Source organism: Amphibalanus amphitrite, unplaced genomic scaffold (assembly GCF_019059575.1).
Source record: "Amphibalanus amphitrite isolate SeventyFive unplaced genomic scaffold, NRLGWU_Aamphi_draft 001237F_arrow, whole genome shotgun sequence".
NCBI classification, from domain to species: domain Eukaryota; kingdom Metazoa; phylum Arthropoda; class Thecostraca; order Balanomorpha; family Balanidae; genus Amphibalanus; species Amphibalanus amphitrite.
In genome coordinates, this window is record NW_024882730.1 from 37,734 (window position 1) to 109,822 (window position 72,089).

The window sequence follows — 72,089 nt, forward strand, 5'->3', positions numbered from 1 at the left end:
CCACTCTTTACCTGGCTTGACAGCTCATGTGGAAGATTTAACCCTCGCCCGCACATGGGGGGGGGGTTGCCACCCCCCTCCCCCAGGTAGTCTTTCTGTTCTGCACTCAAATTTTTAGAGCTAGAAGGCTGGTTTTTCATATAGCTGCTCCTCTATCCTTTCTTGATGTCCACTGAAAATTTCAAGTTGCTGTGATTTTTTGTTTCGGAGATATGACCTTGTTTTCAGGTCATATCATGACCCAAATGGCCAATTCTCAACATCTTGCGCTTGCCATGGGCCTTGTGAGCTTTTGACACCCTGATTTCGGCCTTTTTTGCCAGTCTTACCTCCCACCTATCATGGAACATGTTGTTCGACGATGTACAGGGGTCAAGGTCAGAGTGAAGGTCAACCTAGGTCATCTAAGATAATAGCGTTTTAGGCAAGCTGAATTTATTTTTTGTGAAGTTTTTTGACTGCATTTTTGGTAAAAGCTTCTCAGATCATGATTTCATGTAATATGGACCCAAAAACAATCGGTGCACACATTAGTATTTTTTTTTTTTTTTTAGCTGTCGCCGTCTTTTTTTTCTTTTTCTTTTTGATAGTCCGGCATTTATTACGAACAACAGTGATATTCTCACAAAACAAATGCACTGCATGACGATATAGTGGGGAAGCATCAGATGAACGATGCTTCAGATGAGCTTTTGACTGGTCTCAAACGACCCGAAAAAATACGCACAATGATAGACAACAGCCCGTGTAGACACCTGACATTCCGAACGAGACACATGACATTCCGCATCACGTCTACAACACAGTCAGCTTTAACCCTCCCCTCCCTCCCTAGGTATTCACATGGTCACACTTCTCACCAGCTCAGTTCAGTCTCACAGTTCACTAATACCTCTCACACCAGCCACTTTACCCTAGCGCGGCTCAGTCATTTCTGCTGAGCGTGGCCGGCGACAGCGACTGATACAGCTTTGTGACGGCCGTCAGCACGGCGCTACGGAACACCTCGTCCTCCTCACAGGTCACCGACATGTCCGTCAGGTCAATGTCTTTTTTTTTAATGGGCCGCGGGCCCCCGCCCGCACCCCCGGAAAATCATCTTTCCCGGGGGTGCCCCCTAACCACCGCCCGGGCGAGGGGAGCGCCGACCCGACCCGACAGGCCGGCGCCCCGCCCGCCCGGGCGGCCGACCGGTCCCTTTCAATTGGGACCGGTACCCAGGTTGGCCCGGATGGGTCATAGGGGCGGGGGCCCAGTGCTCGGCAAACTCAGGGCTCCGCCACAGGCCGGCGTTCAGTGATCAAACACTCGATACAGTAGCTGCAAGGCGGCGGCGACAGCACAGGCAGCAGCGGCGGCAGCGGCGGCGCGGGCAGAGGCCGCCGGGTTATACTGCACGTGTACATTAGGCAACAGCCACCGGCCGGGCCGGCGCAGCGCAGCGACGAACCGTACGTGAAGGGCAGACGACGGCGCGTGGTTGGGGGGTGGGGGAAGGGGGGTATAAGAACTTTGACGTCCCCAAGCTGCATTATGGTGAATTATGTTTTACTTTATATATTAGTACGTAGGTATATTTTATGTGGGCATGTATAGTGTATACGTATGTCCTTATGAAGCATTGTAAATGTACGCATATGACGTATATACATGTATATTCACGCGTGCATATACATGTACATAAAACATATATACATATATCATATGTATATGCTGCATACCAGTTGCATATGCTCGTACATGTTTGTGTAAATTATTTTACTTACTATTGTGATATTTTACTTTTTTGTTCAATGTACAATCCCCTCGTTCTCAGAACAAAAGGGTGTACAATATTTATCTATGCTGTAATTCTTCTTTCGTTATCTGTGCGTAAGCATGTGTCCAGGGATTTCCATTTTTCCCTGAACTTCTCAGTTTGTCCATTTTTACGTGCTATATATTCTTCAGAAATAAAATCTCTTGAAAGGCATATCTTGAAATGAATGAAATAAGGCAACTTCTGTGCACGTCTTGCCTCGTATATCACATATTTCGCCACCGTCACGCAGTGTGTTATCATTGGTATTTCATTGTGCCCAAATAGTTTAGTTTTATTTGAAAGGTGACCTAACCTGTTGCTCGACATAAAATTGGAAACCTCATCCCAAAATCTGTCCACTACTGGACACATTACGAATAAATGTTTCAATGTCTCTGGTTCTGACTCACAAAAGGTGCATTTGTTATTTTCCTGAACATTAATTATACTTAAGAAAACATTAGTTGTCAGGATACGCATAATCAGTTTAAAATGGAATGATATATATTTGCTCGCGTTTACACCTTTTTCGATATTATAAACTGATAGCTTTTCAAAATTGCCAACATCAGAAATCCATTTCCTTTCTATCCTCGCGATGTCTTCGTGTGCTCTGGTGTCACTTCCAGCAATTTTTGTGAAATATCTCGTAAATGTTTTATTGTTTAACCCTCGCCCGCACATGCCATTTTCCCATCCTAGAACGCACATGGGGGGGGGGTGGTTGCCACCCCCCCCCCCCGCGCCATTTCGTTCCTGTTGGAGATAGAGCTTAGCAGTAAGGACCAAAAAGATTCTTTGGGAAGAGACGAATCCAATGATACCCAGTTTTACCTTCTCAGGTCAGTCATTGACCTTCCAGGTCAGGTCAAACTAAAAAATGTTGCTGTTTTGGGTCACCGTTGGATATCAAGTGCGCTGCTAATCAAATACCGATGACGATGCTGTTTTCTGGTGCCAAGCCAGCAAGAACCTCTTTGTCACACTATCCGACCAGAATTTTGCTGCTGAGGTCATTTCAGGTCAAGTTAGGTCAAGGTCAATTATATGTGTTTGTATGTCTGTGTGTGTCTGTGTGTATACTGATGTGTGCACCGATTGTTTTTGGGTCCATATCACATGAAATCGTGATCTGAGAAGCTTTTACCAAAAATGCAGTCAAAAAACTTCACAAAAAGTAAATTCAGCTTGCCTAAAACGCAATTATCTTAGATGACCTAGGTTGACCTTGACCCTGACCTTGACCCCTGTACATCGTCGAACGACATGTTCCATGATAGGTGGGAGGTAAGACTGGCAAAAAAGGCCGAAATCAGGGTGTCAAAAGCTCACAAGGCCCATGGCAAACGCAAGATGTTGAGAATTGGCCATTTGGGTCATGACATGACCTGAAAAACAAGGTCATATCTCCGAAACCAAAAATCACAGAAACTTGAAATTTTCATTGGACATCAAGAAAGGATAGACGAGCAGCTATACGAAAAATCAGCCTTCTAGCTCTAAAAATGTTGAGTGCAGAACAGAAAGACTGCCTGGGGGGGGGTGGCAACCCCCCCCCATGTGCGGGCGAGGGTTAATAGGCACTGAATACGTGCTGGAAGCGCTGGTTGCATGCACCATCCTGGTGACTGTTGTTTTTTCAAGGGGGCAGGCAAACTATGCAAGAGTCCTTGGTACTCTAATGGGACACAGTTTATATTAAACTTTTCTTTAAATTGGTGCCATGTCATCAGCCTATTATTTTCGTACAAATCCCCAATAAATTTAACGCCCTTTCTTTCCCATCCTGCATACCTCTTCATTTTAAATTTTGTTAGGTCTGAGTTGAAAATATTTTCGTAGCAAAGAAGACTGTCTTCTGAGCAGAACCTCATAGAAAAAGATATCCATGCGTTTATAACATCCTTCCAGAAAGGATTTAAGATATATTCAAGTTTTTTGTTCAGTGCCACGACACCGTAATTCCAAATAAAATCGTCATTTATTTTATTTGGTACAAGCTCATGCCACGTAGCTTTGTTTCCAGCAATGTGCCTTTTTATCCACTTGATTTTCAGTGAATTCACAAACGATTCAATGTCTATCATTCCAAGACCGTTTTCGGTTACTGTTTGACAAAGGCATGCTCTTTTTATCGGATTTCTTTGCGAGCCCCACACAAAGTTAAATAAGATGTTATTTATTTCCTTCATTGTTTTTTGACAAGGATTTGGTAGGGAGGCAAGAATATGAGTTATTTGTGATAGCAAAAGAGATTTAACTATGACAATTTTTCCAACCAGTGTTAAGTTGCGGCTTTGCCATGTTCTGATTACTCTTACATCGCGTCTTTTTTTAGCTGTATATTTTCTTCCGTGAGATTTGAACACAACGGGTCAAAAACAATACCGAGTAACTTCAGTTTTGTTACCCATCTTAATTCAATATCAGGGCAAATAATGTTTTCTTCAAGTGCCTTTTTTTCCAATCCACATTGCGTGACATTTTGTTACATTTGGCTTAAAACCTGAGAATTTGGCGAACCATCCCAGCTCGTTGAAAACGTTCCTCAAACTTTCTTCAGATCCATCAAGGAAAAATGTTGTGTCGTCTGCATATTGAATTATTTTTACTGTTGTATTACGTATTTTCATTCCTCTGATCATATTGCTATGTCTTATTATATTTGCAAGTATCTCAGCGCCTATGATAAAAAAGTAGCATGACACTGGGTCGCCCTGTCGACAACCTCTTTCAAGATTTATCCGCCGCGTTGAAGCGTGTCCATTGTAAGTTATGTGCGATATGTTATCTTTGTGCAGACATTGGAAAATTTGGATAAAAGTAGGACTAAAGTTAAACTTTAATAAACATAATTCCAAGAACTTCCAGCTCATTACGTCAAAAGCGGACTTGAAGTCTACAGACAAAAGCATGCCATCCTGATTGTTTTTCTGGCTTTCCCATAATACATCATATACAACTCGGGTGTTCTCACCAATAAATCGTTTCTTTAAGAACGCCACTTGCTCCTCATGAATAATAGAATTTAGAACTTGTTTGAGGCGGTTTGCTATGGTTGCGGAGAGAATCTTGTACAGTCACCAGCAGTTGCTACCCATCACCCCCGGACGGCGGGGGAGCAAGCTACTACCGCCCCTGCGAGACTAGCGCCGCCATGCGCCAAGAAGTGGAAACACCACGTGACTGAGGCCACGTGAGGGCAGGGTCACGTGATGGAGGGGCGGAGCATAGTAGCTTTTGCGCCCGACACTAACTGAAATGCGGCGCTGTGATTGGGCGCCTTAGCATGAATGAAGCCCCGGCGCCAGAATCAGCCGTTCGCCTTATATGGAAAGTGAGCCTGTGCGTTTCACTGTTCTGTGTTGGTTTGAGAGCCACGGCACCATACGAATTGTGAGCCCCTTTGAACGGGTCACCGCCCGAGGCACTGAGACAACGGCTGTGCCGGGCAAAGTCTAGCCTGGGTGGGTGAGGTGGGCCAAGGAAAGTGCGATCGAGCAGCCACTGGGACATGGATTGGTATCCAAGCGCGACAAACGATGTCAGCAGCCTCGTCTCGTGTCACAGACAATGTCAATGACACGAAAAGTTAGACGGACAACGTGGGCAGTGCCCAATCAAAAGCTACTTAACACGCGCAGTGGAAGGGTTGCGAGTACTACGCCCAGTGGAAGGGGGGGGGCGGATGTCGCCCCCCCCCCCTAAGATCTCAGCTCCCACTAGAGCTAGAAAGACGAAATTTGGAGGGTAGGTGGGGGCCATGGGGAACTCTGTTGTGTGTGAATTTCATGACCCTAGGTCAATATCTTCAAGGTCAAATGAGGTCAAATGTGGTCAAATCTGCCATATTAGCGACTTTTTTGCGTTTACACGCCGATAACTCAAAAAGTTACCGGCCGATTTTCTTTTTTCTTTCACTATACGAAAGAACAAACATTTGTGATTATGTATGGTGAATTTCTAGATAATCCAACAATAAATATGGCAGTTAGAAGCCTGCTAAGGGTAAGATGTCGCCGGCTGAAGCGGGATCGGCCGACGCGGGAAACGCGGCAATCACAATTTTGTGTTTACACACTCATAACTCAAATTGTTACCGGCCGATTTTCAAAATTCTTTGACCATATGATTGCCTGTACATTTCTCAGTCTTCTCACCGAATTTGACGCGAATCTAATATAATCAGCGGTAAGGAGCGCGATGTAAAGACGAAACCGTCCCGCCCCGGCACAGTCTACAATTCAGGCGGCGCGTAACGGCTAGCGCCGGCCGCCGCGCCGCCGCGCCGCCGCGGCGGCAGGATGTTTGACTTTACACCGCTATTACTAGAAAAGTTGTGAACCGATTTTCTTATTTCTTGCACGAGAAGATCCGCTATTCAATTCTGGGCAGGTAGCCGAAATTTCACATTAATATTATGTTTTCAACGCGAGTTATTGGCGAAAAACAGGAGGGGTGGGCGAAATCCGCCCCCCCCTTCCACTGCGCGTGTTAACGATTCAGGTAAAGGGACCCTCCCACCTTCAAAAAAGTTAATGAATTGGCACGAAAGTGATGTCGCTCGGTTCAGAAAGAGCGAAAACGAATATCTACCAAATTTCATCGAAAAATATTCACCGGTTTTCAAGATATTAGACTTTTACTTTTGTTTACTTTTTGGGATCTCCGCTGTTCCTAGCGACTTTATTTGAAAGTGCGGCATTTGTTGCGCGCAAAGCAGCATATACCACCGCGTGCTACCAAACGTTTTAGTAAAAGATTTAAAAATCGTTAGATCTCCGCTGACGTCACAAATTCTAAGGGGGCATACCAATGCACTAGCCCCTTAGAATCCGAAAACTGCAAGTTTGAAATTCCAAATCTCCGAATTAAAGCATTTGTCGATGTTGTGAGTGCCCAAACCGGTATTTGCAGGTCATGGCCACCAATTTGGCTATCTCAACTCAAAACTAATGTTAAGGTGGGAGTGTCCCTTTAAGAAGTTGGCGAGGTAACCAGACCCAATACAAGTTTTTAATTCGATTTTGATCGACAGCTGACATGCAAGCGCGCTGTGATAGACCAAAAAGAAGCAGAACAGTTCATACAACTTCTAAAAAGCTCAACGGTCCAAAAATTTAAAAGTTAAATGTTAAAATTCAGCCTGCATGTTTAAACTATGGTTCGGCGCTGGCAGGAAGCTTATATCGCCACTTACAATTCCACTACGTTGTAATACATATAACCAAGAGTTATGTGAGAGCAGCAACTGAAAGCCTCAAGCCCCGTTGGGGGGGGGGGAGGGGAGCGCGAAACAGCCCCCTCTCTCCTTTTCAGCCGATATCTCCTAAAGTATAGCAAATGTCGCCACCAAACTTTTATAGACCCCTCCGGGCATCATTTTTACACCTTGTGACCAAATTTTTCCAAAGATCTTATGAAAGGTATAAGTCACAAATGGAGTCAGAGTGGCGTCATGTTCTGTCATTCTCGACCCAATAAAGGGTTTAGCGGGAAGAGCTGTCACGCTTACAGTTTTGAAGATAACGAAAAATATTCAAAATTAAAAGATGTAAAATAAACAGTAGGGGTACCCATTTTTGGGTCACTTTTTCAAATTTTAGGTGGGGGTGGATTTTCCCATTATTTGGTCTATTCTGATTGCATCTGTGCCAAAAATAGCGAAATCAAACGATTTCTAGGGGTCGCGAATTCAAAATGAAAATGCCAGTTTTAGCGAAAAATCGACCAAATTAATGCTATTTTATTTTGGAACAAGGTTACCATGCCAACAGGTTGGAGTCAATTTTCTCATTATTTGGTCTATTCTGATTACAGCTGTGCCAAAAATAGCGAAACCAAACAATTTCTAGAGGTCACGTATTCAAAATGAAAAGGTCAATTTTAGCGGAAAATCGACCAAATTAACATTATTTTATGTTGGGACAAAGTTACCATGCCAACGGTTTGGGGTCGATTTTATCATTATTTGCTCCGTTCTGGATCTAGCAGTGACAGAAATAACGATATCAGACCACTTTAAAGGATCGTGAGCTTGCATTGGAAGTTTTAATTTTACTTGGAAAAATGACTTCATATGAATGGATATAAATGCGCAAAGCCAATGTGTTGCAGTGGTATTAATGACTGTTTGACACCGTGCAACATTGCTTTAGTTTTAGGTATATTAGATGTGCAGCGGTAAAAGAGAGCACCAAAAATATCATTTTGGTCAATGAACAGCATATGCTCATTTACACTCACTGTGGCTTAGACCGTCATTAGTACCTACCTACACAAGACCGTAATTCTTAGAACGACTGGCTATGTAGTCAGAGGGCTAAAATCAGTGATCGAAGCTTTCTCATTAGGACCATTTAGTTTTCAATGAGTCGTCTTATTCAGCAAAAGATATGACTGAACCCCAGGACGTAAACAATGAATATTGACACAATCTGGGTGGGAGGGGCATTAAAAGCCGTTACGGATGTGACGATATAACTCGTGTGTCGTATTGTAACGGAAATATGGCATGAAGTAGATACAGAAGTTGCTAATGGCCTATTTATATCTATAACGAGATGAAAACAGCACCGAAGCTATGCCGGTATGCATGACCTATTGCCAATTCGCTAGCCGACCTCCCCTAGTCCCGGAGTTGCAGACACGGCTGAGGGAGGGGCGCAAGCTTTACACCACCGCGCCGTTGGGTGACTGCTGTATGAGTGTAGCTTTGCCCCTCTCCCACAAACACCCACACCCACACACAGACTTTTGTTGAGACTGTTGACCTAACTATTGTTGACTTGAGACGGGTGCAGATATCATGTCAGGAACTAGTGCCTGGTGATGGCCGCTGCCAGCAGCATCCTTGCAAGATAACGGACCTTACGCTGCACTCTTCAGGCCCAGTCCAAACCCTCAGATGGTGCTGAACTGAAGTCGAATGGCATTGGCTAAAGCTGAAAATTAGGAAGGTTTATATGACGCCGCGTCCTGGTTACCACCATACGGCCCATGCAGGATGAAAATCTTCTGCTTCATTAGGTTCTTCAGATTCAGACGCCAATTACCTCAGATCACAAGTGATCTGTGCAAGGAGCTGTGAAAGGTCTTCGTCACGTATCAGCTATGCACGTATCAGCGCATGGCTAGTCGCCCGTAGTCGAAAATGCAAAGTCGTAAATGATGTGCATTTTATCGGAAACTCTTACACTCAAGAACGGTGTGTACTCGTATCTGTCCCCACTGAAGACATGGAATAGTAGGTACATAGTTGGTAGGCATGGAAAGAATCGATGCTTTAGAGTTTATGTTTTTGGATTAGAAGTTGATATTTTTGGGTAGAACACCCAGATTTATTCTACCTTGTCTCATAGGTGTATTACATCGTAGCCGTCAGCGACAGTAGCTGGAACACCTTCAATTAAGGGGGGCACTGCCGACTTTTGGTCCCATTCTTTCCATGCAACGCCCCTACGGCTAATGTTAAAATGCAAAAATCAAAGGGGGGCACGGTGCCCCGGTGCCCTCCCCGTTCCGCCGCCTGTGGTCAGCGATCAGGACGGCGTTTCTTGTGGAAGTATACGGTCAAAATGGTTTGATCGTTTTTGAATTACATGGTTTGAAATCCATTCGGAGCCATGATCTGTGAGATGTATCCTGAGCTAATTTGCGGAAACTTTAATTGTATGGACACAAAAAGCTTGTTATGAACTGAGATGTGGCAACTGAAACGTCACATTTAAGTTTGACCTCACAGGTCATCAAAGGTCACCAATACCAAAGGTCACCAAAGGTCACATGAAGGCAGAATATATCAAAAATGATTACACGCCGACCAGAATGATACCAACAACAGGAGCAAAACATCACGGCGCTTTTCACTAAATGTTGCAATATCGGCTTGTACTGATCGCTATAAAGTAACCGGAACCACGTGATGGAGCACATCGATCTGGATGAAAAAGGAGCGTTCAATGACCCCTCTACCCGACTTTCGAAACAAAAAGTTTGCCTTTGGTGCGATTTACTATCAGCGTAAAATAGACATATTTCTAGGTAAATACGCAAATTTCAATCTCAATTCGCGACCCCTAAACCACCTTTGATTTCAATATTTTTGGCATCATTGGAATCAGGAGCCGCGAAATAATGGGAAAAACCACCCCCACCCTGACATTTCCAAAATCGGGAAAAATGGGTACCCCTAATAAACAGCGCATACAAAACTGCTAACTCTGATTTCTAAACAAAAAATTATTTCGACCATCAAAACTATAGAAGTAAAACACCCCGAAAATACCAACAACTTTCAAAATTAACCCGCGCCCTGATGGGGGGGGGGGGCCATTTTGGCCCCCCCTGTGGTTTTTCTTAAATAGCGAGAAAACGGCGGCGCGCAGCGCCGCCAAATTTTGGGTACCTTACCGGGCATCAATTTGACACCTTCACACAAAATTTCAAGTCACAGGTCACCTCAGGTCAGGAGTTATTGAGGTCAAACTGAGGTCATATTCGAGCAAAAATGAGCAAAAAACATGACATCTTGAAACGCTCACCAATTCTACAGTTAACAAGCAATTTTAAAGTTCTTTATGTGGTTGTGTAGAGAAAAGACGGCGCTACAAAACTGCTTTCTCGGATTTTCGAAATTTTGGGATTTTGACCCCCAAAAATCAAAAAAATTGATTTTTTAAGAAAAACTCAAAAAATTTCCAAAAAAAATTCGAATTTCGAAAAAACCGGAATATATGTGATAGTCCCTGCGCTCTTCGATATACATACCAAATTTTAGATCGATACCTCTTTTTTTTGGCCAAGTTATAGCGAAAAAACTGTTAAAAATTGATGACGTCAAATTTTTTAACTCAATTTTTAGCAATTCTAGACCTCGTAGCGCAAAACGGAGACCACCAATGAACTCCCCGTGACGAGCTGCATCGAATCGATACCCATTTTATGCAAAAATATCAACTTTGAAATTTGACCTAATTTGACCTGACCTTGACCTGACCTTGACCTGACCTTGACCAAAACGTGACCTAAGCTGGCCCTAAAGTCTGTCTGACCCACATAATCGCATTTGTCATGTAAAATGGACCATAAAACATGCATCACACGACACTTTCATATTGTGACCCCCCCAGTGACCTGACCTCTGTGACCTGACCTGGTATCAGTGACCTCAAATAGCAAAATATGTGTTTGAAGAACATTTCTCCATCGATGATTTTCAATGAAATGCATTTTACTCGATTTTACAACGCATTTCTTGAAATGCCTGTAAACGGTGAAAATTCGACCTTTGACCTGACCTGTGACGTCATCGGTTTGACCGAGGTCAATGAAATTGGGTCACAAGGTAGTTCCCCGCTGGGGCTATCCAACACCGTTTACCGCTTGTCGCTATGTTGCGTGGTTCTCGAGATCTGAGGGGGGGCCAAAATGGCCCCCCCCATCAGACCGCGTTGCTCGGCAGACCCCATCTGGGCGCGGGTTAAAACTGGAATATAGGTATGTTATAGAACTATCTGCTTTAGATACCTATGCCAAACTTAAACTCGATAGCTCCATTTTTAGCAAAGTTATGACAAAAAAAAAACTACTCAAACCGTATGGCGTGAGATTTTCAAACTCAATTCTTAGCCTTGGCAGAACACACAGAGCAAGCCAAAGACCAGCATTGGATTTCCCGTGATTAGCTGCATCGAATAGATATCCCTTTTATACAAAATATCAACTTTGAACTTAAACCTTCCTTGACCTAACCTTGACCTGCCCTCAACCAGAACGTAATCTAAACCGGCCCCAATGGCCGTCTAGCCCACACCATTGAATTTTAAATGTAAAATTGACCATAAAACATGCATCACACGACCCTAGCATAGGGTTCATATTGTGACCAGGGTTTCGGAGTCGTGGTAGTGCATTTCCGACTCCGACTCCGACTCCGACTCCGGGCTCCTGACCGACTCCGACTCCGACTCCGACTCCGACTCCGGGTTTGATACAAAGGGCAATGGTGACTGCCAAAAGTCCGCGTGATATGACGCCCCGTGCTAGATCTACGTTCAAGGGGAGGGCTACCACATTCCGGTTTCGTTCATGCGGTCATCATTTCTCCCATTTCTCCCACGTGGACGCAGCTGAATCCACAAGAGACCAGCGGCCAGCGGCCAGCTTGAAAACCCGCCGAGAAGCAAGAGTGTGGCCGTATCATGACCACGAGCATCGCCATCATGCCGGTGATCTGTGTTTGTAATAGGCACTTTTCGGAGCGATAAAAGAAAAACGTAAATATATGTTGTCATAAAGTCTTTGACACTGGATAGTAGAAGTTATAACGGGAATACAAAATGCTTGCTTCCAAATTATGACATAACTTGAAACTTGAAAGATCCAATGTTTGTTATGCAGAACAAAAACAAGATGTGTAAAAAAAACCTTATTTGTAATCACTGAAAGTGAATTCTGCCGCGGGGCAACTGGCTAAACACAACTTAAAAGTGATGGCACGGATTTTAGACTTCAGTTAATTTTCCGGAGTCGGAGTCGAGGCAGCTGGACCGACTCCGACTCCGACTCCTGGCTGCTTGCCACGACTCCGGGCGACTCCGACTCCGACTCCGACTCCGACTCCGAAACCCTGATTGTGACCCTTAGTGACCTGACCTCTTTGACCTGACCTGGCATCAGTGACCTCTTTAGGCAACATATGTATTAGGCAACCAACGCTCCATCGATGTTTTTCGATAACATGCCTTTTATTTGATGTGTTCTGACTGTAATGCATTCCTTAGACTAAATCGGTGAAAAATGCGACCTTTGACCTGACTTGTGACGTCATGGGTTGCACCTAGGTCAACGAAACCTGGTAACAAGGTAGTTCCCTGGTGGGGCTATCGAACGTTCTTTGAATTTTCAAAATCGGTCGGTAACTTTCCGAGATCTCAGGTGGAGGGCGAAACGGCTGCACCACCCCATCAGGTGGTAGGGTCCACCAGTAGCCCAACGGGGCGCGGATTATTTACTCATTCATACAGTGTCATCTATTTTGAGAACACCTTTCTCACGCCATGGCATGGTACTCTCGCAATAGATCGAGATGAGGAGAGTGTTTTCACGCCTCCTTATGGACGGCTCTAGTGTCATTGAGCTATCAACTATCAGCGGTTTTCGGACAATGAAGGAAGGCTTTTGGTCGTTTTTAGGGTTTTTAGGTCAGATATTGGGTCAGATCATTTCAGTGGCGGATCCAGAGGAGGGGGGCATGGGAGTTTTTAGAGTTTCTTTTTTTTATTCATCACGGAGGTCACTGACAGGAGCTTCAACCCAGAGGTCTCCTAAGGGGGCACCATGAGAAGGTCTATCGGAATAGGGTAGCGTTTTCGGGGTCTCCCGGAGGCCCATTTCTGTCCCTCGCCTCGGGTTTTTAGTTTAATATTGTCCATCTATTTCCATCCCGAGGTCCGCGGGGGCACCATCTCGAGTTCTTATGGGGTACTATCCCGAGCTCTTCGCGGGCACCATCCCAAGGTCGGAGGGGGCACCATCTGGAGGGTCCGGGAGCACCATCCCGAGGTCTCCGGTGGCACCATCGCGAGGTCTCAGGGGCACCATCCCGAGGTCTCCGGGGGCACCATCCCGAGGTCTTAGGGGCACCATCCCCCTGAGTAAGTGGCCGAAATCCGTGGATTTTTTAGGGGGTGGGCACCAAATGCAAGGGGGCACCACAATACAGTATGGCCCCCCTTGACGAAATCCTGGATCCGCCACTGGATCATTTTTCACCCATCTCAATTTGAATCCTTCAATAAATTTTGGTAAAATAAAAATGCGCCTCTTTTAGACGAATGTCGTTCTACACCCTCTCAAACATCGGTTCATAGGTAAACATGACACACTGAATCTGAACATTGCAACTGTGACCCCTTTGTGTGCCATTGAGGTCATCTCAGGTCATGAAAGGTCTTCAGCAGTTTACTATAACTTTTGATTTGACAGAGACATGCTAGAGCGGTGAAAACACGGGGGCTAAACCGTTGAACTGAGGTCAAATTTGAGGACATGTTGGCGAAAGAGCGTTAATAAAGAGCTATCGAATGCACTTTTCCGCGGCGCTGTAGCTCTGTTGGTTTCAGAGTTAGCCGTCGGGTGTTTAAAATCATTGAAATCGAAAAATTTGACCTTTGATGAACTCTGGTGACCTGGCCTTTGCCCTGACCTTAAAATGACCGGGTGTTTTCCTCCTTACTTTTGACACCCTTTCGAATGCCGCTTACCGCGTGTCGCTACGTGGTCCAGGAGCCGAGTTAGACGGAGGGGCGTGAAACGCCCCCCCCCCCCCCCAGCACTCGACGGAAAGTTCATGCCACCAACGGCGACCATAAAAACGTCCCCATCCCGTCAGCGTGGGTTTATCATAAGGATGCTAAGATTTAATTTCCAATCCGAAGCTGAAATGATGGAAAGCAAATTTACATTTTACATACGAAACAAGCTGACACAACTTCGCTCCCTCTCACTGATTTGCCCATTACTCTCTTTCTCATTTTACCCTCCCGGGTTTTCCCTTTCTGTCTCTCTTTTCTCTCCTCCCGTCCTTATCCCTTCCCTCCAGTCTTTCTTAGCTCTCTCTCTCTCTCTCTCTCTCTCTCTCTCTCTCTCTCTCTCTCTCTCTCTCTCTCTCTCTCTCTCTCTCTCTATCTCTCTCTCTCTCTCTCTCTCCTTCTCTCTCTCTCTCTCTCTCTCTCTCTCTCTCTCTCTCTCTCTCCCTCTCCCTCTCCCTCTCCTCTATCTCTATCTCTATCTTTCTCCCTCTCTATCTTTCTCCCTCCCTCTCTTTCTCCCTCCCTCTCTCTCTCTCCCTCCCTCTATCTTCCTCTCTACCTCTCTCTTCCTCTCTACCTCTCTCTCCCTCTCTCTTTCTCTCTCTCTCTCTCTCTCTCTCTCTCTCTCTCTCTCTCTCTCTCTCTCTCCCACTTTCTCTCTCTCCCACTCTCTTTCTCTCTCCCTCTGATTCTTTCTCTCTCTTTTTCTCTCTCTATCTCTCTCTTTCTCTCTCCTCTCTCTCTCTCTCTCTCTCTCTCTATCTTTCTCTCCCTCTCTCTCTCTCTCTCTCTCTCTCTCTCTCTTTCTCTCTCTTCCGGCTTCCCTCACAATATTCTCGACTGCCACAGCGTTGTAGGACTTGTTTCCAGACAGGTCCAGGCGCTCCCTACTCCGCAGGCCCCAGCCCACACGGCTCAACCGCCCAAACACCCTCCGGCGCATGACCTCTGACCTCGGCGACCTGACCCCAGCCGACCGATCGCGCCCCTCTCCACGACTCCGCCCCGCTTCCCCCACTACAGCTGCGTAGTAATTGTAGCGTGTGCAAAGGTCACGTGACATTATTTACTTCTGCGGTTTGTTCGGCTGACAAGAGATGGCACTAGTGGTCTCTGGATCAGAGGCGGGGCTAGGTTCTACGACTTCTTGGGGCACACTTCAGGGCAGAAAAGAGCTTTTTTGGCTCCTCGTCCCAAAATGCTTCGAATATACAAAAACGAGTTAGATATTCGAAAATCGGAGGACCAAACCGATCGTTTGACGTATCTTGCTCGACTGAGAATTGGTCGGTCTTCAAACTACTGAACAAAAACGAGGTGATTAGTAGCAAGTGCTGGTGACTGTACGTTGAGTTTAGGAGCGTAATCGGACGCCAACTACTAATTAAATTTCGTGGTTTTGATGGTTTTGGAACTAAAGTAATTAGGCCTTCCCGTTGACTGACTGAAAGAGATCCTTTAGATAATCCATATCTTAGCGATTTGTAAACAAAGTACTTTATTTCTCCCCAAAATACTTTATAAAATTCATACGGAAATCCATCAGAGCCAGGACTTCTATTATTTTGAAGTTTTTTTTTCAGCGTTTCCCCTAATTCTTCGACCGTTATATCTTTATCTAGTAATTCAGCCTCATTTTTTGTCAGTTTTGGACCTTCAATTTTGTGGAGGTAATGTAACACCTCTGATTCCGAGAAACAATCATGTTTTTTGAATAAATTTTCAAAATGATTTGAAAGCCCATCACGAATATCGTCAGTACTTTGTAATTGTCTACCATTCACATCCAAGCAAGGAATAACTTTACTTTCAAAATTTCTTTTCTCCAAATTGAAAAAATAGCGTGAGCTTCGCTCTCCATCCTCATACCAACGGGCCCGTGATCTAACTATTCGGCCCTCGTTTTCAGCAGCCCGCGCTGTTTGTAATTCTGACTGCTTTTTAACAATGTTTTCCATATCTACGCTTGAAGGGTTTGGTAATGACTCCAAAATCTGCAAGTCGCGTAAAATACTATTTTCATTTTCGGATCTTTCTCGCTTTTTCCTTATGGAATATGTTATGGTATGGGACCGTATTTTCATAAGCAATGTCTCAAGAAACAAGGCATCGTTTATTTTCATTTGAATATTTTCTCGGTTTTGTATATTTCTAAGGTATGACTCAGCATAAACTGAGCATGCGTATTCATGAGTTACATCCTGAAATACATTTTTTATGGATTCCAAGTAATTTTTGTCTTTGAGTAGTGAGCAGTTGAATTTCCAAAATCCTTTCCCTCTCTTTTGATCACTTAGGTTTAACCGTAACGAAACTCTGGAGTGATCTGACCTGTATCCCGGAATGATTTGACAAGATGTAGTTCTGTTAAGAATTGGTTCAGAGACTATGAAGAAGTCGAGTCGCGCACATTTAACTGGGTTACTTCTTCTCCACGAGAAATGTTTTTCACTTTCATTCATCACTCTCCATACATCGTAAAGGTTTAACACGCGCACTGCAGGGGGGGGGGTTGTTTTCAACCCCCCCCCCTGTGGTTTTTCGCAAATCGCGAGGAAAACGGCGGCGCGTAGCGCCGCCAAATTTTGCATACCTGTTCTCCAAACTTTTGCACACCTTGAGTAAAAATTTTGACCCCAGGTGACCTATGGTCAGGTCACCAGGTCAGGTCAAGTGACCCTACCTCGAAACGTAAATTTCGAAGTTTGCAATCCCACCAAGCCCACAGTTGTTGAGATATGATCTTGAAACCCACAGGAAATAGTAAAGTCATCACGAGCTACAACTTGTATATCTCGGAATTTTTATATCGATGACCTAAGGTCAGGTCATTTTTGCGACCGGCCCATTATAAGTCAATAGGAGAAATTTCAACTTACTCTGAATGCCATCCTATGACTTCAATACGCTCAGGATCATAGTATTACAGGTTCCTGTTGGTGATTTCACCGAAACATATCACTTATGACCTTTGGAAGGTGATCTCCAGGTCATCTTAGGTCACCTGAGGTCACCAGCGGTTTTTCTTCAATAACTTGAGATTGAATAGAGATAGAGACTCCGTTCGACGTTTATCGTGTTTTTCTCGTCAATGCGGATCGAATGATATGCAACATGACCTATTTCGGTCAGGTCATGACCTTGACCTGAGGTCAATTTTTCAATTTGACCTTTCGAGGTCATATCATATATCATTCGATGCGCCTTGACGAGCTAAGAACGATGGCGTTCGAATCGATCCTCTGTCTTGTGTGCAAGACAAGTTATTCAAGAAAAACTACCGCGAAATTCCTGTTGTGAAAATCGTAACATTTTGTCTTCGGTTACCTCTGGTGACCTCGTTTTTGACCTGACCCAAAAATGATCTTAGTATTTCTTGTAGATCTCATCTCAACCTATCCAACGCCGTTTACCGCTTGTCGCTACGTTGCGCCGTTTTCGAGATCTCAGGGGGGGTTGTTTTCAACCCCCCCCTGCAGTTCGTGTTCGGCTCAGACCCGCTGCAGTGCGCGTGTTAATTGTGAGCATTTTTCTTTAAGAAATCGACGTGTGCCTGGTTTCCTATCTCGGCTTGCATAATTATATGTATCTAACTCTGGATTCATAGTCATGTTCCAGTCCCCACAGAATATAACAAAGTCATCATTTTTACATTGGGTCAATTCAAAAACTTCAGCAAAAAATGCAGGGTCATCATTGTCTGGTGGACCATAAATATTAACTATATTTAACTGTACTCCAGCTGTTTCAATTAAAACTATTATTGCTGTTCCTTTTTTGTTGGTGGTTACATTAATCAGTTTACAATTTGTTTTATTATTAACAAGAATTCCAGTGCCAGCTGACGATGAAGTATTTGAGCTGAACCAAGCCCTTCCTCCCCATTGACTTTTAAATAGTTTTTTCGCTTTCTAAGGCGACATGCAGTTCTTGCAAACATAAAATATCTGCTTTGCTATTTCTCAGAAAATCGAATACGTCTTTCCTTTTAACAAAATTATTCAGGCCTCTCACGTTGAATGTTACGACTTCCAAGTCGCTATTTCCATTATTCATGTTAAGGGCCATCTTCGATTATCTTAAAAGAGAAAGACGCTAAATATTTATATGAGCTGTCTAAGTAAACCCTTAGCTGTAGGGACGTCAAAGCCCTAACTAGATTCATACTCATCAGGGGATCTTGGAACAAGCCGTGACATCGTCCGCCGCGTCGCCGCGCCAGCCCGCGAGCCGCGCCAGGGATGAAGCTCCTCACTCGACAGCAGTCGCGGCCGCGCGCCGCCACCGCCGGCCGCCGCCCCGCCATCGCCGCCGCCTCGGTCGCCTCTTTTCCAATAGCAGCACAGGGCGTTATCTGCGAAACGAAACACAGACGAAGCCAGAAAGGGAAAACGCAACTACTCACACCATCAGTCGGATAAACAAATAAAATGCAAAAAAAGTGTTCCTGAAAAAACAAGTGGTAACATGATAAATATAAGACGAAAACTAAAATTAACCCTCGCCGGCCGAGGGGGGGGCGGGTGCCGCCCCCCCCCCATAGGTTTTTTTCGCGATAGCTCCGAACACGCTGGCGATAGAGAGCTGAAACTTGGCATACCTGACCTTTGATCCAAGCCGGATCTTTTGACACCAAACGCATTTTTGGGTCAGGTCAGGTCACTGACCTATGACGTCATAAGTGAAACTCTGCACGGTCTTCAGATATCGCAACTTCGCAACGCCCTCACTGCCAGAGGAGATGTCACAGGGAAATGAAACTTGCAGGATCTAGTATCCATTATGAGTCCCACAACTTGTATATCTCGGATTTTTCCTAAAGGTCATATGAGGTCAGGTCATTTTCGTGACCTCACCATTATAAGTCAATGGGGAAAAATGAAAACTGCTATTCTGGCGCCGGGAACGATCTCCAACTATCTCAAGCACACAGAATCGTGATTTGATGCACTCCTTGCAAGGTTAGATGCGTCACTTTTGCAATGTTGACCTTGCGTGACGTCATTTATGACGTCATCAAGGTCATATTAGTTTTTCGTCAATAACTATTGACCAAATTGAGCTAGCGAGTCGGGAAAGCCACCAATGGACTCAGGAAGGCCTGCCGAATCGAATGATATGCGACATGACCTCTTTCGACCAACTTCGTGACCTGGGGGTGCTGACCTGACCTTGACCTGAGGTCAACACCCCAAGTTGACCTGACCCGGACAAAAAGTATATCATTCGACGCGCCTGAGCGAGGCGAACACGATGCTGCCAAAATCGGCGCTCTGCGGCCGTTTTTTGCGAAGTTATTCACCAAAAACTGAACCGTACCTTGGGGCACTTGACCTGACCTCAGAGGTCACCGGTTGACCTAGGACCTTAAAATCGGGTACCAATCTCTGCGTCTCGTAACGGCGCACACGCTCGTTTTTTCCGCGACGCGCTAGCTCCACCAGGGGCGAAACGGCGAGGGGGGGGGGTCGTACCCGCCCCCCCCCCCCTCGGCCGGCGCGTATGTAGAAAACCAATAGGTCCGGCGAGGGTTAATAATGTGCAACAAAGCGTGACATAATGAGAAACGCGGCATTCAGCGTCGCTACCGCAACTGACGAGACAATCGTACATCACTGTTTGACGGGGAACCGCAGCTCACGCAGCTTATCGACAGACTCGACACGGGAGCTGGTACCGAATTTCTCAGCCTTATAATAGACATGTCCCCACCTGGTGTAGACGGTGTAGATTTTCTTGTTTTTCTTGGCCTCCAGTAGAGAGCGAAAGATTTGGCTCTTCTGTGCTGTTAAGCTCTCGTTTATGAAGAGGTCGTTTCGTCCCTTGAGCTCCAGACGGCGAGACATCAGCTGGTCTCGCACGCCGCCGGGTCCGGACCGGACGAACCGCACGATGACCTTGTGGTTAGCTCCGGGAAGTCGATGAGCGCGGTCGATGTCAGTATCCGTGATGTCCAGTCCCGGCAAGCGGGCGCGAACAGCACTGATCACCAGCTGGTTAACCCTCGCACGACCAGGCCATTTCTCATAACACGAACGACCAGGGGGGGGGTTGTTACGACCCCCCCCCTGGCGTTTCGAAACGGAAGGTCGTAGAGCTTAGCGGAAAAGACCAACGGATTGCTCTCAACGAGATCTCGCGATTGGTGGTATATTTTTTGGTCCTAGGTCAACATTTGACCTACTTTTGACCGGTCAAAGGTCAAATTTTCGAAAAAATAGACTTTTTTCAACTTTCGGCGGCGATTGCGGCAAAACGGTGGGAGATATCGACTTGAAACCTTCACTATCGTGTTTCTTGATCAATTCTCTATCGTTTGGTATGTATTTCGTTTCCCTAGCTCTAAAAATGGCGCGTTGGGAGCGCCGGAAGTCGGCAAAGTCACAGTCGGCGGCAGAAATTCGAAAAATCAAAATTTAAATTTTTGAAATCTGATTGTATTTTTGGATTTGGGAGGTCCATTTGCTCCCTGTAGAAGCTAATATTGCTGCATATTCCCATTGAGGTGACAAGAATTAGCAAAATAGTGGTTCGGGCGCTTTTCAAAAATAGTACCGGACGCTGTTCCTCTTGTGACGTCATAGCTCCGTGACCTGACCTGACCCGGTCAAATTTCTTATACCATATGATAGCCAATACTTGCCCCAACATGCATGGGAAGTTTCATCACGATCCATCAACCGATGTCCGTACCACCGGCAGGAAACCTCGGGCGTTGGCACTCAGTTTGTGAAAATCCGGCCGGAGGCTGTACCTCTTATGACGTCATAACTCCGTGACCTGACATGACCCGATCAATTTTTTTTCGGCAAAAGATGCGCAAAGGCTGCCCCATAAGGTACCCAAAATTTGGCGGCGCTGCGCGCCGCCGTTTTTGCACTATTTCCGAAAAACCTCAGGGGGGGGGTTGATACAACCCCCCCCCTAGGCGTTCTAGGGTTAATGTCCTCCGCCTCACCTCCACTCTGTCCACCGGCGGAACGGCCGCCCCTCTCCCCGTCCCGCGCCCGGCCGGCACCGGCCGGCGCGTCAGCTGACTCGGCCCGGCCCTCTCCACGCGCCGAGTCACCGCCCCCGGGCGCGGTGCGACCGGCCGGCGGCAGGGGCGCGTCCAGGCGCGTAGGCCGGTGGGGCGCCATGGCCTGGCCGGAGAGAACCAGACACGGAATCCGCGAGTTCATTTCCGCGTTCTCGGCTCTTTCTTCCAGGAGTTTGATCTGCTTTCGGGAAGCATCCAGATGATTGGTCAGCTCAGCAACCTCCAGGTCCCGTTCCTCTACGTGTCGTTCGAGGTCACGTACCCGATCGGTGAGAGCACTCAGCTCAGAGCACACCAGCTCGCGAAATTCATGCAGATCCCTGGAGATTGACGAGGACAGCCTTTCCTCCAGCTTCTCCAGGGCATCATCCAGGTACTGCCTCATGCTGGTGTTTCTCGGAGACGGACTGGGCTCGGAGTCGCGTTCACGAGCGCCGCGTTTACCGGCTGGTGCTGGGTCTCCCGACTCGGACCTGTCCCGTTTTCCTGGTCCTTCACCGAGCGAGTCGCCAAAATTGCGCACAAGTTCGCTCACAGTCTGCCGCTCTTCGGCAGCGGCCGCGGCGTTCTCCATCCTCACTCAATTTAAAAGATAGCAAAAGTCACCGGTACCGCAGGGCACAGCTGCCGCACAGCCAGGCACTCACTTGACACGCGCGTGGGTACGGCAGCGAGGCGCGCGCACACCCGTCCCTGCCCGCGGTCACCGGTCGACATCCTGGCACATCTTAGTACATTACAACTATACTTCCTGACCATTCATCAGTCCTATATATTCACCATTCGGCCCCATATATCGGATAAATCGTTGGTAAACTAAGAAACACTGATATATAACTGGACTGATGACGTCACTGTGACGTCATTTCAAATGGAATCGACACCAAATTAGCGAAAACAACTTCGAATAGCTGTACAGGAATATGTGTGCAAGGTTTTGCTTCTACGGGTATATCTCTTCGCATTGGGACGCTATCGTCAAAGGAATCCCGCCCCCCCCCCCCTCTTCTCTCTCGGCCGGCGGGTCGGCCGCGGAGACCGTGCGGCCGCCGGGCTAGATTACTGCGTGCCGAGTTTGTGGTGTCACAGCCAGTGTCCACAGCCGCCAGATATCAGACACAAAGTGTCGCCATAAAACAGCACATGCTGCTGACCTTTTGAGGCAGCTGTTGTAAACAAACAACCGTTTATCGATCGCCAGTTACGCATTATTGGCGACTCGAATCCGGTGTTGAAAAAAAAACTTTTAATTATATGTGATATGCTCAGTTGGCTTGCTTTCTTCGAAAAGAAAATAAGAGTACGCTGCCATTTATAGCTCACAGCGATTGAGCGACTATATAGTTATGTTACTAAGTGCCAAATCGTTGCGAGTAGAGAGTATTCGTCACCAACAGGTCGGTACAAGTTACCCACGGTATATAAGTTACCGGTGCATTGTCACTCTCCGAGTCTTCGGTAGCGCAGTCTCACTGCCGAGATTCGTGAGAGCGCACATGGCCTGGACGCCGTGATGACGTCACGGTGGCTCTGGGGAGTGCCTGCCGGGCCGCTCGGGTGCCGGCCCGGCGCCGACCACCGCCGCCGATCCGCCCTACCGCCGTCTGGTCAGCCGTGTCGCGTGCGACGCGTCGCTACCGTCGAGAGGGGGCGGGGAGAGACGGGACACCGCGCGACGGCAAGGTACCGCCGTGTGCAGCAACGGGGGGGGGGGGGGCTGAGACCAGACATGAGCCGACCCACCGACCTCTACAGTGACCTGACCCGGACCCACCGACCTATACAGTGATCTGACCCGAACCCACCGACCTTCACAGTGACCTGACCCGAACCCACCGACCTCTACAGTGACCTGACCCAGACCCACCGACCTCTCCAGTGACCTCATCCAGACCCACCGACCTCTACAGTGACCTGACCCGGACCCACCAACCTCTCCAGTGACCTCACCCGGACCCACCGACGCCCACTCCATACTGCGCCGTTCGGCCGACCAGATAGCTGTTCCGTCCCGCCCCCCTCCCCGGACCGTCGTCGGGTCCACCGCACCATCCTGCCTGCGGCTCTGGGACTCTGTGGTACTAGCCCGGCTATCTGACGTCCTTCCTGTCAGCCGCAGCTGCAGCGGCGTGGGAGGCGGATAACAAGCGTCTTTACCCGCCGACCGAGCAGAGGTCTCACTGCCGGCACTCGAGGGACTCGGGGGGACTTCACTGACTACCGGGGACTCCTCGACACTCATGCACTGAAAACAGTTTAACCCAGGGCCGGCGAGTAAACCAGTGTTTCGCGGGTACCCCTATCCGCAACCATTTTTAACCACCCTCCCAGGAGTACAGTAAGGTCCCATTGCAGTGCAGCCGTATCTGCCTCAGCGGTTATATCCGCTCAGAGCAGGTATGACTAAAAGGGGTTACCCTCCACGCCTACCCTTCGCCGACCAAGTCACGAGGGCCAAAAAAACTCCCACGCTTGACCATATTTGAGGGAAATTATCTATATTATGACAATCTCACACCTAGAAAACATCGGTGAGAAAGTTTCACGTCGGAGGGAACGGTCAAATCGAATTTCCATAGAAAATTCGACATGACCCAGTCACCGGTAGTCATACAGACCGCCCGAGATCAAGAAGATGTGTCGCGACGGCTTTCGTGACCTATATAAGAATCAAAATGGTTTCACTTGGTAGTTTCGGAAGAAAAGGCGTTGCCAATCGTCCCGTGATGAATATTGCAGAGGTTTTATAGATGCACCCTAACAATTGTACTTTCTCCCCCACTTCAAACCGCCAAACAATGTGCCAATATATCATTAGTGCACAAAAAAGTTAAAAAATTGCTGTAATTCAAAACTGTATAAGACAACGCCATCTAGTTGTGCCAGTAGATCCAACTCCTTCAGGGCAGGTTATGTAAAGGTTCGCCATCCACGGATACGCGTTTATGATATCTCGAGTAGTTCCAACTCTTTCAGTGAGGGCTATGCCAATGACTCGACACCCGCGGGGACAATATCCGGTGCTGAGTAGCTACCTTACTGCAGACTGTGGGTACGGTGCATATTTACGAGTAATAAGGCAGGCAAGTCTGCTTACCCTCTAGCTAGAATCTGGACATGGCGAGTTAATACACATATATCACCCGCAGAGCAGCGCTTAATTCGCTAGCTACGGGTAAAATTGTTTTCAGTGTGGTCACTACCAGGACTCCATGGACTCTGGATGACTTCTCATGACTCTGTATGACTCAGTAGACTCTTCGTGAGTCAATGTCGGTACGGGCCGGACCTGTAACAAACAACAAACAAAACGGAGTCACAACAAACACACAACAAACACCATAGATGATATGTGTGTGACACACACACTACACATCAAACGGTGTCGCCATAAACAGCAAACAACATCGGCGTGACAAACCACACAGACTGGTTTATCGTCAATATATATTGCACCACGGTCCACTGTGCACTGTCCATTACTTATCACTGTACCAGCCATCTGACAATGTGTGTAGTAGACACCACCAGAAGAGGGGGACCCGCCTGTGAGGTCTGGGTAGAGCAACAGGAGCAGCGGGCAGAGGAGGGGAGCACAGAGCCGCAGACAGAGCACGTCAGCGACACTAGCGCCGCCTACCTGTCTGGTCCGGAACCTGTGGTTGCCGGTTACACCGCATGGAGAGGAGAATAGGACGAGAGGTTAGTGATCTCCTGAATACCACCCCCACTGGCGGATACAGTCGCCACCACGACCAAGATGATGCTGTCGGAGAACCCGTGCGTCCTCTTGACACTGCAGCAGAGCCGACACCTGACCACGTCGTCATTAGAAGCGGAAACAGCGGTACAGGTGACGTCACATGTCAGGTTCCTGCAACACACTCAAATCTGGTGAATACTACAGTGCAATACTTACGTGTGGCTCTGTGTGGCTATTAGCATGACCCGCAATCCGCCACGTGGAGGCTGCCACATCGGACTGCGTCTCTGTTATCGCCCGAGACCCCTCAGGTAGTGCAGAGCCCACCATGTCCTGAGGGAAGACACGGCGGCCATCTGGCCCCGAGTAGCACTCGGTGTGTGCTACTCGCAGCCGATTGGTGGCGGCACAAACGGCCGTTGGGTGAGTCAGCTCTCCAAGCACGGCGGAGGCAGGCTTGTATAGCACTCATCTGTCGTGGATGGCCTACACCAGCTGATCGTGGTGGCTGAAAATATACCGGTGGGTCAGTGCACTGCCGTACAACGACTGGCGTTTTATCATATATTTTTCCATAATATGTCATTGAATAGATTGGTTTACATTCTGATAAATCATAATGTATGCTCGAGCTGGGAAGGTCACCCAAGCCAGCTCCGATAACATGTGCACATGTCAGTTTTCCATTTGTTGGCCCACGTACATCTGTCTGCCCGTGGCTGAACACTGGCTCCTTCAGAGAGACGGACACCCGACCGAGCGTCTGTCCCCGGGCTCTGGTCACCGTCATGGCGACAGCTGGCCGCGCGGGGAACTGGTGACGCTACCAGCGGAAGGGAAACGCGACATCCGGGACTGGTAATGCAATAATTATGAGTCTGATGTCAGTTGTGAATGCTGCTAACTACAAATCGCCTCGTAGCAAGTATAGTCACAAACGTTGGAGCACAAATAGGTATGCATCATGCAAAAATCGTCCACCAAACTAACGTGTTTCGGGAGGCCTCTGATTCTGTGACGGGCGAGTGTGCGGCAGCTGAAATGCCGGACTGCCGGATTGGCTCCGGCGGTCGACGGCTCAGCTGCGCTAGAGCCGCACACCCGCCTCCGTCAACCTGCCAGTGCAGTAAATGGACAGGAGATCATTCCAGATGATTTATGTATGGTGTTTTTAGATTCAAGTAGTCAAAATTATTTAGAATAAAGGAAAGGTGGACTTGATAAAGCACAAAACTGAAGCGGGACACGGAAACAGGACACGATAACCGGACAATTGGTAAAATCAATAAGCAGATTCCGCTGGTGAACTCACGCACGCTGGTGGTGGGCTTGGTCCTGAGGCCGGCGGTGCTGGTGGCGGTGCTGCCAATGCTGGCAGGGGATCTGAAATATATGAATATTTAGCACTTACACCATTTGTAGGTACCTATACATCGTAGCTCGTACAGTTTTTTTTTTGACGACATGACAACTGGCCTAGGTATCGCTTGCAAGACTCCTCACAATATTTCTAAGATGAAGGTAGAAATAAACTAATACTAAGCATACACAAAGCTGTTTGAGATAACTATCAAATCCTTTATCAATGTATTGATAACACATACACAATTCATGCGTGCCTGTTCACTCTCAGTACAATACTAAAACACTCACGGAGGCTGGTGGTGGTGATTCCGGAGCCGGTGGTGCTGGTGCTGGTGCTGGTGATGGCTGGTGGTGATGGTGGACCTAAAATAAATGGTAATTCTTATCAATACTTGATCATATTTTTATTTCTATTTGCTGAGGTTTTGTAGATAATTAAACACTTTGGAGATAAATGACCTCAGTTTTGACGTAACAGACAAACATTTATGAGGATGTGTTTGTTTCGTCGTAACAAGCCTGCTAACAAAACAAACAAACAAACAAGCAAACAAATAAACACGCAATCGATATTTTAACGTTAGTTGAAACATACAAATTAAAACAACACAAAGGTCAAAGGTTTGGAAAAGGGGAGTATTTCTGGAGCCGTACCTGAGGAGGCATCTAGTGGAATATTTCGTAACTACACAAACTTCTAACAAAGATGTCGCTTGAAGCGCAGTTGAGATTGTAGGTTTTGATCCAACTGAAAATTGACATCTCAAGGACGACGAAATGATGTAAATTTATATGAAATGGTTTTGTATGATGCGTACTTTGATTAATGCTATTAATTTTCCACTGCCTTTTTGTGTGAAACGATTTTGTACCTTGCGATTTTGTATGACACGATTTTGTATGCTGCGCTTTTGTATGTTTTGACTGTCCCCTACCCGGCCTGTTTTGTAGGTTTTGCGCGTTGTATGTTACGATTTTGTATGTTTTGATGATTGTATGATAAGATTTTGTATGCTTTGATATGGAGCCCTACCTACCTGCTGGTGGTGGACTTGGTGCTGAGGCTGGTGGTGCTGGTGGTGGTGCTGGTGGCAGGGGTGTCGTTTTCCGAAAATGATTGGTAGTGCCCAAAGGCGGCGGCTGGCCATATATGACGGGGCTTACAAGGTAGGGTACCCCCAAATCTGCCTTTCTCATCGGATTTCGGCCACTTATTTTTCGCCCTGGTCATTGACAAAACTAACCGAAATCTAAAAAAAAAAACACAAAAAAAAACTTTGGAAATCTGGGTCCACACCGGACGCCATGCACAAAACGTGCAGTTATATAGGCAATAGTGTCGGAGGAATGCACGCCATTCTGAAAGAGGCCCACATCGACTTAAAAGGACGGCTGTGCTGAAAGGGGACAGGAACAGCTTTGAGGGCCCAAGCCGACTAAGCATCGACTCATTAGACCAAAAAGTTCATTTATTCAAATAAACACCGTTAAGACAAACACATTTCGCGCAGCGCTTCGCGAGAGCCCTCAAGGCCTCCATAACCAAGTGGGTTTTGGACCCATCCTGCACGTCCAAGACGGCTGATTTCGTCTCCCTGCTGTTAGCGAGGTTGCCGCTGCTAATTTTCTTATGTTGGGGAAGAGGTGGCAACCACTAACCAGAGTGTGCAAGGTTCGGAGAGAAAAAAGTGGATGCGACAACAACTCGAAGCTCATCGCTTCACTGTTCGTCATCCCGCCCATGTACGCAGGTGCGTGGTCGCGGATCAGGTGTACACTTCACGTCAGCTTCCCTATAGCCTCTCCTCGATGTTTATCGAATGGATGCACATCATCAATTGTGTGCCCCTGTTTTGGAAAGTTGACGAGCGGAGGGGGGTCGCATCGACCCCTCCCCCCTGCCAGGCCGTGTTATGAAAAATGCCCAGGGCGAGGGTTAACGCTTGGTGCCTTTTCTGCACTAACTACTATGAAACGAATCACTGCTCTCTTCTGGGCGTCGCCCATCCTATCCGAAATGGCGAACTATGCAACGAATAGAAGCCCGAATCAATCACAGAAGAGACTTAATTAATGGCCACTTACTTAATTTGCGTAAGTGGACATCCCAATAACACATCATTTAACACACGCCTTGCAGGCCAAAATTCCAACTCCTTCATTGTTCGGCCCGAAACTTTTTGAACGCCCCTCGTAGTTACGAGCTTCAGTTTTCGGGGTCTGATGCGGTAATGACCTGGCGTTGAACCCTGGGGAATCAGGCTGCATCACCCACTCAAATCAATATACCTATGGCCTATTCTGGAGCACCGCGGCACCTTCCGAAGTCGGTGTAGGGCCTCCAGCGCCTGGTGTGGAGACGGATCGGGGTCTATTAGGGGCGGTCGCGTGGTATGCGGGACTCAGAGGCAGTTATGGACCTCTATAACCAATTGCGTTTTCGAGCCTCTTAAAATCCATTAAGGACCGGAGTCCTAGACACGTGAAACCTCATTGTCAGCTACATGCACCTACTGTGGCTAGAACCTTATTTATGTACTTGCATATGTGCTTATTTAATATTTGCTTATCTGTTTATTTTGATTTTTTATCAACTGATAAGTGACAAAAGATTGGTAGGGCTCAGCGAACATTGGTAGCGCCCAAATAAACATTGGTAAGGCTCGGGCCCTACCAGGCCTATACAAAACGACGCCCCTGACTATTGTGAAGCTTGGTAGGTAGGTAGGTAGGTAGGTAGGTACCACATAACTTGAAATTACTTGACGTAATGACATGATGTGGAAAGTGAAAATGATACCTAGGTATTGATGGAAATTTATGGACTTAAGTACGCTACAAGAAGATTGAATTGGTCAACCAATTCAAATTCAATCTACTTGTGGAGTAAGTCTATAGATTTTCATCAATAGTTACCACTCACCATTGAAGTTACTTGCTATCATGTTGATTTTATGCACCAGTAAAACGCCTTTTGGGCGAAGAACGAGCGAGCGAGATAGTGAGCCCTGCACGTGCGGAAGGGCGAGAGGGTGCTTCCAACGGGCTTGCGCAAAGCACCCTTCTAACTGGTCGCTGGCGGTGTGCCAAATTTGAACGCAATCGGCCCAGCCGTTCCCAAGATCTGGAAGCGGCATTCTGCACGTGCGCACGTGCAAACGGGGTCCAAAATTACTTTTTTGCACGGCACCCTACTAACTGGTCCCCAACCGTGTACCAAATTTGAGCGCAATCGGCCCAGCCGTTCTCGAGATCTGGAAACGCCCCCTGCACGTGCGCACGTGCAGTAGCACCCTAACCGTAACACATGGGAATGCATTGCCTGGTGGGTGCCTACCTGTATGCCAAGTTTCAGCGAAATCGCCCCAGTAATTACCGAGTTACTGAAATGGGAACAAATTTGGCACCTCTTATTGTTGTATTTTGCACGTGCACTGGGGGTGACCCACATGCATCGAGAGTATCCCATTTTGGGTAGAAGGGATGCTGCTGCCCTACAAAAATTACCGCAAGTCAATCGCCCAAGCGGCTGCTGAGATATGAGCCTCTCAAAATCACTACTTTTGCAAAACAGCTTGAACACCCTTGACTTTTCACGTGGCACGTGCCACGACGGTCACTGAGATGTATCAAAAGTAGTCAATTACGGGGTAGAAGGAATGGGGCTACCCAACAAAAAAGACCGCAGGCCAATCGGTCCAGCGGTTGCTGAGATATAAGCCTCTCAAAAGCGTTACAGGCCGGGCCGGGCCGGGCCGGGCCGCTCATACTGAGATTTTTCCGTTATATTGAAAAGACTCACTTCGCTCGCTGCGCTCGCTCGCTCGTAATAAGAACCTCATTCATTTTATTTGTATGACATGTTTGAATGCAATTTTCTCAATAAGTGAAGAAAAATGTTGGTAGTGCTCAACAACACATTGGTAGTGCTCAGCTGAACATTGGTAGTGCTCGGGCACTCCCAGGCCTATACAAAACGACGCCCCTGGCTGGTAGACTTGGTGCTGAGGCCGGTGGTGCTGGTGGTGGTGCTGGTGGACTTGGTGCTGAGGCCGGTGGTGCTGGTGGTGGTGCTGGTGGACTTGGTGCTGAGGCCGGTGGTGCTGGTGGATGGTCTGAAGGGAAAGAAATACAAACTGAACGCAAATAGATGCAACTGTTCAGAAATACAATGGGTTCACCTCTGAACCAGTCTAATGGTCAGAAGAAAAAAAATTCATGACGGAGTCCGTTATCAATATTTGATTGAGGATAGTTCTACAGTTCTTCCATTGCATTGATCATGAAGCAGAAATTACTGACAAAATATCCTGTGCAGCCAAAAAATCAGTTTATCGTTTTCAGTTTCAATCAAAGATCAGACACTCACGGAGGCTGGTGGAGGACTTGATCCCGGAGCCGGTGGTGCTGGTGGTGGTGCTGGTGATGGTGGCGGACCTGAAATAATACAAACGTTTCATTTATTAGGTACGTAAGGACCAATTAGCAACGAATATAATACAGATACAACAAAACGACTAGCCACACAACAGATAATACTGAAATTGGTTTGCGTTACATACGTAGGCCTAGGTACCTATATTGTACCAATTTCTTCTTATAGTTTGATAAAAATATTATAAGAAAAAGGAACAAAAGATGATAATTGTGGTTATTTGACGCAAAAACACGGCCATTCATAACAAAATGAAAACTCAGAACTGATCGTCTTGCAGTTGAAAAAAATCTAAGATAAAACTTGTATTCTATCAACATTCATTACAATTACCAAATATTTTATTTCCTATAGACGAGTACAGCGGGCGACAGAGTGCCCGCCGATATCGCGTCTGTACTCACGGAGGCTGGTGGCGGGCTTGGTGCTGAGGCCGGTGGTGCTGGTGGTGGTGATGGTAGATGGTCTGGAAAAGAATCAGCACATGTTTAGTTGCTCTTCATTGTAAGAAAATATAGCTTCACTTCTTTTCTTAACCCGCGAGTTGCTGGGGGGGGGGGCGTTAAACGCCCCCACTTTTTTCGCCGGGTCACAGCATAAAAACGGCGCGCCGCAGGCGCGCCAAATTTTGGGTACCTGTAGGGAATTGATTGAAGTTTATTGTGACAAAGTTTCAAAAAAATCGGTCGGAAAATTTTTGAGATATCGAGGTTTTAGTGACGTCATGATTTCTGAGTTTTCGACCAAAAACGGCATATGTTCAAAAAATCATATAAAATCACAGAATAGACATACAGACATGCCGTAAACGCCATTAGACTGCCAATACCATGAGCAATCAAATGGCTATCTTCGATTATTGATTATCGTTCCGCATTTTCCAAAATCTTGAACTGAATCTTGGCAATTTCTCGTGACTACTTCACGATCATGATACATGTATTTCTTAAATTGAACTTTTTTAGCCAAATACGTACACATATGATAAAATGAATGCCACCATCGTGTTCTACGCCCCAAATTACCCATAAAACATGTGTCACAGGCTGCGAATATCAGTTTTAATTTTCGGGGATATGTGCCTGCCCGGTTGACCTGACCTTGACCCTGACCTATGCTTGACTGACCCCTACATGGAGCTGACACTCTTGTAGGCCTTATATGATGGATTGTGCACCGTTTTGACAGAGTTTATGACGAGAGGCGCCCATTGCGAAGTCCTGAAGTCCATGCTACTGAAAGCCCGATTTCAGGTGTTTGACCTGACCTTGACCCGACCTGTGACCTCAAAATTCAACTTTAAAGTACTCATCTGAAGCGTCTCGTCGCGCTCTTTCGTTTGCCGCCTCGTGCGTTTCGCTGCGCCTATTGGTTCTCGAGTTATCGGCTGGGGGCGTTTAACGCCCCCCCCCCCAGCAAACGGTGGGTGGCGAAATACCCCAGCAACTGCCGGGTTAACAGGTTTTACGATCATTAGTATTCCTGATGGAATATTTGTAACAATACAATGTATAGCCTATCGTAATAGATTTGGTGATGAAAAACAAACTAAAAATGTGCCTCGAACTTACGACCAAAATCAAATACCTCCAATTTTAAAGTCAATTTGTGATAAGACATTTACGGACGCTGGTGACGGGCTTGGTGCTGAGGCCGGTGGTGCTGGTGGTGGTGCTGGTTAATGATCTATAAGCGAAAAAATACAAATTGACCGTAAACCGATGAAACTGTTGTAAAATACAGTAAATTCACCTCTCAACCAGTCCAACGGTCAGCAAAATCCTGACGGAATCCGTTGTCAGCGTTTTATTATTATATTTTATTATTAAAGCGTTTTATTTTATTATACATATTATTCTTCCTATTGATCTGATTAATAAGAAGTAATTACCGAAAAAAAAATTATATGTAACATAGCGAGAAGAATAAGTTTTACGTTTTCAGGTTTCAATAAAAAATCAGACACTCACGGAGGCTGGTGGCGGGCTTGATCCCGGAGCCGATGGTGCTGGTGGAGGTGCTGATGCTGGTGATGGTGATGCTGGGGACGGTGGTGATGGCGGACCTGAAAAAAAAAAATACAAGCGATTTATTTATTGTATTTGACATGATCACCTTATCATACAGACAGAGCGGTAGCAATGTCTACGGCAAAATGAACAAAATAGTTAGCTGTGACACTTATATGCAATACAAACAGTTTCGACACAATATAACCCGGCAGTTGCTGGGGTATTTCGCCACCCACCGTTTGCTGGGGGGGGGGGCGTTAAACGCCCCCAGCCGATAACTCGAGAACCAATAGGCGCAGCGAAACGCACGAGGCGGCAAACGAAAGAGCGCGACGAGACGCTTCAGATGAGTACTTTAAAGTTGAATTTTGAGGTCACAGGTCGGGTCAAGGTCAGGTCAAACACCTGAAATCGGGCTTTCAGTAGCATGGACTTCAGGGCTTCGCAATGGGCGCCTTTCGTCATAAACGTTGTCAAAACGGTGCACAATCCATCATATAAGGCCTACAAGAGTGTCAGCTCCATGTAGGGGTCAGTCAAACATAGGTCAGGGTCAAGGTCAGGTCAACCGGGTAGGCACATATCCCCGAAAATCAAAACTGAAATTCGCAGCCTGCGACACATGTTTTATGGGTAATTTGGGGCGTAGAACACGATGGTGACACTCATTTTATCATATGTGTACGTGTTTGGCTCAAAAAGTTCAATTTAAGAAATGTATGTATCATGGTCGTAAAGTAGTCGCGAGAAATTGCCAAGATTCAGTTCAAGATTTTGGAAAATGCAGAACGATAATCAATAATCGAAGATAGCCATTTGATTGTCTATGGTATTGGCAGTCTAATGGCGTTTACGGCATGTCTGTATGTCTATTCTGTGATTTTATATGATTTTTTGAACATATGCCGTTTTTGGTCGAAAACTCAGAAATCATGACGTCACTAAAACCTCGATATCTCAAAAATTTTCCGACCGATTTTTTTGAAACTTTGTCACAATAAACTTTAATCAATTCCCTACAGGTACCCAAATTTTGGCGCGCCTGCGGCGCGCCGTTTTTATGCTATGGCCCGGCGAAAAAAGTGGGGGCGTTTAACGCCCCCCCCCCCCCCCCAGCAACTCGCGGGATAACAAAACCGTTAAATTTGTAACTGAAAACACAGGTTCATGCTGTTTTTCACACAGATAGAGGACTATTAGAAACAGCAAAGAAGAGTCGCAATTTACAGTTAAGTATATCGAATCTTAAAAAGTGTATCCAAGACAATGACGGATCAAATTATTCCATTTGTTTCGTCTGTGTATCAATTATCAACGTCAAGCGTTCCTTTGCTAGAAACTAGCCACGGACGACAGTGTGTCCAATGACATCTCGTCCGAGCTCTCAGAGGCTGGTGGTGGTCTTCCCTATGTATTTACTGAGACCTGCGGCGCAGCACTCTTCAGGTGCTGTATGACAGAGCCATCTGTTGGCTAACACTGAAACTACTGAGTCATGCGGTACAGCATGCCTCAGGCGCCTTATGCCAGAGCCAACTGCTGTCGAGATGAATAACTACTGAGTCGAGCGGTACAGCATGTATCAGGCGCTATATAATAGAGTCATCTGTTGGCTGAATTTCAAACTACTGAGCCGTGCGGTAGAGGAAAAGACAGTGTTCCCGCCGATATCGCGTCTGTACTCACGGAGGCTGGTGGCGTGATTGGTCCCGGAGCCGGTGGTGCTGGTGGTGGTGATGGTAGATGACCTGAAAAAGAATCAGCACATTTTTATTCAAATTGTGATAGGTACACTGTAAGAAAAAGCATCGCTAATTTCTTTTCTAAACACGTCTTACGTTTTTGGGCATTTCTGACAAACTATTTGCCACAACACCTACAATGTATGGCCCATCTATCTACATTTTGTGATGAGAAATGAACTACGAATGTGTCTCGAAATTACGAATAAAATAAAATGTTAACGCCATTATGGCCAATATGTTATAAAACACTTACGGACGCTGATGGCGGGCTTGGTGCTGAGGCCGGTGGTGCTGGTGGTGGTGCTGGTTGATGGTCTGAAAGGAAGGAATAAAATTATAAATTGAGCCCGATTGCTGCATGTATAGGTAATACATTACGGTGGTTTCCTTTCTGACCACATCTTACGATTAGAAGCTTCCTGACAGAATCCGTCATCAGTATTTGAATAAATATAATGCTACAGTACATCACTTTATCTGATTATGAAGAAGAAAATACTCACTAAATCTCCTGTGCAAAATACAAAATCAGTTTTTCGTTTTCAGGTTCAAAGATCAGCCACTCACGGAGGCTGGTGGAGGACTTGATCCCGGAGCCGGTGGTGCTGGTGGTGGTGCTGGTGATGGTGATGGTGGGGCCGGTGGTGATGGCGGACCTGAAATACAAGGCAAAATGTTTGTAATCAATTATTGAAGTCCAATTTGCACCTTGCAGTAACACTGATAGATATACATACGAAAACGAGGAACATAGGTAGTTGCTTTACCGGTACATACAACTGAACATTTTGATAACTGAACTTAACACGCGCACTGCAGGGGGGTTGTTTTCAACCCCCCCCCCTGTGGTTTTTCGCAAATCGCGAGAAAACGGCGGCGCGTAGCGCCGCCAAATTTTGCATACCTGTTCTCCCAACTTTTGCACACCTTGAGTAAAAATTTTGACCCCAGGTGACCTATGGTCAGGTCACCAGGTCAGGTCAAGTGACCCTACCTCGAAACGTAAATTTCGAAGTTTGCAATCCCACCAAGCCCACAGTTGTTGAGATATGATCTTGAAACCCACAGGAAATAGTAAAGTCATCACGAGCTACAACTTGTTTATCTCGGAATTTTTATATCGATGACCTAAGGTCAGGTCATTTTTGCGACCGGCCCATTATAAGTCAATGGGAGAAATTTCAACTTACTCTGAATGCCATCCTATGACTTCAATACGCTCAGGATCATAGTATTACAGGTCCCTGTTGGTGATTTCACCGAAACATATCACTTATGACCTTTGGAAGGTGATCTCCAGGTCATCTTAGGTCACCTGAGGTCACCAGCGGTTTTTCTTCAATAACTTGAGATTGAATAGAGATAGAGACTCCGTTCGACGTTTATCGTGTTTTTCTCGTCAATGCGGATCGAATGATATGCAACATGACCTATTTCGGTCAGGTCATGACCTTGACCTGAGGTCAATTTTTCAACTTGACCTTTCGAGGTCATATTATATATCATTCGATGCGCCTTGACGAGCTAAGAACGATGGCGTTCGAATCGATCCTCTGTCTTGTGTGCAAGACAAGTTATTCAAGAAAAACTACCGCGAAATTCCTGTTGTGAAAATCGTAACATTTTGTCTTCGGTGACCTCTGGTGACCTCGTTTTTGACCTGACCCAAAAATGATCTTAGTATTTCTTGTAGATCTCATCTTAACCTATCCAACGCCGTTTACCGCTTGTCGCTACGTTGCGCCGTTTTCGAGATCTCAGGGGGGGTTGTTTTCAACCCCCCCCCCCTGCAGTTCGTGTTCGGCTCAGACCCGCTGCAGTGCGCGTGTTAAGTATGAAAGCACAATGTAGATGATCTAAACAAACAATATGTTTTTATATTCAATTAGTATGACAGCATTCCTGTCCATCTTTTTGTGGAGGTGAACGCACAAAATCCCCTAAATTTATAACGATTTTTATATTTTCAGGTTCAAACAACAATTCCAAACTCACGGAGGCTGGTGGCGGGCTTGGTCCTGGAGGTGGTGGTGCTGGTGATGGTGATGATGATGGTGATGGTGCTGGGGACGGTGGTGATGACGGACCTGAAATACAAGGCGCTAGTTATAATGATTGAAGTTATAATGTCGTCTTTGATGTTTATATTTTAGATACAGCGCTAAAGAAGCGAAATTAAAATCACAATTATTTTGAGTCAGCTGACAAATGGTAAAAATAGCACCATAGATTGTCTTATAATAGCTGTATTATAATTTATGATATCTCTAAGTCAATAGTAGTTCACTTGATGGTGGTTTCGGAAGCTCCGTGAAGCTGGACCCGGCTGCCGTTGGTGTACTCACGCCTGCCGGTGGTGCCGGTGGTGCTGTCACTGCTGGTGATGGTGACGTCTGTGGTGATCTGAAACACCACATGTTTCCGATGTAATACTTTTTACTCGATTATATAACGCATTCCTTAGAAAACCCATAAACAGTGAAAACATACGACATTTGACATGACCTTTGACATCATTGGGTGCACCTAGGTCAATACAATCGGGAACCATGACATTTTGCAATGCAGCTATTGACGCTGTTTGAATCTTTTAAAATCGGTCGTTTTTCCGAGATATTGGGGGCCGAAACGCCCCCCCCCCCCTCCTCCCCAAACGGATGGTAGGATGTGCGACTGGCCCAGTGGGACGCGGGATAAACGTGGCCGAATGAAATGACCTGGCGTGACCTGACCGGCTGGGTTGGCATGCATCGAGGCTAGATTAGCCTCTCGTAGGGCGTCCGGTTCACCTGTCGATCCCGCTGCTGCTGCTGCTGCTGCTGCTGCTGCTTCTGTTGCTGCCCCTGCTGCTGCTCATTGGATTCTGGAACATGGATATATTAGCCGTTTTGACGATGGGTTATCTGACAAATCCACCAAACTTGACCGAATACATATGCACCAAAACTTTTCTACATGAAATATATTCTTATAACGAGCTTACTTCAGTGTTTTAATCGAAAATAATGTCTTATAATTTGGAAAAATCAGGCGTATAAGCAACGGTGCAACCCAAGCTGATAGCTACAAAGAAACGCAATTAATCTAATTTGACCAAATCTGCACCGAATCTGCACCAAATATGTACCAAAAAGCCGTCGTGAAAACGGTTATTTTGAATCTGGACGCTTCATCATGGTGTATGTAAAATAATTGTCCGTGTGAAAAGGCTCAATGTCAGGTCAGGGTCAGGTCAGGTCAATGCTATGACCTAACAGGAAAAAGGTCATACTGTAACGTAAATTCTCATCGCTATTGCATGTCTTTATCAAAAGTGGCCATATGGGCATACACACATAGGGGTCATTGTTGGGATTTTTCCAATTCAGGTCGTCATTCTTCCTTGTAGCCCGATGCTTAGAAGTGTTTGATAAGAAATTATCACAATAGATGCCCATTTCAATTATCTCATTGGTATATAACGAGGAGTTCGCAAAATTGATCTGAGGCCAGTTTCACCAATAAAAAACAGACGGCTGGGGCATTCCACGATAGATCGACCAAAAATAAATAAAATTTACACCCTCATATTTTATTTTTTGCTTAAAATTGGTCTAATGGGTTGTGATGAGCGGGGAACCCAGCTGTGGCAAGGATTTTTTTCTTCGAACAACGGTTTCCGAGATATAGCCTCGGGCAGTTCCTGGAGGTCACACTGCAACCCTATGTTTGGCGGCTTATAACTCAGAAGCTATTGGTTTTCTATGGTAAAAATTTTTTATGGTTCAACTCGCAATCAACCAACAAACGTTTAAGCTATCTCGGATTTTCGATTTTTGAAAATTTTGATCACGTGACATCTTGACCTTTTTTTCGAAGAGTGACCTTGATATTATCCCAACTGAAAGTCGCAATTTTGTCTGATGACGATTAAAGCCTTATCAATTGTCATTCATATGCGATAATAAAAAAGTGGCTTTCGGCCTGCGTTGACCTCAGGTCAGGTCATTTTTATGACCTTCCCATTATTACGAGCGGGAGCGACAGCGAGATCTCGAGAACAAAGCAAGATAGCGACAAGGGGTAAACGGCACTAAGTACACATGGATAAGGTCTACAATTTTTACTCAGGTCATTTTCAGGTCAAGTCAAAGATGACGTCACAGGGGTAAAAAGAAAGCCTAAATGGCGGCACTACATATATATGAAGTTTTTCTCGAATAACTTTCAAAGTATCCCAGCTAGGAACAAACTAATAGCACCATCGTGATCCTCTCGTCGATCCGCATCGAAATATGTGTATGTTGACCTCGAAAGGTCAAGGTCAAAAGTTGACCTTAGGTCACGTGACCTTAAGGTCATCATATATATCATTCGATGGGCCTTGACGAGCTGAACACAATGAGCCTATCCGCGCGGCTGTATCTCAAACCTGTAAGGAGTTATTAGCAAAAAAACATTTGGTGACCTATAATGACGTCACATGACCCAAGAGCAACGTCACAGTTGACCAAGAGCAAAAAAGGTCTGAAGGTAGTCAAAGTTAGTCGTATATGAAGTAACTCATGGTATATTAGGCAATTCCGACGCGTTTTAGTGTAAGAACAAGGGAGCTGATTTTTCCCCAATTGACTTATAATGGGGTGGTCAAGAAATTGACCTGACCTCAGGTCATCGGTATTGAAATTCAAAACGAACTGGCGCTAGGCGAAAGCAAACACAATGGTGCCTGTTCCACGTCTCTTTCTTTATTAGATCAAAAGGTACAGCCAAAACTATTTTGACTTCCTTTTTACCCCTGTGACGTCATCTTTGACCTGACCTGAAAATGACCTCCATAAAAATTGTAGACCTTATCCGTGTCAATCCTGTACCGTTTACCGCTTGTCGCTATCTTGCTTTATTCTCGAGATATCGCGTCACTCCCGCTCGTAATAATGGACAGGTCATAAAAATGACCTGACCTGAGGTCAACGCAGGCCGAAAGCCACTTTTTTTATTTGCGCATATGAATGACAATTGATAAGGCTTTAATCGTCATCAGACATAATTGCGACTTTCAGTTGGGAAAATATCAAGGTCACTCTTCGAAAAAAGGTCAAGATGTCACGTGATCAAAATTTTCAAAAATCGAAAATCTGAGATAGCCAAAACGTTTGTTGGTTGATTGCGAGTTGAACCATATACAGTTTTTACCATAGAAAACCAATAGTTTCTGAGTTATAAGCCGACAAACATAGGGTTGCAGCGTGACCTCCAGGAATTGCCTGAGGCTATATCTCGGAAACCGTTGTTAGAAGAAAAAAATCCTTGGCACAGCTGGCTTCCCCGCCCATCACAACCCATTAGACCAATTTTAAGCAAAAAATAAAATATGAGGGTGTACGGCTTTGGTCGATCTATCGTGGAATGCCCCGGCTGCGATTATTTTTTGACAAAACGATAGTCTATAAATCCTATTTACCGGTGGAAAAAGTAATTGCTGACCAAATAATATAGCACTTGAAAGCTGCGTTATTACATTTTTCAAGTCAGCGATTAGTATTTTTAGCAGTAAATGACATTTTGAGACTATCGTTTTGTCAAAAAATAATCGCAGTCGTCTGTTTTTTATTGGTGAAACTGGCCTCTGACCTGAAATCAATTGTTTTCCGTCATCCTTGTCCTTAACATTCGTACATCATCTGACGTCGGAGCCTGCCACTCACCTTCCTCGGGGCACTGCTGCTCCTGAAGCTGCTTCTCCAGCTGCTCTAATTCCTTCTCCAGCTTCTCCCTCAGCTCGTGAAGTCTCCTGCTCCATTCCTCCGGGAGCCGATTCTCTTCGTGTTCTGATCCTGTGTTTGGATGCCTTTCCTCCAGCTCTCGACACTGCTGCCGCAATTTCTGCTGGAGATTTCCCCACTGCTGCTGGTGGGAGCGATCAAGTTGTTTCGACTGTTTTCGGTGCCTCTTGTTCAGCTTCCTTTGTCCGTTCCATTTCAGGAACCGCCGCAGAAGCCTGGCTCGTGGCTGCTGATCGATCCGCATGTTCAGGCATCTGGTTTCCTCCTCGTGCTTCCGAAGGAGCTCTTCACGCTCCTCCTGGTGACGCGCCAGCAGGCTCCTGGTGACACGCTGCTGATCGTCGTGTTCCTGCTCCTGAAGCTCCTCCTTTAACTCCTTCCCCAGCTGCTGACGTCCCCTCCTGCACTCCTCCGTCAGCCGATCCAACTCCCCCGACCGGACGCTCGGGAGCCTCTCCTCCAGCTCTCGTGACTCTCTCAGGTGTCTGAGCTCTAGCTCTAGCCTCTGCTTCCGCAGTGTCCGCCGGAGTTTTTCCCATTGTTTCTGGTGGGAGAGATCCAGCTGCCTTAACTGGTCCTCAGTCGGCATTTCGATGCATCCAGTGTCCTCTTTGTGCTGCTGATGAAGCTCAATGCGCTCCTCATAGTGACGTTCGTCCAGGTTCTGCCACTCCTTACCGTGTTTCTGCTCCAGATGTCGACGCTCCTCTTCATGCTCTTTGTCCATCCTCACTCTTTCTTCGTTTCCTGGATCCTCCAGCTCCTGCCATAGCTGTTGATGTTGTAGTTCCAGCTCCTTCCACCGCTGCTGATGTTGCTGTTCAATCAGCTGCCACCTCTGTCGGTGTGGGTGAGGCGGACCCTCTGATGGCTGCTGCTCCTCATCGCAGTGCTGCTCCTCGTCTTCGATCTCTCCGTCGCGGTCACCCTGCGGCGAGTCTGGAACACAGCAGGTCAGACAGAAGTCATACGCTGGGAGGACGGTCGATAGGCGACCAAATCGAAAGAAAACTGGATCACTATTCACATTACAAGGTAAAAGACCATATGTTATGGCATACCATTTATCAGCATGGGCAACAGAGTTACAAAATCTAGTTACTTCGCTCAACATTTTTTTCTATCCATTTATTTTTACGATTTGTTACGATTTGTTCAAATAATGATTTTTTTTTATTTTTACGATTTATTCAAATAATGAACACTGCATCGTGCCTCACGGTGATAATGTAACAAATAACACACTGACTCGCGGTACTGTACATGACTAAAACTGTTTAGTATCATCGTCATTACTATCGCCATCTAGCCCATGATGTTTGATAATAACACAGGACGGCAGTCGGTGGACAGGGTACCTACTTAGAGTAGTCGGGGTTAGTTTTTTAACCCTCGCCCACGCATGCCATTTTTCCACCGTAGAGCGCACATGGGGGAGGGGGGCTATACCCCCGCGCCATTTCGTTCCTGCTAGAGATAGAGCTTCGCGGTAAAAACCAACAGATTTTTTTGGAAGAGACAAATCCAATGGTATCCAATTTTACCTCAATGTGCAGTCATTGACCTTCCAGGTCAGGTCAAACTAAAAAATGTTGCTGTATGGGGTCACCGTTGGAATATCACGTGCAGTGCCCATCATATACCGATGACGCTGCAGTATTGGTGCCAAGCCAGCTAGAACAGCTCTTTTTTACACTATCCGACTAAGTTTTTACTGACTGGGGCCTTAGGTCAGCTTAGGTCAGGGTCAATGATATTTGTTTGTATGTCTGTGTTTGTGTCTGTGTATAGTGATGTGTGCACCGATTGGTTTGTGTGTCCCTGTTACATGAGATCATGAATTGAGAAGCTTTTACCAAAAATGCAGTCAAAAAAACTTAACGAAAAGTAAATTCAGCTTGCCTAAAACGAAATGTTTTAGATGACCTAGGTTGACCTTAAACCTGACCCTGAAATCTTTACATCGTTTCATTGACCTTTGATGACCTCGGTTCACTCTTCAAATTTTACATGCCTCAAGGCCAGTTTTTGGAGTTGAATTCGAATTTAGCAACCATATGAAGATTTACGAAGTAGTTTTGGTGCCTTCGTTACATGTTACGAAGCTGTCAGAGGCGGTTGACACCTACAACGAATACCCGGCAGAACCCCTACTGATTGACCTGACCTGACCTGACCTGAACTGACCTGACCCGACCAGGCCTAAATGCATGAAGACATTATCTTTGAGCAAAAACTAACATGATATTCGTGATCAGCACCCCGAATAACCCATAGTAGCCACATTTAACGACGTTCTTACAGGTCCCGATTTTCCCGACTTTTGGGTCATTGACCTGACCTGGAATGTCAAACAATGACCTAGGACCTTAACCCTCGCCGGACCTATTGGTTTTCTACATACGCGCCGGCCGAGGGGGGGGGGGGCGGGTACGACCCCCCCTCGCCGTTTCGCCCCTGGTGGAGCTAGCGCGTCGCGGAAAAACGAGCGTGTGCGCCGTTACGAGACGCAGAGATTGGTACCCGATTTTAAGGTCCTAGGTCAACCGGTGACCTCTGAGGTCAGGTCAAGTGCCCCAAGGTACGGTTCAGTTTTTGGTGAATAACTTCGCAAAAAACGGCCGCAGAGCGCCGATTTTGGCAGCATCGTGTTCGTCTTGCTCAGGCGCGTCGAATGATATGCTTTTTGTCCGGGTCAGGTCAACTTGGGGTGTTGACCTCAGGTCAAGGTCAGGTCAGCACCCCCAGGTCACGAAGCTGGTCGAAAGGGGTCATGTCGCATATCATTCGATTCGGCAGGTCTTCGTGAGTCCATTGGTGGCTTTCCCAACTCGCTAGCTCAATTTGATCAAGAGTTATTGACGAAAAACTAATATGACCTTGATGACGTCATAAATGACGTCACGCAAGGTCAACATTGCAAAAGTGACGCATCTAACCTTGCAAGGAGTGCATCAAATCACGATTCTGTGTGCTTGAGATAGTTGGAGATCGTTCCCGGCGCCAGAATAGCAGTTTTCATTTTTCCCCATTGACTTATAATGGTGAGGTCACGAAAATGACCTGACCTCATATGACCTTTAGGAAACATCCGAGATATACAAGTTGTGGGACTCATAATGGATACTAGATCCTGCAAGTTTCATTTCCCTGTGACATCTCCTCTGGCAGTGAGGGCGTTGCGAAGTTGCGACATCTGAAGACCGTGCAGAGGTTATGACGTCATAGGTCAGTGACCTGACCTGACCCAAAAATGCGGTTGGTGTCAAAAAATGCGGCTTGGATCAAAGGTCAGGTATGCCAAGTTTCAGCTTTCTATCGCCAGCGTGTTCGGAGCTATCGCGAAAAAAAAAACCTATGGGGGGGGGCGGCACCCGCCCCCCTCGGCCGGCGAGGGCTATATTTTGTTTTTGGTGACCTGACCTGACCTGACCTGACCTTGACCTTGACCTTTGAATGACATTGTGTGCAACGAATATTGTCTTGGTAGTCTAAGAACACGTTTTGGGCAATCAGTCTCAGTTCATTCTTCGGCAACTACGGTGCAAGGCCGATACTGTAGAAACTTGCATTTTGTACCCTTGACCTGACCTTGACCTGACCTCTGACCTACTTAAGGAAAAAAAATTGGGCTCTTAAGTTCCACCTTGTTGAGAGCTTTCGATTGCCGTTTTCTCCGTATTTCTACGACCATCGGTTCGGAAGTTAGACAGGGGGGGGGGGCAGAATCTGCCCCCCCCCCAGCAGGGCGCGTATGGCTGAATAGCCCAGCGGGGCGCGGGTTAAGGTCCTAGGTCATGGGGTGACCTTCCAGGTCAGGTCAACGAACCGAAACCGGGAAAATCGGGACCTGTTAGAAAGTCGTAAATTGTGGCTGCTATGTGGTTTTCCGGGGTGCTGATCACGAATATCGTGTTAGTTTTGATTAGAGATGATGGCTTTAAGCATTTAGACCAGGTCGGGTCAGGTCAGGTCAGGTCAACCGGTAGGGGTTGTGACGGGTATTCGTAATACGTGCCAACCGTCTCTGACAGCTTCGTAACATGTTACGAAGGGGCAACAAAACTACTTCGTAAATGTTCAAATGGTTGCCAAATTCGAATTCAGCTCAAAAAACTAGCCTAGAAACATGTAGGGGAGAGCGGGGAGAGTTGTATCATGTCGAAGTTGTATCAGGGCGAATTGTGCCAAACTTATCCAATAGATAGCGCTCGTGACACGACCAGCCGACGAGGTTTTCCGGGCGCCATCTTTCCCTGTTCTGTCGTGTGGCTGGGTGGACGCGTCTCGAGGTGAGAGCCGATTTTATGTTTTTTAATCTATATTACTATTTGTGGTGACGTAGTTTCTGTCTATTACGAAGGTTGCGACATGGTGCTACGTAGCGCGGGTTACAGGTCACACCGTTGCACCTACCGCGCTGAAGTTTGCGCAACTCATAGAACAAGGATGGACAACGTGCCTTTGATGGGTCTCAGCTCGATCGGATCGATAGCGAGCGCGTGGCGCGTGCCCAAAAAGTGCAAATTCGCGTCATAGACTTTACATGTATTAATCGGCTGGCAAAAACGGGCGAAAACAGCCAAATTTGCCCGACACGGGTCCGGTCCCGGTGCAATATCTCGGTAACCGTGGGCCCGACCGGTACGGGGAAAACAGCATCGTGTAGAGAATCGAACGGGCTATCGAATGGTGTGCGGTGCAGGGGTTGGCACGCGCCACGTGCACCGGGGAGGACACTTTCTTTTGAAAAATGGACGTTTTGGACGGATTTTGGAATTTATATTAATTTCAGGTGATCGTCAGACGGAATGAGTTGAAACAGCGCCTATTAGCAATAAAAATGTACCGTCTCTCATGGAGAAATTGTGAAAAGCTAATTGATCAAAAACAATGTGGAAAAAATCGCTGAATTAAATGGTATTTATCCAAAATGTGCCACTAAATAATTACACGGACTTTGCTGCTTAACCTGATACGTTTGACAATTGAAAATGCTATCATTGGAAAAAGCATTCAATTCTCTCCAAGATCCAATCATCACGTTTGCATGACAAGCAACAGTATTCTTAAAAATATAAATGTTTCAAACCTCTGCAAAACGATTTTTAGTGAAAATTATTTACGCCTTTAATTTGTCATTAACCCTAGAACGCCTAGGGGGGGGGTTGTATCAACCCCCCCCCCCTGAGGTTTTTTCGAAGTGCACGCTAAACGGCTTGTCGTAGCGGGCTGAAATTTTCAATACCCTCTGGGGCAACCTTTGCGCATCTTTTGCCGAAAAAAATTGATCGGGTCATGTCAGGTCACGGAGTTATGACGTCATAAGAGGTACAGCCTCCGGCCGACAGTTACCAAACGTGTGCGACGAATCCCTAGGTTTTCTGCCGCTGATACCCACATTGTTTGATGGATCATGATGAAACTTCCCATGCATGTTGGGGCAAGCATTGGCTATCGTGTGGTGCAAGAAAATTGACCGGGTCAGGTCAGGTCACGGAGCTATGACGTCACAAGAGGAACAGCGTCCGGTATTTTTTTTTAAAGCGCCCGAACCACTATTTTGCTAATTCTTGTCACCTCAATGGGAATATGCAGCAATATTAGCTTCTATAGGGAGCAAATGGACCTCCCAAATCCAAAAATACAATCATATTTCAAAAATTTGAATTTTGATTTTTCGAATTTCTGCCGCCGACTGTGACCTTGCCGACTTCCGGCGCTCCCAACGCGCCATTTTTAGAGCTAGGGAAACGAAATACATACCAAACGATAGAGAATTGATCAAGGAACACGATAGTGAAGGTTTCAAGTCGATATCTCCCACCGTTTTGCCGCAATCGCCGCGGAAAGTTGAAAAAAGTCTATTTGTCCGAAAATTTGACCTTTGACCGGTCATAAGTAGGTCAAATGTTGACCTAGGACCAAAAAATATACCACCAATCGCGAGATCTCGTTGAGAGCAATCCGTTGGTTTTTTCCGCTAAGCTCTACGACCTTCCGTTTCGAAACGCCAGGGGGGGGGGGTCGTAACAACCCCCCCCCCCCTGGTCGTTCGTGTTATGAGAAATGGCCTGGTCGTGCGAGGGTTAAACTACGCGCCTAAACTATAAAGCACATTTGACAGATTCTGAAGTGGAAAGCATGCTTATCAGACACGGGCACCTCGATGCGGTGGATATTTTTTCCACAAACCAAAACGTTTAGCCGTCAAAAAGCAATCGACCGAAATGGATAGATAACCCAACCGACACAAGAACAACCGAACACCCGGCGATCGAAAATATCCCTTTTCGCGTTGCGGAGCACGCGGGTCACCCTAGTGTCATTCTAAAAAAATGAGTTGCAAGAAAATGTGTGTTTTGGGCATTTAGATGTGCACGAATTTGAAAGATCTCCGTAGCGGTGGTGAGGGTAGGTTCTAAGGCTGCGTGAGTGAAAATGGATTTATCCAGCTGTCCGCTGTTTTTGAGCACGACGATGTTTTTTCCAAGATGGCGGCGAGGTACATGTTGTATCAGAGCCGGGTGGGGTATGTTGTAACATGTATGTATGTATGGACATGTTGCTTTTGATCGCGAAAGCTAAGCCCTGTCTCGCGTTTGTAGGCAGCTAGTCAATACTCGTTCCATTTCGGCACAATGTGTTGGCTTCTTTGCTCTTAACGGGCCACTTTTGCATCTAGTCTGTTGATGTTTCGTTCGTTTCGATGTTTCGTTCGGATTGCATTGACCTAAGTTTGGTCTAATAAAAGTGAAGCCTTTGAGCATATACATTGTATTAACCCCATTTAACCCTCGCCCCGTTGGGGGGGCCATTTTGGCCCCCCCCCTGTGGTTTTTCCTGAATAGTAAGAAAACGGCGGCGCGCAGCGCCGCCAAATTTTCAGTACCTTCCCGGGCATCAATTTGACACCTTCACACCAAATTTCAAGTCTTAGGTCACCTTAGGTCAGGAGTTATTGAGGTCAAACTGAGGTCATGTTCGAGCAAAAATGAACAAAAAACATGCAATCTTGAAACGCTCACCAAATCTACAGTTATCAAGCAATTTCAATCAAAGTTCAAAGTTATCAAGCAAAGTTCTTTATATGGTCTAGTAGACAAAAAGCGGCGCTACAAAACTGCTATCTCGGATTTTCAAAATTTTTGGTTTTTGATCAAAAAAAATTCAAAAAATTGATTTTTTTAGAAAAACTTAAAAAAATCCTACATTTTTCCGAAATTCGAAAAAAAAACCGGAATATATGTGATAGTCCCAGCGCTCTTCTATATACATACCAAATTTCAGATCGATATCTCGTTTTTTGGCCAAGTTATAGCGAAAAAACTGTTCAAAAATGATGACGTCAAATTTTTGAACTCAATTTTTAGCGATTTTAGACCACGTACGGCAAAACAAAGACCACCATTGAACTCCCCGTGACGAGCTGCATCGATTTGATACCCATTTTATGCAAAAATATTAACTTTGAAATTTGACCTAATTTGACCTGACCTTGACCTGACCTTGACCTGACCTTGACCAAAACGTGACCTAAGCTGGCCCCAAAGGCTGCCTGACCCACATAATCGCATTTGTCATGTAAAATGGACCATAAAACATGTATCACACGACACTTTCATATTGTGACCCCCCCGTGACCTGACCTCTGTGACCTGACCTAGTATCAGTGACCTCAAATAGCAAAATATGTGTTTGAAGAACATTTCCCCATCGATGATTTTCAATGAAATGCATTTTACTCGATTTTACAACGCATTTCTTGAAATGCCTGTAAACGGTGAAAATTGGACCTTTGACCTGACCTGTGACGTCATCGGTTTGACCTAGGTCAATAAAATTGGGTCACAAGGTAGTTCCCCGTTGGGGCTATCCAACGCCGTTTACCGCTTGTCGCTATGTTGCGTGGTTCTCGAGATCTTAGGGGGGGCCAAAATGGCCCCCCCCCAACCGGGCGCGTTGCTCGGCAGAGCCCAACGGGGCGCGGGTTAATGTTGTTGTTATGTTCAAAACCAGTAGCAAGCACACTCCCTGAAACGTGAAATACCTAGTGATACAAATTACCCCACCATGTGATACAACTCACCCAAGCCATGGGGCAAGTTGTATCAAAAACATTGTTCTGTTCGGCAGACCGTAGAAGAAAAACTGGTAGAGGTAGCGGAAAAGTTACTTTGCACACAAAAGCAGAAGAATCAAGGAAGGAGATAGTATGGAAATAATGAGTTTATCACGGATAGTCACGAGGTTATGGGTCTCGGAGTAAAAACTGATACAACCCACCCCACTCTCCCCTAAAACTCGAAAAAGTGAACCGAGGTCACCCGAGGTCACCAAAGGTCAATGACCTGACCTGACCTTCAGGTGACCTTGACACCCACCCTAATGTATGGGAGCGACATCAAATTACATGTTTGAACGTTTGAAACCACAAAAAGCTTGCAAACGCGCGGCTGTGAGCCGACATATGCTGAATCGCGATTCCGGCCAAACATGGTCTCGGAAAAGAGGTCACAGGTCAAAGGTCATTGGGGTCAGGGTCATGAAATTTTCAGGGATAGTGTTAAATTGATCAATGCGAGGGCACTGAAAGTTTCGTCGCGATCGGCCGCTTTTTACGCGAGTTATTCGCGAAAAACCTTAGGGGGGTTGCATCACCCCCCCCCCCTGTGCCGGCGAGGGTTAAACTAGGTCAATGAAATTTGGTCACAAGGTAGTTCTCCGCTGGGGCTATCGAATGTCGTTTGAAATTCGAAAATCGGTCGGTAACTTTCCGAGATCTTTGGGAGGGGGTGAGGGGGAGTCACGGGTGGCAGGGTCGGTTGACGGCCATACAGGGGGCGGGTTAACCCCATTTGAGCTCACCATATAACAAAAAACAGGCATTTTGTGGGTGGATAGTGAATCACCGAAAAGGGAAGTCCCTCCCCCCCCGGGCCAATGCGTCATGCGAACTGTAAACTGTGCATCCTTCACAATCTTGGATCCCGGTATGGCGGGAAACTCGGCCAATTGGAATGCCCAGATTGGTTGTCATGACAACGGTTGCCTGGCAACGGATTGTATCGGGGAGCGGAGGGAGGGAGCGGAGGGAAATGCCGGCGAAAACGGATTCTTGTGTTTTCATGTGGCATCAACTCTAAATAGGTATTGGTATAAGGAGATGTAAACGTGATTGAGAGCGAAGATCAGAAAGACGGCCTTCAGGAATTTGGGTCACAATTCGGTCACGATACGTAAACGGTAAAGTAAATGCTCGAAAACCTTCATAGCTTCATTCATCCTCCTGAATAATATCTAATACATTGTAGGTGTAATATTTGTTTTACTGCATTTGGTACTATTTATTTTTATTTTTTCCGCCTTAGATTCTTTTGTAATGGTGACCGCTCGTCCAAGTTCCAACTTTTTTGTTACAAAAAACCAATACCTACTTCTATTTCGTCATGACAGAAGGTAAGCTATCTAAATGATTCGCATAACCCGTACGCCCCGTGAGCCGTAGGGCTATCGCAGGACACTGCCACCCGTAGGGGGGGGGGGCTATTTCGCCCCTTAACCTGCGCCCTGGGGGGGCAATTCCCCCCCCCTCCTGACTTTTCGATATATCTCCAGAACCGCTGCGCCGATCGTCACCAAACTTTCAGTACCCTACCGGACATCAATTTTACACATTGTGACAAAAAAAAATCCAAAGGCTATGATAGGTTGGCCGGAAATGACGTCAGAGTGACGTCATGTTCTGCCGTTTTTGACCCAAAAAAGGGTTTCACGGGAGGAGCTGTCAGGCCTATAGCTTTGCAAATACAGAAAAACGATAAAGACATAAAAGCTGTAGAATTGACAGGGCTACACAACTACTATCTCGGGTTTTTGAATTTTTTTGATTTTGACCCCCCAAAAATAAAAAAAATAGATTTTTTGAATATAATAGCCGAAAAATCCAAAAAGTTTTTTGAATTTCGCAAAAAAACAGAATATATGTGATATCCTTACCTCCTATCCACATACCAAATTTGAGATTGATACTCTTTTTTGGCGAAGTTATAGCGAAAAACGGTTCAAAATTGATGACGTCAAATTTCCAAACTTAATTTTTAGCAATTCTAGATCCCTTAGCGCAAAACAAAGACCACCATTAGACTCCCCGTGACGAGCTGCATCGAATCAATACCCCTTTTATGCAAAACTATCAACTTTAAAATTTGACCTTATTTTACCTGACCTTGACCTGACCTTCACCAGAAAGTGACCTAAGCCGTACCTAAAAGACTTATAACGAACACCATTGAGTTGCAAATGAAAAATTTGCCATAAAACATGCATCGCACAACCTTAGTACCTAAAGTTAGGTTCATGTGACCTGACCTGTGACCTGACCTGGTAATGTCAGTGAACTCTTATAGCAACATATGTACTAGGCAACTGACGCCCTATCGCTGATTTTCGACAAAATGCGTTTTCTTCGGTGTTATTGCGCATTCCCTAGATGACCCGTGAACGGTGAAACATTTCATCTTTGACCTGACCTGTGACGTCATCGGTGACCCTAAGGTCAATGAAATTTGGTTTCCTTCGACAAATTCGACAGGCCTTTCGAACGCCGTTTGAATTTTGCGGATCCGTCCAGTTGTTTCGGAGATACGAGGGGCAAAAAATAGCCCCCCCCCCCCACCAGGTCGCGTTATAAACAGACCCCAACAGTGCGCGGTTAACCCTCGCCCTGGCAGGACATTTTTCATAACACGGCCTGGCAGGGGGGTTGATGCGACCCCCTCGCGATTGACTCCTATGGCACCTAGAAACACAAATTTGGTAGGTAGGCTGGCCCCCTGGATTTCTCGCCCCTGTGCAAATTTAGTTGCTCTAGGTCAATATTTAGGGGGTATAAATGTAAAAATTTCGCTAAAAACAGGTCAAAAGTTTTTCGCTTATAAGTTTCAGCTCTCTATCGCCAGCGTGTTCGGAGCTATCGCGAAAAAAACCTGGGGGGCGGCACCCCCCCCCCTCGGCCGGCGAGGGTTAATTAACTAAGTTCAAGTTAACCAAATTGCATTATATCGCATATCATTCGATTCGGCTGATCACAAGGAACACAATGACACCATCTTTTAAGCTCTAGCGTCAATATGTGCCAAGTTATTGGCAAAGACGTCATTTGACCTCAGTTGACCTCATTTTACCTGACCCATGGATAAGTACACCAAACAAAGCAGCGCCAAATGACCTGTTATTAATTACTATGGTTTCAAAGCACAAATGTTATGGAACAAAGCGGATATCTCCAGTATTTTCCGAATTTAGTTTTTTCCCATAGGCTTAACATTACGACGTAATGACCTCTACCTGACCTCAGGTCAATGACCTAAAAAAAAACGAACTATATGCTATACATCTCGGTGAACTTAGCACATCCAGAAAGATTGAAGGAAATCTGTCCAAAACTGTGAGTTGGACAGGTGAAAAAAGAAAATTGAAATTTGACCATGACCTTTTACTGGTTTTTCTGACCTGGTGACCTGACCCAATGTCAACTGGACTTCAAAATTTTCAGGTCATATGTAAAAAGGTTGCCCCATAGGTTATGCCAAACGCCGCCGTTTTTACGCTATCTTCGAAAAACCTTAGGGGGGTTGCATTACCCCCCTGCCAGGGCGAGGGTTAACCCTCGCTGGACCTATTTGTTTTCTACATACGTGCCGGCCGATTGGGGGAGGGTACGACCCCTTTGCCGTTTCGCCCCCGATGGAGCTAGAGCGCAACGGAAAAAAAACGAACGTGTGAGCCGTTACGAGACGCATCGACTGGTTATAATTAACCATCGCCCCAGTTGGGGGGGGGGGGCATATGTTACCACCCTGTTGCGTTTTTGGCGTGTGAATAAAAAACCGCGGCGCGTAGCGCCGCGCCGCTTGGGGTAGCTTTTGGTACATCAATTTTGAACAATGTGTGAAATTTTTGACCGAGGTCATTTCAGGTCAGGTCACCAGGTCAAGTTAACTGACCAAGCCTAAAAAAGTTTGCAATCATGTCCAGCCTGCAGTGTTTGTCGGAAAGGTTTGAAACTTGGTGGAGTGCATGATGTTATGGGCGCCGACAATTTGTATATTTCGGATTTTTTTATATTTGTGACCTAAGGTCAGGTCAGTGGCGTGACCTTTACATTACAAGTCGATGGAGAAAAATGAAAATGCCTCTAGATCCGTGTGTACGCATAGGAACAGTCCAAATATTTCAGAATCACAATGATTTGTACCAACCGTGATGACCAAGATGTCATTTTTGCTGATAGCCTCTAGAAAGGTCATCCGAGGTCATTTGAGGCTACAGATTTTTGCCCACAACTCGCGAATGGAAAGAGATAGAACGCTGGGGATGGTCTCATTGTGTTTGTCTTGCCGAGCCGCATCGACTGATATGCAACATGACGACCTTTTCCTGTCAGGTCATGACCTTGACCTGAGGTCAGATTTTCAAGCTGACCTTTCAAGGTCAAATTGTAGTTCATTCGACGCGTCTCGGCGAGTGGAACACGATTCTGGCAATAGAAATGTCGTGGCTTTTTGTAGTTGAAAGTAATTGTCGAAAAACACTTTTCGTAAAAACAGCTATTTTTGGAGTTTTTGCCCTCTGGAGGCTAAACCGTTGACCTGAAGTCAATTTTGATAATGACCTTTTCAAAAGAAGAGTTCAAGAGCTATCGACTGCTTTTCCATGCTGCGTTTTTCTAGCTACCATAGTTCCTGAGATAGCGGCATGTTTTCTAAAAAATATTATGACCATTGGCAAATTTTGACCTTTGATGACCTCTGGTGACCCCAATATTGCTCTAAGATGAAAAATGACTGAAATACCTTCAAACGTACGCATTGAGAGCTATTGACTGCTTTTTCCCGCGTCTTTCTAGCCCTCTTAGTTTTTGAGTTAGAGGTGGGTGGTAACATATGCTACCCCCCCCCCCCCCACTAGGGCGAAGTTGGCTGAGACCGCCACTGGGGCGCGGGTTAATGACAGACCCTCTCTAAGAGTTGAATTTCGACCTTCTCAGTTTTATGCCTACTGCGCGTTGTAGTTATGATCAAAAATGGTTTAAGCATGCAAGACAATAATTTTATGGATGTACCTTGCACGTGTTAAAATTGGAAGTGATTCGGACTCTTACTTCTCGAGATATTTAACCCGGCACCGCCTGGGCTATTTCCGTACCCACATCAGCCTGGGGGGGGGTCGGATCCGACCCCCCCCTGTTATCTCGAGAACCAATGGTCGTATCGAGCCCCGCGAGGCGGCGTTCGAAAGGTCTCTACGAGACCCTCCCAAAGCACTCTTAAGATTTTAAGATTGAGGTCAACTTTCGGGTCAAGGTCAGGTCAAAGGTCAAATTCAGGGGTTTTGCATGATTAGGCTTACGGACAGCGGAATCGATACCTGCTGCTCGAAACTCACCACAAATGACCTCAAAGACCTAGTGAAGGTACCATGTGCGTATAGGGGTCATACTAAGTACGGGTCAAGGTCAGGTCAGGTCACGAAAGGTCACGGTTTTCACTTTCTGCTACATGGGCGTGCGACACATGTTTTATGGCTTATTTTTCACGCCAAATCCGATGGTAATGGTTATATGTGACCCTAAGTCACTGTGCTGGTGATGAGTGTGCATTGAAAGCATAAAAAATCGTTTATACCATACATAACTAAACGAGGGCTAAGAAAAAAAGTCAATTTTTCAACTTTTTATTTTTGACATAACAATGCACTTTTCTAGACCAGCTTTGTCCCAGGAATCTAGTGGTGCCATTTGTTTTTACATGCGATGTTCAGAAGTGCCTCTAATTCGCGAAAATGCTTATGACGTCACCATGCCCTATGCATGTTAGAGCTATTTTTTACAATTTGGGGGTCAAAAAGCAAGATAGAAAGTTGAAATTTGGGACACCTTATGTTCTAATAGAGCTCTATAACATATATTCCGGTTTTTTGTAAATTCTCAAAATTTTGGATTTTATTAGCTGTTTTCTAAAAAATATAGTTTTTTGAATTTTTAGGGGTGAAAAACGCATTTTATGGAAATTCCGAGATAGCCATTTTAAAGAACTCGTTGAGCCGCGTCTTTTCATGTCCTTAATTTGCAATTTGCTTAAAACCTCGATTTTTGGCGATTTTTTAAACATTTACCATTTTTTGACTGAAAACGCCATGTAGTTACATCACTAAAATCGATATATCTCAGAAATTTTTGATTTTTTTTTCTTAAAAATTGCACAGGAGACGTCAAATTGATGGGGGAGAAGGTATGCGAAGTTTCAAGTTGATAGCGCAAGCGGTTCATGAGTTATTCAAGAAAAACGGAGGGGGGGGGGGTCGGATCCGACCCCCCAGGCGGTCGCGGGTTAACCCTCGCCCTGGCACGGCATTTTTCATAACACGGCCTGGCAGGGGAAGGGAGGGTCGATGCCACCCTCCCTCGCGATTGGCTCCTATGGCACCTAGAAACACCAAATTTGGTAGGTAGGTGAGCCTCCTGGAGTTCTCGCCTCTGTGCAAAGTTGGTTGCTCCAGGTCAACATTTAGGGGGGTTTTGGGGGGTATAAATGTAAAAATTTCGCTAGAAACAAGTCAAAAGTTTTCGCTTATAACTTTTGATCTAATTAAGATAGAGCAAAAAGAAAAGCACCAGTGAACTCAGCACGTCAAGGCGCGTCGAATGATATATTTTTAGCTTGCTTAAGTGTGCTTAAAGTTTTTCTTGTAAACTTAAAATTATAAAATAAGTTCAAGTTAACCAAATTGCATCATATCGCATATCATTCGATTCGGCTGATCACCAGGAACACAATGATACCATTTTTTAAGTTCTAGCGTCATTATGTGCCAAGTTATTGGCAAAAACGTCATTTGACCTCAGTTGACTTCATTTGACCTTACCCATGGATAAGTACACCAAACAACGAAGCACCAAGTGACCTGCTGTTAATTACTATGGATTCAAAGCACAAAAGTGATAGAAAGAAGTAGACATCTCCAGTATTTTCGGAATTTAGTATTTTCCCATAGGCTTAACATTACGACGTAATGACCTCTAATCTAACTGACCTCAGGTCAGTAACCTCAAAAAACCCGAACTATATGTTATACAACTCGGTGAACTTAGCACATCCTGAAAGTTTGAAGGAAATCAGTCCAAAACTGTGAGAACAACAGGTGCAAAAAGAAAATTGAAATTTGACCATGACCCTGTACCTACCGGTTTTTCTGACCTGGTGACCTGACCCAAGGTCACCTGGACCTGAAATTTTCAGGTCGTATGTAAAAAAAATGTCCCATAGGCTGTGCCAAATTTGGCGGCGCTGCGCGCTGCCGTTTTTACGCTATCTTCGAAAAACCTAAGGGGGGGGGGTCGCATCGACCCCCCCCCCCCGCCAGGGCGAGGGTGAAGTTTTAACCAAGATACCTATAATAAACAGGTAGATCCGATGTTTTGAGTAAAGCCCTGGTGACGTCACTGATATTTCTTATATGGAGACTTTCACCCGTAAGGAAAATATTTTACATACAAAAATGTGTATGCTATTAGGAAAAAATACAATCTTTCAATTCCACCATGAAAATTAAATAATTTAATTAATAAACTCGAAATCCTTTGAGTGTTTGTCCCAACCCCCTGTTATACCTTTGGTCACGTGACTACCATGATACACTTTGCATTTTACAAGGTTATGACTTAACCCGCGACCTGGTGGGGGGCTATTTTTTGCCCCCCCTCCAGACTTTTCGATATATCTCCAGAACCGCTGCGCCGATCGTCACCAAACTTTCAGTACCCTCCCGGACATCAATTTTACACATTGTGACCAAAAATTTTTCCAAAAGCTATGATAGGTTGGCCGGAAATGACGTCAGAGTGACGTCATGCTCTGCCGTTTTCGACCCAAAAAAAGGTTTTGCGGGAAGAGCTGTCAGGCCTATAGCTTTGCAAATACAGAAAAATGTTTAGGACATAAAAGCTGTAGAATTGACAGGGCTACAAAACTGCTATCTCGGATTTTTTATTTTTTTGATTTTGACCCCCAAAAATCAAAAAATAGATTTTTGGGATATAATAGTCAAAAAATCCAAAAAGTTTTTTGAATTTCGCAAAAACCGGAATATATCTGATAGTCCTTACCGCCTTCCATCCTCATACCAAATTTTAGATTGATACCTCTTTTTTTTGGCGAAGTTATAGCGAAAAAACTGTTCAAAATTGATGACGTCAAATTTTCAAACTCAATTTTTAGCAATTCTAGACCTCGTAGTGCAAAACAAAGACCACCATTAGACTCCCCGTGACGAGCTGCATCGAATCGATACCCATTTTATGCAAAAATATCAACTTTGAAATTTGACCTTTTTTGACCTGACCTTGACCTGACCTCCACCAGAAAGTGACCTAAACCGTACCTGATGGTCTTATAACCAACACCTTTGGGTTGGAAATGAAAAACTGGCCATAAAACATGCATCGCACAACCTTAGTGAAGTTGGGTTCATGTGGTGACCCTTGGTGACCTTTGGTGACCTGACCTGTGACCTGACCTGGTATGACCAGTGACCTCTAATAGCAACATATGTACTAGACAACTGACGTCTTATCGCTGATTTTCGACAAAATGCGTTTTACTCGGTGCTATAGCGCTTTCCCTAGAAGCCCCGTGAACGGTGAAACATTTTATCTTTGACCTGACCTGTGACGTCATCGGTGACCCCGAGGTCAATAAAATTTGGTTTCTCTAGACAAATTTGACAGGGCTATCGAACGCCGTTTGAATTTTGCGGATCCGTCCAGTAGTTTCGGAGATACGAGGGGGGGGGGCAAAAAATACCCCCCCCCCCCCACCAGGTCGCGTTATAAACAGACCCCACCAGGGCGCGTGTTAAACGGAAGTAATAAATGCTGCAAATGTATTATTTATGATGTTTTAGGCAGCAATCGTGTGAATATATCCTGAAATGATCAATAATCTGCTGAAAAGAAGTCACGTGATGTTACCAGATTGTGCTCGGACAGCATCTTCTTGAATTTCGATTTTGAGTACTTTGTACCTTCATTGAGGCCTAATAACGGACGTTTATAGTTATAAAATGAAGCACTGAATCTAATGAGGGCAAAATTTATTTATTTTTGCACTTTCAGGCCGGGCTATTCTGGCATGAACTTCGGCAAGTTTGTGTGTAAAGCCTATGGTGAAGGGAAAACTTCACGCCCGGCTGACGTCACAGACCTCGGCTACCAAATCGTGTCCGGTGGGGGCTGGTTTTAACCCTCGCCCTGGCAGGGCATTTTTCATAACACGGCCTGGCAGGGGGGGGGGTCGATGCGACCCCCCCTCGCGATTGGCTCCTATGGCACCTAGAAACACCAAATTTGGTAGGTAGGTGAACCCCCTGGAGTTCTCGTCCCTGTGCAAATTTGGTTGCTCTATGTCAATATTTAGGGGGGTTTTGGGGGGTATAAATGTAAAAATTTCGCTAAAAACAGGTCAAAAGTTTTTCGCTTATAACTTTTGATCTAATTAAGATAGAGCAAAAAGAAAAGCACTAGTGAACTCAGCACGTCAAGGCGCGTCGAATGATATACTTTTTAGCTTGCTCAAGTGTACTTAAAGTTTTTCTTAAATTTTAACCCTCGCCCGCACATGGGGGGGTGGTTGCCACCCCCCCCCCCCCAGGCAGTCTTTCTGCTCTGCACTCAACATTTTTAGAGCTAGAAGGCTGATTTTTCGTATAGCTGCTCGTCTATCCTTTCTTGATGTCCACTGAAAATTTCAAGTTTCTGTGATTTTTGGTTTCGGAGATATGACCTTGTTTTTCAGGTCATGTCATGACCCAAATGGCCAATTCTCAACATCTTGCGTTTGCCATGGGCCTTGTGAGCTTTTGACACCCTGATTTCGGCCTTTTTTGCCAGTCTTACCTCCCACCTATCATGGAACATGTTGTTCGACGATGTACAGGGGTCAAGGTCAGGGTCAAGGTCAACCTAGGTCATCTAAGATAATTGCGTTTTAGGCAAGCTGAATTTACTTTTTGTGAAGTTTTTTTTACTGCATTTTTGGTAAAAGCCTCTCAGATCATGATTTTATGTGATATGGACCCAAAAACAATCGGTGCACACATCAGTATACACACAGACACACACAGACATACAAACACATATAATTGACCTTGACCTAACTTGACCTGAAATGACCTCAGCAGCAAAATTCTGGTCGGATAGTGTGACAAAGAGGTTCTAGCTGGCTTGGCACCAGAAAACAGCATCGTCATCGGTATTTGATAAGCAGCGCACTTGATATCCAACGGTGACCCAAAACAGCAACATTTTTTAGTTTGACCTGACCTGGAAGGTCAATGACTGACCTGAGAAGGTAAAACTGGGTATCATTGGATTCGTCTCTTCCCAAAGAATCTTTTTGGTCTTTACTGCTAAGCTCTATCTCCAACAGGAACGAAATGGCGCGGGGGGGGGTGGCAACCACCCCCCCCCCCATGTGCGTTCTAGGATGGGAAAATGGCATGTGCGGGCGAGGGTTAAGTAAACTTAAATTAATAAATTAAGTTCAAGTTAACACGCGCAGTGGAAGGGGGGGGCGGATTTCGCCCACCCCTCCTGTTTTTCGCCAATAACTCGCGCCGCAAGCATAATATCAATGTGAAATTTCGGCTACCTGTCCAGAATTGAATTGCGGATCTTCTCGTGCAAACAGTAAGAAAATCGGTTCACAACTTTTCTAGTAATAGCGGTGTAAAGTCAAACATCCTGCCGCCGCGGCGGCGCGGCGGCGCGGCGGCCGGCGCTAGCCGTTACGCGCCGCCTGAATTGTAGGCTGTGCCGGGGCGGGACGGTTCCGTCTTTACATCGCGCTCCTTACCGCTGATTATATTAGATTCGCGTCAAATTCGGTGAGAAGACTGACAAATGTACAGGCAATCATATGGTCAAAGAATTTTGAAAATCGGCCGGTAGCAACTTGAGTTATGAGTGTGTAAACACAAAATTGTGATTGCCGCGTTTCCCGCGTCGGCCGATGCCGCTTCAGCCGGCGACATCTTACCCTTAGCAGGCTTCTAACTGCCATATTTATTGTTGGATTATCTAGAAATTCACCATACATACTCACAAATGTTTGCTCTTTCGTATAAAGAAAGATTTAACAAAATCGGCCGGTAACTTTTTGAGTTATCGGCGTGTAAACGAAAAAAAGTCGCTAATATGGCAGATTTGACCACATTTGACCTCATTTGACCTTGAAGATATTGACCTAGGGTCATGAAATTCACACATAACAGAGTTCCCCATGGCCTCCACCTACCCTCCAAATTTCGTCTTTCTAGCTCCAGTGGGAGCTGAGATCTTAGGGGGGGGCGACATCCGCCCCCCCCTTCCACTGGGCGTAGTACTCGCAACCCTTCCACTGCGCGTGTTAACCAAATTGCATCATATCGCATATCATTCGATTTGGCTGATCACCAGGAACACAAAGATACCATTTTTTAAGCTCTAGCGTCATTATGTGCCAAGTTATTGGCAAAAACGTCATTTGACCTCAGTTGACCTCATTTGACCTGACCCATGGATAAGTACACCAAACAAAGAAGCACCAAGTGACCTGCTGTTAATTACTGTGGTTTGAAAGCACAAAAGTGATAGAACGAAGCGGATATCTCCAGTATTTTCCGAATTTAGTATTTTCCCATAGGCTTAACATTATGACCTAATGACCTAGGGAGAGATCCTAGGGAGATCCTAGGGAGAGGGGGGGGGCTCTATCGCCCTTCTGTGCAAAGTTGTCCCATAGTCAATTTTTGTCAAACCACTTTGAGATATGCAAGACTCTGAGTTGTCCATAACGATGACCTCAACATGAGCTAACGACGGGCGGGCGTTTTTCACAATTCAAAGTCCAAACCTTCGGGCCACAGCGCTCCTCGAAAAGCGCTGCCCTCGAGTAACGATGACCTCAACATGAGCTAACGATGCACGTTTGTTGTTTTGTTCGTTTCTTGTTGTGTGTGCCTATTTGTCCATCCCAGAAATGGCAAGTGCTCACTCAGCTGCACGTTTCGGTCACTCTGACATGTTTTTGTTGTTTCTGTTCGCAGCTCGACTCCATGGTGTTTCTGAGACTGATGTCGACATTTCAGTCGGTTCCTATTCTGATGTCGGCCCTGTCATCTGACGACATATTCCGGCACCGACGGCAGCAGATGGGTATCTTGGACTGGATCAAATCTGACTCTATTCAAACGTTATCATTGTATTTAGCACAATAAATGTGCTTTCCATCTGCTTAATCTAGTTACGTTGAACCATCTTATTTTATTGCAAATATCCTGGCTACCTAGTACCTACCTATACCTAGCTAATCTGAAACGCAAACATGATAAATAAATCTATGCAGCAGCTGAAAATGATTCATAATTTGCTTCCTCTATAAACAAGTATGACTGTCAGATCTTCCCGTTTTGCTGTATTCGTAGAGTTCGACGCACCTTTCAACGATATGCGTCTCGTTACCAATAACCCTTTTGTTTGTGATTGCAGCTCTGGCCTGGCGTTGCTGTGACTGGTGCTGCCACCTACCCTAGCATCGGTTGATGGTGCTGCCATCTGTCAAACTGCTTTCGGAGCCGACTGCAGCTCATATTTTGGACATTTGGCTCCAAGGGCAGTCTTCCCTACTGAGGCTTTTCAACACCGTGGTATTGGTATTGTATTGGAGGTATGAACGGGATTGCATAAACTTTGGCATCATAAGAGAGATGCAAACTCTTACAGATATTCATTAGCATTAACCCTATTCCTGGCGGGGGGCCTCAGGAGCCCCCCCCCTGAGGTTTTTTGGTTATTTCTCCCAAACGCGTTGAGCTAGGAAGCTCAAATTTTCTGACTTTTCCTAAAAGGCTTCTACGCAACATGTCTGAAAATTTTGAGTTGATCTGACCTCAGGTCAGGTCACCAGAGGCGGTTTGGTGACCCTACCTCAGAAAAGTTTGCAATCACGCCAGAGCTAGAGTTTTTGACCGATCAATTTCTTCTCTTCAGGGTTTAGTTAGGGTACCAGTATGTGCAATTTGTATATCTCGGAATTTTGATATCGGTGACCTAAGGTCAGGTCAATTTCGCGACCTCCCCATTATAAGTCAATGGGGGAAAAATCAACTCCCTGTTTTTACCACTAAAACGGGTCGGAATGGCCCCATATACCATACATGACTTCATATACGATCAACCTTCACTACCTTGAGGTCTGTTTTGCTGTTGGGCAGCTGTGAGGTCATGTGACGTCATCAAAGGTCACCAAAGGTTTTTGGCCAATAACTCCGTACAGGAACAAGATACAGACGCGTGGATGGTCTCATTGTGTTCAGCTCGTCAACACGCATCGAATGATATACATGATGACCTCGAGGTCACGTGACCTGAGGTCAACCTTTGACCTTGACCTTTCGAGGTCAACATATATCATTCGATGCGGATTGACGAGAGGATCACGATGATGCCCTTAGTTTGTTCCTATCTTGACTAATTCGAAAGTTATTCGAGAAAAACTCTCTCCATATCTAGCGCCGCCATTTTGACTTTTTCGACCGCTGTGACGTCATCTTTGACCTGACCTGAAAATGACCTTAGTAAAAATTGTAGATCTTGGCCATGCGTATCCGATGCCGTTTACCGCTTGTCGCTATCTTGCTTCGTTCTCGAGATCTCAGGGGGGGGCCGAATCGGCCCCCCCCCCGCCAGTTTCTTGTCCCGGCGGAGCCCGCCAGGAATAGGGTTAAATGTCGCATTTGGACCATAGGTACAATAGAGCGTATATCTAATCATACAATCATACTAATCATAACATTATATCATATAATTTACTTATATATGTAGAATTGATCAATGCCACGGGTCCCATTCTGATTCAGGATCGGTCCACGGCCATTGAACAGTCGGTGGTCTCTCGTATTGCCGCTGTACAGTGATGACCAATCCGGTCCAGTGTTGTGGCCACCGGGTGACGGAGTGCACCGCCCACTTGTGTGTGTGTCTGTGTGTCAGCGGGAGGGGGAGGAGCCACCCGGAGTATAATCCACTTTTCTATATAACTCACTAATAAGCAGTCTTCCTGGAAGTGACCGCTTGGCGTAATAGGTAGCGAAGTTGCATTCCAAGCCAGGGGTTGCGGGTTCGGGGCTGGGTTGATCCATTTGCTTTTGCCTGTGTTTCTAAGTAGCATTTATTCAGTGAGTAACTCTGTCGCTAAAGCGAAACCCGCGCGGCGGCGCCGGCGGCGGTCTTACCTTGTGTGTCGTCCTCCGCCAGGTAATGCTGCAGCAGCTGCCACCGGTCCGGCCACCGGCCGACGGCCGCGTCGTAGGCCGCGCGCAGCCGGTCACCGGTCAGCAGCTGCTGCAGCCGCCGGCGCCAGAGGCCGGCCGTGGCGACCACCGTCGGGCCGTCCATCTCTGGTAGATCGTCACGGAGCCAGTACTGCAGGTCACAGCTGAGGATCTCCTCCAACATCTCCCGGCGCTGCTGGTAGGTGGCCGGTGGTTGGTAGTTCCCCTCAAAGGCCTCCTTCAGCTTCCGGTCCAGCTCTCGCCACACGTCCATCATCAGCGGCACGGCCTCACCGAGGGCCCGCAGCAGCAGCTCGGGCCGCAGCAGCAGCTCGGCCCGGCCCCGCGGCGTGTCCGGCTCGGCGGTCAGGCCGGCCGGCCGCTCCCGGCGACACCAGGCGGTCACCGCGGCCGGCTCACCCAGCAGGTACACCAGGTCGGAGTCGGTGAGGAGCCGGGTGAGCGGCGTCACGTCGAGCGTGACGGTGACGTCACCGACCAGTGACGTCATCGGCTCGCCGTCCGCCAGGTCCGCCGGGTCCACCACGCTCCAGGCCATGAGCAGGTGACACTGCTGGTGGTGTGTCCCCGACATCATGTGGTGGTACCACTGGAGCAGGCGGGGGGCCGCGCGGACCAGGCGGGGGATTTTGGCACTCCACCAGCTCTCCCAGCAGGGAGCCGTGGGGCGGAACCTGATACCATTATACACAGCCTGCCGGAGGAGCGTCCGTCCCAGACGGAGCCGCAGCTGGCGCTCTGAGAGCGGCTCCGTCGGCCGCCCCTCCAGCAGGGTGTTCAGGGACCACTGCCGCTTCTCACAGCAGGCCATCAGGAGGGGTGTCAGGTGCTCCCTCACCAGCCGGAGGGAGCCGATGATGGCCTGCCGCTGGTCCGCGGTCAGCTCCGCCGCCACGTTAATGGCCGGGTAGAAGTAGCAGGGCAGCACTCCGTCATCGAGGCGCCGCTCCAGCCAGTCCAGGAGCCGGTGGACGCCGTCCGTGACGCCCGTCCGCGGTCCACCGTGCGGCTCCTGGGCCACCCAGAGCGCCGCCGTCTTTATAAAGTACGACTTTAAGTCGTCGATGGCTACCCCGCTCTCCTTTAGGATGTTTTTAATGGCCTTTAGGGCTGTAACCGCAGCCCGCAGCCCCGGGCAGAGCTGACGGACGGCCAGCAGCTCCGCCCGAGACAGCGAGATGCGGTACTCAATAGACTCCGTCTTACTGCCCGGCCGGCCGGTGGGCACCAGGTGGACCCCGAAACTGGTGTCCCAGGGGGCGCCGTCGGGCCAGACTGGCGCGGGCCACCAGCCGCGCACCAGCAGGCAGAAGACGAAGTCTCCGCCGCCGTGTTTAGCACCAGGCCTCTTGACATTGACTGCCGGGCCGGTGGGGGTGATCTCACCAGTCATACCGACCCGGCAGTAGTCCAGCATCAGCCGACGGATGGAGTCGGCCGGCAGCGCCTCCAGCGGCTCCTCGTGGCCGCACCGGGCCGTCCGCACCCAGTGCAGCGTCACGAAGCCGGCGTTGTCGGTCGGCCGGGCCCACAGCTGCGGCGCAGAGCGCGGCTCGATGTCGGCCGGCTCCGCGCCCGGCGGCGCCCAGCGGAAGGGGCCGTCAAACTCCAACATAATGTCGAAATCCGACGTGCCCCCCTTACCCATGATAAGGTCATCCAGCCCCTCAGCCGAGCTCCCCGACCTGTTACAGGTGACCAGCCGGAGCGGCTGGCGGGGCTGGCAGTGACGACACCGGGCGGCGGCGGCGGCGGCCCCGACCTCCGTCAGCGCCGACAGCAGAGGGCTGACCACCAGATTCCGGACGGCGTCACCGACCTCCTGGGCGGTGATGTACGCCTGTAGTCCCGGGCCGGGGTTGTCCACCAGGTCCCGCGCCACCAGCAGCGTGTCGGCGACCAGATGGGCCGCCGACCCGCACCTCTCCACCAGCTGCTGCACCGCGGGGCTCAGAGTCCCCACCAGCCTCCTCCCCTGCTCCAGCCTGAGGGCAGAGATAGCGTCGAAGATGTTAGACATCTTGTTGCTGTAAGAGGTCACTAGCAGGTAGCAAATCACACAAAATCACTCTGGCACTGTCACAGAAGGACTGGCCGGTGCCGGCCGGCGCCGCTGCTGATATACCGACCGCCGGCGGCGGCCCCGATAAGAGCCGCCGGCCGCCGGCAGCGACAGGCGCGCGGCGCCGACTGGAGCCGGCCGGCGGCCACCTCCGGCTGCCGGCGTCACGGCCAGCACAGAGACGAGCCGGGCCGGCGCGGGGCGACACACCAGAGGTGGTACCCGCGCCGATCTATTCATTACAAAATAAATCATTTTTTAGCCTTGTTAGTTGCAAACAAACATAATTGCCTTGTTCCGTGCTGTTTATACACGACGTATGATGTAAACTACCTCCCCCGGCTGGATGAGCGAAATAATCGACTCGTCTGTCCATACTGGAACGTCCAATGAACACCGAGTGCGGTGATGCTGGAACATCAGTGCTGAAGTATTGAAATAAACGACTTCTTGGAACCCTTTGCTGTCTGCTGGGGGGGGGGGGGAGCGAGGGGGAGCTAGAGATGGGGGGCACGCAGCTCACACCTATCCTGAAAACTAACGGTTCAACATCGTTTGTAGAACGGTGATTGGCGATTGCTTGGAAGTGAAGGCTCAACCATCAAACGTAGGTAACATGCAAGCACAATCATATAGCGTAGGAACAGGGGGGAGGGGCTGGCCCCCACTTTCGGAGGTGAGGGGGGCAGCAGTGTTAACTGCCCCCCCCCATTTTTTTGCTGACTTTAGTGTCTGACTCTGTCTGTACCTACCTACCACCCGGCCTACTCTAAACACCAGAACTTGACGACTATTCAGCCTGCCCTTTAACCCTCGCCGGACCTATTGGTTTTCTACATACGCGCCGGCCGAGGGGGGGGGGGTACGACCCCCACCTCGCCGTTTCGCCCCTGGTGGAGCTAGCGCGTCGCGGAAAAAACGAGCGTGTGCGCCGTTACGAGACGCAGAGATTGGTAGGGGAGAGCGGGGCCAGTTGAACCACTTTTTATATATTGACATGCACAGCGAGATCTAGTTGTCATATCGAAAAATGCACAATGCCATGAAAAAATATGCTCTTTTGGCTTTATTTTAAGACATGTAAAATTATGTTTCAAACATATTTTGCTGCCAAACGCATGCTTATAAAACAGCTCTACGCCCGTTTCAAATGACCCCGATGCGAGGGTCAATTGAACCAGCCCATGGGGTCAATTGCACCTATCCTTAACAATGGGATGTTTTCCTCTTTACGGCCACTTTCTTAAGGAGATATTTTGTCCGGTTTACTTTTCCAAATGCTACATTCAATAGGTCGTTGGAAAGCTAAAAGTGCAAAGTTCCTCATAATAGGTGACATAAAGTACATAGACTATGGTAAAATGGGCGGATGAGGAAAATGAGAAATATCTCAGGCTATAGTGTGCTTTCAAGCAAAAGGCTGGAGAAAAAGGGGTCAAAAATTGAGCTCTATTAAACTACTATTTCAGTTTAAAAGCTCATTTCAAAGGTGGACTATTTCCTTTAATGTTTACAGCCCCTGAACAATAACCATTGCAAAGGTCACCGGGGTCCATTGAAACGGCCTGTGGCCCTGTTTCAACTGACCCTCAGAGAAGCGTTTCAATTGACCCCATCCGATCCCGCCATCTCGCACGCGCCGTAAAGCACATGTCAAACGAGCTGGAGGGACGGCATCATGCAGAATGAAGGGCCAAATAAGGTGTTATTCCAGAGCCAGGAGTTCTTCTATCAGCAAACAAAGGTATATGAGATATCACAAAATATTCATAAAAACGATTTCTCCCAAACGTCCCTCAAAAACACAAAAACAAGTGTCAAATCAAAATTACCGTACGTTTGCCGCCCAAACGCCGTTGACAAAGGAAGTGGTCGAGCGCGGATGCGCAGTGGTGTCGGCAACGCCATATGTTGCATACTGTTGAAAATAAAGCCATGTTTCATCTGACCCCGTGTTTCAACTGGCCCCGCTCTCCCCTACCCGATTTTAAGGTCCTAGGTCAACCGGTGACCTCTGAGGTCAGGTCAAGTGCCCCAAGTTACGGTTCAGTTTTTGGTGAATAACTTCGCAAAAAACGGCCACAGAGCGCCGATTTTGGCAGCATCGTGTTCGTCTCGCTCAGGCGCGTCGAATGATATACTTTTTGTCCGGGTCAGGTCAACTTGGGGTGTTGACCTCAGGTCAAGGTCAGGTCAGCACCCCCAGGTCACGAAGTTGGTCGAAAGGGGTCATGTCGCATATCATTCGATTCGGTAGGTCTTCCTAAGTCCATTGGTGGCTTTCCCGACTCGCTAGCTCAATTTGATCAAGAGTTATTGACGAAAAACTAATATGACCTTGATGACGTCATAAATGACGTCACGCAAGGTCAACATTGCAAAAGTGACGCATCTAACCTTGCAAGGAGTGCATCAAATCACGATTCTGTGTGCTTGAGATAGTTGGAGATCGTTCCCGGCGCCAGAATAGCAGTTTTCATTTTTCCCCGTTGACTTATAATGGTGAGGTCACGAAAATGACCTGACCTCATATGACCTTTAGGAAAAATCCGAGATATACAAGTTGTGGGACTCATAATGGATACTAGATCCTGCAAGTTTCATTTCCCTGTGACATCTCCTCTGGCAGTGAGGGTGTTGCGAAGTTGCGACATCTGAAGACCGTGCAGAGGTTCACTTATGACGTCATAGGTCAGTGACCTGACCTGACCCAAAAATGCGGTTGGTGTCAAAAGATGCGGCTTGGATCAAAGGTCAGGTATGCCAAGTTTCAGCTCTCTATCACCAGCGTGTTCGGAGCTATCGCGAAAAAAACCCTATGGGGGGGGGGCGGCACCCGCCCCCCCTTCGGCGGGCGAGGGTTAACCCTCGCCGGACCTATTGGTTTTCTACATACGCGCCGGCCGAGGGGGGGGGGGCGGGTACGACCCCCCCCCCTCGCCGTTTCGCCCCTGGTGGAGCTAGCGCGTCGCGGAAAAAACGAGCGTGTGCGCCGTTACGAGACGCAGAGATTGGTACCCGATTTTAAGGTCCTAGGTCAACCGGTGACCTCTGAGGTCAGGTCAAGTGCCCCAGGGTACGGTTCAGTTTTTGGTGAATAACTTCGCAAAAAACGGCCGCAGAGCGCTGATTTTGGCAGCATTGTGTTCGCCTCGCTCAGGCGCGTCGAATGATATACCTTTTGTCCGGGTCAGGTCAACTTGGGGTGTTGACCTCAGGTCAAGGTCAGGTCAGCACCCCCAGGTCACGAAGTTGGTCGAAAGAGGTCATGTCGCATATCATTCGATTCGGCAGGCCTTCCTGAGTCCATTGGTGCCTTTCCCGACTCGCTAGCTCAATTTGATCAAGAGTTATTGACGAAAAACTAATTTGACCTTGATGACGTCATAAATGACGTCACGCAATGTCAACATTGCAAAAGTGACGCATCTAACCTTGCAAGGAGTGCATCAAATCACGATTCTGTGTGCTTGAGATAGTTGGAGATCGTTCCCGGCGCCAGAATAGCAGTTTGAATTTTTCCCCATTGACTTATAATGGTGAGGTCACGAAAATGACCTGACCTCATATGACCTTTAGGAAAAATCCGAGATATACAAGTTGTGGGACTCATAATGGATACTAGATCCTGCAAGTTTCATTTCCCTGTGACATCTCCTCTGGCAGTGAGGGCGTTGCGAAGTTGCGACATCTGAAGACCGTGCAGAGGTTCACTTATGACGTCATAGGTCAGTGACCTGACCTGACCCAAAAATGCGGTTGGTGTCAAAAGATCCGGCTTGGATCAAAGGTCAGGTATGCCAAGTTTCAGCTCTCTATCGCCAGCGTGTTCGGAGCTATCGCGAAAAAACCCTATGGGGGGGGGGGGCGGCACCCGCCCCCCCCCTCGGCCGGCGAGGGTTAACCCGGCAGTTGCTGGGGTATTTCGCCACCCACCGTTTGCTGGGGGGGGGGGGGGCGTTAAACGCCCCCAGCCGATAACTCGAGAACCAATAGGCGCAGCGAAACGCACGGGGCGGCAAACGAAAGAACGCGACGAGACGCTTCAGATGAGTACTTTAAAGTTGAATTTCGAGGTCACAGGTCAGGTCAAGGTCAGGTCAAACACCTGAAATCGGGCTTTCAGTAGCATGGACTTCAGGACTTCGCAATGGGCGCCTCTCGTCATAAACTCTGCCAAAACGGTGCACAATCCATCATATAAGGCCTACAAGAGTGTCAGCTCCATGCAGGGGTCAGTAAAGTATAGGTCAGGGTCAAGGTCAGGTCAACCGGGCAGGCACATATCCCCGAAAATAAAAACTGATATACGCAGCCTGTGACACATGTTTTATGGGTAATTTGGGGCGTAGAACACGATGGTGACATTCATTTTATCATATGTGTAGGGTAGCCTGGGGCAAGACGCCCCAGATAATTTATTTTGCTACATAACTTTTGTCCTACATCACCTGGAAGGCCAAATTTGTGCTCAATGCGTTCTTTGGACATTTTACTTTAAATTCCACCCTTCAAATTCATTCACTTATGATCGGACTCCCAGCCATGAAGTGATTTGTGAAGCAACTGCAAATGGGGCATTTTGCCCCAACCCCAGGGCAAAACGCCCCACGGCCTGGGGCAAGTAGCCCCATACTTAAGATTAAAGATTTAACATGGTAGTTGGCTAAATCTTATGTGAGAGGTCCGTTAGACCTCTGGAGGCACGGCACTGAAGTTAGCACCTTCCATCCTATCAGGTGTTCAGCTATGACACTATTGTATGAGCAGGTTTTTCACCTACCTCATCAGACCAAATAATAAATTATTGCAATGCAAATGTTAACAAAATACTTCCTTTGCCATCCAGTTGCTGAGAAAAATACACATAAAGGCATAGAAACTTACTGTTTGCCAGCTACCGAACATTAGGAAGTGGGTAGTACGAACAACACATGAGGCAAAACGCCCCATGGGGCTTTTTGCCCCGCGACCTACTGGGGCATTTTACCCCATCACGTAGTTCGGTCAGAAAACAACGCCTTGCACTCCAGCAAGACATAATTTAACACGAACCAACCCGGCATTATAAGCGTTAGATAATAGTTGTTCAAAATACATAAAAGTCGTTAACCCGCGCCGTGCTGGTGGCCTGAACTTTCCGCCGAGTGCTGGGGGGGGGGGCGTTTTCACGCCCCCCCGTCTAACTCGGCTCCTGGGCCACGTAGCGACACGCGGTAAGCGGCAATCGAAAGAGCGTCAAAAATAAGGACGAAAACACTTCGGTCATTTTTTGGGTCAGGTCAAAGGTCAGGTCACCAGAGGTCACCAAAGGTAAAATGTTGACTATTTCAACATTTTGGAAACTGCCAACGGCTATCTCGGGAACCGATAGAGCTACAGCGCCGCGGAAAAGCGCATTCGATAGCCCTTTTACAGACCTTTCTGAGTAATGTTCTCAGATTTGACCTCAGGTCAACGGTTTAGCCTCCAGAGGGCAAAAACTCCAAAAATAGCCGTTTTTACGAAAAACGTTTTTTCGTTAATAACTTTTGACTCATAAGCGCCATGACATTACTTTTGCCAGCATCGTGTTCCTCTCGTCGAGACGCGTCGAATGAACTATTTGTTGACCTTGAAAGGTCATTTTGAAAATTTGACCTCAGGTCAAGGTCATGACCTGACCGAAAAGGGTCATGTTGCATATCAGTCGATCCGTATCGTCGAGCTGAACACATCTGACGTGTTTTCACCGCTCTAGCACGTCTCTATCAAAAGTTATAGCCAAAAAACTGCTGGCGACCGTTCATGACCTGAGATGACCTCAGGGGCACACAGAGGGGTCACAGGTGCATTTTTCCTATTCAGTGTGTCATGTTTACCTATGAACCGATGTTTGAGAGCGTTTTGAACGATATTCGTCCAAAAGAGGCGCATTTCAATTTTCTCCCATTGACTTATAATGGAGAGGTCGCAAAATTGACCTGACCTTAGGTCACAGATATCAAAAATCCGAGATATACATTTTATACATACTGTTACTCATATCAATCGCTGAAAGTTTCAAAGTGATCGTTCAGTCGGTGTAGCTATAGCGAGCCTTTGAACTTTTTCTGAGGTAAGGTCACTTGACGTGACCTGGTGACCTGACCTTGAACGGCCTAGGTCTGAAATTTTCACAACATGTGCGGAAATGATGTAGGAACACGTGTACCAAAAACGGCGGCGCTGCGCGCCGCCGTTTTTGAGATATTCGCGAAAAACCTGAGGGGGGGGGCGTAAAAACGCCCCCCCCCCAGCACGGCGCGGGTTAACCTGATGTGGACCATAAAAGAACGCCATGATGCATAACCTGACAACAAAACATAAAAATCACTCCAAAAACACATTTTTGGCTATATCTCCCTAAGGAGTCATTACAATTTCTTTCCAGTCTGGTCATATAATGATCATATAGTGCACGTTTTATAGAAGAGAGAATATTTCCCCAGATCCTGGCCAGTTCCGAGAAACATCGGTGAGGCGTTTTACCTCGGCGGGGCGACTTGCCCCGGTCTACCCTACGTGTTTGGCTAAAACAGTTTAATTTAAGAAATTAGGTAATGTATCATGGTCGTGAAGCGGAAGTAGTCACGAGAAATTGCCAAGATTCAGTTCAAGATTTTGGAAAATGCGGATCCATAATCAATAATCGAAGATAGCCATTTGATTATTCATGGTATTGGCAGTCTAATGGCGTTTGCGGCATGTCTATATGTCTATTCTGTGATTTTATATGATTTTTTGAACATATGTCGTTTTTGGTCGAAAACTCAGAAATCATGACGTCACTAAAAGCTCGATATCTCAAAATTTTTTCCGACCGATTTTTTTGAAACTTTGTCACAAAGAACTTCAATCAACAGGTACCCAAAATTTGGCGCCCCTGCGGCGCGCCGTTTTTATGCTATGGCCCGGCGAAAAAAGGGGGCGTTTAACGCCCCCCCCCAGCAACTCGCGGGTTAACCCTCGCCCGCACATGCCATTTTCCCATCCTAGAACGCACATGGGGGGGGGGTGGTTGCCACCCCCCCCCCCCGCGCCATTTCGTTCCTGTTGGAGATAGAGCTTAGCGGTAAAGACCAAAAAGATTCTTTTGGAAGAAACGAATCCAATGATACCCAGTTTTACCTTCTCAGGTCAGTCATTGACCTTCCAGGTCAGGTCAAACTAAAAAATGTTGCTGTTTTGGGTCACCGTTGGATATCAAGTGTGCTGCTTGTCAAATACCGATGACGATGCTGTTTTCTGGTGCCAAGCCAGCTAGAACCTCTTTGTCACACTACCCGACCAGAATTTCGCTGCTGAGGTCATTTCAGGTCAAGTTAGGTCAAGGTCAATTATATGTGTTTGTATGTCTGTGTGTGTCTTTGTGTATACTGATGTGTGCACCGATTGTTTTTGGGTCCATATTACATGAAATCATGATCTGAGAAGC

The 72,089-nt window shown here is 46.8% G+C and overlaps 3 long non-coding RNA genes across 3 annotated transcripts; 1 reads left to right on the top strand and 2 right to left on the bottom strand.

The window, feature by feature from the left end:
* Positions 1–25,902: 25,902 nt before the first annotated feature.
* On the bottom strand, positions 25,903–26,549 carry LOC122371373. The gene is made up of 3 exons (XR_006254725.1): positions 26,511–26,549; positions 26,174–26,240; positions 25,903–25,972 (listed from the first exon to the last, which is right to left on the bottom strand). It is a non-coding gene; the product is annotated as an uncharacterized LOC122371373 (long non-coding RNA).
* Positions 26,550–36,481: 9,932 nt separating this feature from the next.
* LOC122371375 lies at positions 36,482–37,227 on the bottom strand. Its single transcript, XR_006254727.1, has 3 exons — positions 37,132–37,227; positions 36,760–36,817; positions 36,482–36,501 (listed from the first exon to the last, which is right to left on the bottom strand). It is a non-coding gene; the product is annotated as an uncharacterized LOC122371375 (long non-coding RNA).
* A 12,045-nt stretch (positions 37,228–49,272) lies between these two features.
* LOC122371374 lies at positions 49,273–60,467 on the top strand. The gene is made up of 3 exons (XR_006254726.1): positions 49,273–49,329; positions 49,551–49,638; positions 60,325–60,467. It is a non-coding gene; the product is annotated as an uncharacterized LOC122371374 (long non-coding RNA).
* The last annotated feature ends 11,622 nt before the right edge of the window (positions 60,468–72,089 follow it).